At 38.4% G+C, this 72089-nt stretch overlaps 1 protein-coding gene across 1 annotated transcript; it reads right to left on the bottom strand.

Moving 5' to 3' along the window:
• Positions 1 to 41575: 41575 nt before the first annotated feature.
• On the bottom strand, positions 41576 to 62868 carry PI15 (peptidase inhibitor 15). The gene is made up of 5 exons (XM_009478481.2): positions 62596 to 62868; positions 45179 to 45297; positions 44764 to 44896; positions 44503 to 44618; positions 41576 to 41711 (listed from the first exon to the last, which is right to left on the bottom strand). The coding sequence occupies exons 1-5, from the start codon at positions 62866 to 62868 to the stop codon at positions 41576 to 41578; spliced, it is 777 nt and encodes a 258-aa protein (XP_009476756.1).
• Between the last annotated feature and the right edge of the window lie 9221 nt (positions 62869 to 72089).

Raw genomic sequence — 72089 nt, 5'->3', positions numbered from 1 at the left:
ATCTTTTCTGGTACAGAACTAAACACCTCCCTAGTACCATCAGTTAGATTTACAGATGAGTAAGTATTCAGAAGGCAGGAACCAGGACAGATAATTTAGAAAGCATGAAACAGAACAAGATAAATGAAGCAACCAAATATTCTTAGAGATATTATATCCATTGAGATTGTATCTTGGAAATTCATATTCAGATAAGAATTTGGATTTCACATCTATATGCAAGCCTCGGGGCTTAGGAAAGATCTCACCTGAATAAGGCAGGAACCTACTTTTGAAAGTATACAACCAAATCATGCTAAGAAAAGAAGTTGTATAGTTGTGATTCAGAAGTCTGATGAATATTTTACTCCCAAGAAAATAAAGCACCTTAATGGTGTAGATTCCATGACACTTATGAGATTTGGGAGAAACTGAGGAAATTTTTTCCAAATGCTCTTAAACGAGTCATCCTTGATTATAGATCAGACGCTTTGGCCAGTTTTGTTGTATGAGATCAGAAAGTGATTGGACTCAGGGATTCAAAGATAAGCAAAAACCTGTTGGAAGATGCAAATTTGGCTTTGGGGAAGGATCTGTCAAGCTGCATATATCTCTGTAGACAGAATGAAAGACATCAAGTTGGAAAGAAAGTAAGAAGGAAAGAAAGCAGGAGGCAGTCACACCAAACAGGCTAACAGGAAAGAAAACTGAAAGGAAAAGGATACAGTAAAGAACTCACAAGATACTCAAGGGAGAAAGATATTGCAAAGCACAGATTTGCATGAGATAACAGCACAAGGAAAACCTGACATCCAGCAGCTTACAAACACAGCAACATCTGAGAAGCACTTCTCAGAACATAGTTTCTCAATGCCTTACTGAAAACAGCTGTTTACTTACTCATGATTTCTGTAAGTAAATAAAAGTTCCAATATTCAATAATTTTCTGTTGAAAAAGAAAAAGAGGAAAGATAAGGAATTGCACATAGCTTTAAAAATCTGACAAGGAGAACCACTCTACTATCAAGATCTAATGTACCCTTTGTTGAAGGTCTCTTTCTTACAAAAACTAAACATCACAAGATGGAAGGGGCAAAGTTAAACAGAATCTTGTTGTGAGGAAAACTGCCTTTTTGTACTGCAACTACTATTTCCAGGGTATCATGGGGAAAGCTAGTATAGTTTTTTTGTTTCAAAAAGAGTCAAGTGGGCAATATTTCAGAGCTGGAACTTGCGTCCACACAGTAGTGGCACTTTTTGCCAGAAGCTGAGTGCTCCAGTCCCATGGGCTCCTATGGAAACTCTGAAAAATTCAGCATCTCGCATCTCAAATCCCTTTCTGCTCTGCAGGGGAAGGCTTTGCTCAAGGGAAATATTTCTATTTGATATATAATGTTTAAAGAGTGCATCAAAGTTAAGAACTTTTAAAACTAGATGAAATGTTAAAAGCAAAAGTACTTCAGATAAACATGCTTTTTTTTCATACCTAAATCTATTTTCTGTGAGACAGTTGGGCCCAGATTTATTTTGGTTTTGTGGTTTTAAGCATTTTTTCTTTCATTCTCAGGGGTCCTCTGAGTCAAAACCAAAACCAGATCTTGCTCTCTCTTATAATTAGATTTAAATAGATTAAGCTGGGTATTTGTTTTGTGCAGGTTGTTTAAAATAATTATCATCAAAATGATCAGAAGTAGTCTTTGAAGTTCATACCACTTAAGATGAAGCGATGAAATTTCACACCAGTATTGGTACTACTGGTTCTCTGAGCAGACTGGCAATAGCTTAATACTGTTAAGTTGATGAGCACTAGAAAGTAAGAGGATCAAGACACATTTAAATGAAAATTTAACACCTGGCAGACACAGTGAATTCTGTGCCACTAGTTTTTGATGTACTAATACATTGAGGGTGTCTTTCTTACAAGTTTTTAAAAAAGAAACTTGATTTTTTTCTTGTCTTTCTGTCTTTCCTTCTTTCCTTCTTTCCTTCTTTCCTTCCTTCTCCTTTCTTTCTTTCTTTCTCCTTTCTTTCTTATTTTTTCTTTTTTCCTTTCTTTTTGCTTTCCTCTTTCTTTCTTTTCTCTTTTTATTTTTTAATTTTTCTTCCTTCCTTCCTTCCTTCCTTCCTTCCTTCCTTCCTTCCTTCCTTCCTTCCTTCCTTCCTTCCTTCCTTCCTTCCTTCCTTCCTTCCTTCCTTCCTTCCTTCCTTCCTTCCTTCCTTTGTATTTCAGTGCCAGTTATCTTTAAGAAAGAATGCATTTAGAAGGAGAAACACGAGATCAGACACTAAAGACATTTGCAGAGGATGTAAAATTCCTTGTCAAAGACATTCTAATCTATGAATAAAATTAGAAGATGACAGGTTTTTTTAACAGGTATATTTAGAAGACTTCTTAGAAGACAGACTGATGCTGTTGTTTTATTCTGCCTTCTTTAGTTTTCTTAGGTAAATAGGCCGTCCCTTACTGTTGGAAGTAGGGAAGAATACCAGGAGTTCTTGCTCTCTCATTACCTGTGGAAAGGAACTATGCACAACTACAGAGGTATGGCCCTAATTTTGCAAGTTTCTTAACGTTTCTTGGCATGGGGTTCATGACCACAATTCCTGTTGGCTTTAGGTCTGGAATATCTTTGAAGTTGTTCAGACTGGCCACAGCATGTGACAGAGCACCATAGTTGCATCTTCATTGCTAATACAAGAAGGAGGATCCTATTTAAAATTTTTAAAATGCAGTCAGTTCAGTAAAGATGGAACAGAAAAAGAGGAGGACATAAAAGGCTGTTTCCCATAAAAAGGGCATGACTCACTATCAGCAATTTTGGATGTCCCCTCCCAGTAGAGCTCAGATTATCCTTTGGCCTAGTTTAAACAGACTCCAATCAATAGGCACTTCCTTTGAATAATGGAAAAGATTGTTAAAAATATTATCACAACTGCTAGTAATGCTGTATAAAAATAGACAGTTTCCTTTTTAAGGACCTGATTTGTTTTATGTGCATAGCCATTTAGCAAACCTTTTCAACATCTGCATGAAATACCGTAGAAAATTTATCAAAGTTGTCTCAAATGTTCCTTTATAGCAGACCTGGACTATTCAGGAAAAGTAACTGAAATCAGTGAATGTTCTGCATGAAAAATAACTAAATTATTTCTCAGCTTTATTTGTTTAACAAACAATTAGTTGCTGTCATGGATTACATAAACAGCAATTTGAGTTTTGTGTGGTTTATTTGTGTTCCTGTACCATGTTAAATTTCCCACTCTTTCTTGATTTCTGGATTGCTGTTCCAAGTTTTTCCTGATACAGTCTGTAGTAGTTCCTGCTTTTTTTAGTCTCAAATCACTTTTTTTATTTCTGAGTATGTATTGCATGTCACTGAAGTCAGATCCTCAGCAGAGCACCTGCCTCCTACTACTATGAGTGCACCAGATCTGTCCCATGCTTCTGTCGGTGATCCAGCTGTTGGTGTTGACCACTCTTGCTCCTAGCCCTCAGTACATAAGCACCATTCATTCATCAAGATGAAGAAGTAGTCACTGTGTTAGGAAATCTTTATGGTCACCGTCCTAATTCCACTCAGTGTTTTTCTATAATTCTTTTTTTTTTTTTTTTTTTTTTTCCCCCATAGCAAACTAGCTGTGCCATTTCTTCATTTGCTGAAAACCAAACAGCTTTCCTTCTCCTCATCTAACACCCAAAACAGGTGTGGTTGGAAATCACTCTTACACTCAAAGAAACTTCAAAATTTTGTTATATGAACATGTAAGAAACCTGCAATCACTAAAAATAAACAGCAGAATTTACTCTAAATAATCCTCATCCACAAATGAAAAAGCTCCAGCATATTTCTTACATAGGTAAATTATGCACTTATGAAGGTCTGATATATACATTAAAAACTAGCTCAGGTTGAAAAATCTCATGGGGGCAGAGATTCTAGACCTTTGAAAAACAAGAAAAATACATTTTGAAGAGAATTCTGTATTCTCTGCTGGTATATCTTCTTGCTTATTCTGTCCATTTATTCTTCTCTAGGCATGTGCTGTCATAGACAGGATCCTGGAGTAGATGTGCATTATGTTCATTCTCATGCTATTTTTCTATGTCTTTCCTTGAACAGATGATCATAATATAGCCAAGGCTGCCTAACTATTTCCTGTGTGGCCACCAGTGTTGCATTGTTTATTTTATTGCACAACTTTATGGCATGAAATTTTTCTTTGCTTTGTTTCCGTCTTGAGTTATTATGAGTTATTGTGAAGGGAACACTATTTTCAGCAAAATATGTAGCTATTTTGACAGCAGCAGTGTAGACTTTGCTACACAAATGATAAGGAACTTGTCTGCCCTATAAAAAAAACTCTGATTCCTTGAAAACTCAGTTTACCCTTTAGGCTCAGACTAAAAAGTGTTTAGATTTCACTCTGATAAGCCACAGAAACTGCTATTTGTAAAGGGTAGGAAAGTTATGGGCCTGCAGCATAATTATTTGCATGTTCCTCTTCATTTCACTGTTAATGCAATTGTTCATTCTTCCCTGCTTCCCAGCTCTATTGAAGTAGATGCCTGAAGTGTGAAAATAGCAGAATCCTGCAAAATCACAGAAGTCATAGAAAGGATACATATGGGCCAGCTGGTCACCCTCTTTTCCAGTACAAGACCTGAGGAATGGAGGAGCATCAAACAGAGCCAGGAGGAACCAAGACTGAAACAGCAAAAGAAACAGCAGCTTTCTGCCTCTTGATCAGAGTTGATAGTTGTCTTATAGCCTCCTCTGTAGAAGCAGTTCTGGATACTAGAGGTTGGATGGGCTCAAGAGTAAAATGGACAAGGTAATGAAAAAAAAACCTTTAGAATGTTGCTAAAAACACAGCAGTACTAAAAAACATCTCCTGAGGCTAAAAATAATTGGAAGGTGACATAGTATTAGGAAGAAATATTATATAGGCTTGTCCAGTTTTTATCCTTCTCTGGGCCTACATTTAGAGAAAGAGCAGCAGGTTAGATAGACCTGTTACCTGCCATTCTTTTGTTAACCACCTAGTAGTTAAATGGGACACAAGATACAAACCACATAGATATGAATGGTTCTCACACTGGAAAAACTGAAATATACTTCAATAGGTTTCAATATACATATGAACATATTTGAGCATATATTTCATCTGGAGTATATATTAACTGATTTTGGTACTTCCATGGTCTATTTCTCCTAACACCAATAATATCAATGATAAAATACTGAGTTCTGGAAAAGCACTGAATCACTTTTTTAGCAGATATCGTGTACAAAAGACTCATAGAATCATAGAATGGTTTGGGTTGGAAGGGACCTTTAAAGGTTATCTAGTCCAACCCCCCTGCAATGAATACGGACATCTTCAACCAGATCAGGTTACTCAGAGCCCCGTCCAACCTGACCTTGGATGTTTCCAGGGACAGGGCATCTACCACCTTTCTGGGCAACCTTGTCCAGTGTTTCACCATCCTCATTGTAAAAAATTTCTTCCTTATATCTAGTCTAAATCTACCATCTTTCAGTTAAAAACCATTACCCCTTGCCCTATTGCAACAGGCCCTACTAAGAAGTCTGTCCCCATCTTTCTTATAAGCCCCCTTTAAGTACTGAAAGGCCGCAATAAGGTCTTCCCCGTTCTCCTGGCAGAACAACCCCAGCTCTCTCAGCCTTTCCTCATAGGAGAGGTGTTCCAGCCCTCTGATCATTTTCATGGCCCTCCTCTGGACCTGCTCTGACAGGTCCATGTCTTTCCTGTGCTGAGGACTCTGGAGCTGGATGCAGTACTCCAGGTGGGGTCTCACCAGAGCAGAGGGGGAGAATCACCTCCCTTGACCTGCTGGTCTTGCTTATTTTGATGCAGCCCAGGATACAATTGTCTCTCTGGGCTGCAAGCACACATTGTCAGCTCATGTCCAGCTAATGCTTACACTGAAAAGCAATCAGTTTAAATCAAATGGCTCACTTGTTAGTAACCCAAAGCATTCAGAGGTTCACCTGTGTTCATATAAGATCATAGCTGAGGCATTTATCTGACCATACACAAATAATCTGAACCTTGTACCTGTAAACCCATGCTGAAATTTTTGCAAGGACAAACATCTTGAACATTGCATTTTTTTTATCAGGCTGATAATAATGTGGCAGCAGTCTTTATGAAGTATTTTGGCAATTTTGTCTTTCTTAGCAAGTGAAGAGCCATATGACACATAAGCTTGTCACAATTTTTTTTTTATCTGAACAACAGCTTGATTTACACTTGTTTCAATTTCAGACTATGATTCACCTCACTTGTTATGTTAATTAGACTTGTTCAACCCTTCTTCGAATTTTCTGAGTTCTTTGGAAAGACAGTGTCAAGATGTATACAGCTTGCTTTATAAAGACCAGTCTTGCATAAACTGCTGACTTGCAGAAGTAGTTAATCAAATAGCCCATCTATCTGGAGCAATTTGTATGGAGAATTGTACATTCATTAAATTTACTGAGCTCTTACATAGTTTTGTGACTTGTGTGCTTCAACTTCCTTGTTATCTGTACCTGAAGTAGCTATTTAAAGTGGGATCAGGTCTGATGACAGAGTCTGCATCTGTTGTAGTGTAGATATAGCTCAAGAATCTATTTTTGTTTCCCTGAATCAGTTAAAAAGGAGTTAGGCATATCACAAAACCAACACAATATACATATGTGTTAAGGTAGATGTTAGCTTCCTTTATTGAAGGGGTTTTATGCACATCAGTCCTCATTTCTTCATGTGGCCACTAGACTTTATTTCATAAGGGGCATATGCTACCAGCCTTATCTACTCCATCAATATGCTATTCATCGTGATCTAGGATGTCCAGATGCAGTCCTAAATTTGGACGTAAAGGCTTTTATTTACTGTGTGAGACTAATGAAGAAGATGACTAAGCACACGTCAGTCCTGTGCTTTCCTTCTGAAAAGGAGGAGTATAAAACATCATAAAACTCCTCTGAGCCATGGACTCAATCCAGCAGAAATTTTGCAGGAAGCAAAAGGAAGCTTACCTTTGCGAGAACTGTGTTGGTCATGTTCCAGTCTCCAGCACATGTAAATAGACATAACCTCAATGTCAGGAGAACACAGGCAATAAGGCTGCAATATTTTATCCTTTTGAATAAGCTATTTAAGGAGGGCCAAAGCATAGTAAAAACAATTAGAGGCTGTTTACTCCTTGGCTAGTGAAATCTTTGGATACGTGACATGTGCTGTGATGGGAGAGGAGGAAGCAGCCATCTCTACCATCAATGACTGCTAGCTTCTGTTCTGGATGTAAAGAATCATTTTTTAAAATCTCTTTTCCAGATCTGAACATTGTCTCAGCAAAATGTTTTTAAAAGTTTTCTTTGGATATTTTGAAAATGCATGATCCAAAAGAAATAGTTATTTTGAAATTATGTTCTCTGTTCAATGGCATAGACGCATCTATGAATATGATACTTCTGAAGGCTAATATTTCTGCTGGGAGTGAATCTGTTGGCTCCAGATTGTCGTGTGGGGGTGAGGTGTTGGGTTCCCACAAATAAACCATGAGAAAGCAGTTTTTTACTTCTTTTGCATGAAAGACAGGCTGAATGTATGAGCTTATTATTCAGTGCATGGGACTTGACACCTCTTATTTCTGTCTAGGCTTTAAGAACTTCTAGTTTGGTCACTATGAGTGCTCTACCCCAGTAAAGGACTGATACATTTTTTTTCTGCATGTACCATGCTCACTGTATAATCCAGCTTAGTAGATCTAAGGGCAGTAGGAAGTTCTCCATCTCTCCATCTCTTAACAGAAAGTGAGCTGTCCCAAGTCACACCATGGGGATTTACCCATGGTTCAGGATGAGCTCTGACTGGGTGGCCAGTATTAGTAAGACCTTGAGTACCAGTGCAGGAGCCAATGGCTAATGAGAAAGGACTGTGCCTCCTCTACACAGGCTATGTTTCGGTGCTACTGTAGAGCTGATTGTAAAGATGGTTTCTTCACCTCCCATTTTTATGCCTTTCTGCAGGGCTCTGTCCCAGTCATTCTGATACTCTCACTGACTTCTCGAGGCTGTGTGAAGAACACAGTAAACCTACAGACTGCCAAATGAATGGTGTGGGTGGACTTGGAAACCAACGGATAATTTCATGCCCTATACATACACTGCATTTTCTGCTTGTATGAGGCTGGCTTCTAGTTTACTAGTCTGCAGGGAGGAAAGAGAATTTCATGAGAAATTCCCACAATGTGAAGTTCTTTTCTCCTTCGAAATGGAACAAACCTAGAAATATTGCAATGACCCATCACACAAAATTTAAAAATTAAAAAATAAATTATGAAGGGTGATGAAAATGTCTTACTCAATAAAAAATTTAAACATCTCATATAAGGGTACTTTTAACGTATAGATTGTTTTGAAAAGAAAACAGAAATTTCTGAATGGATAGGAATGCCAACTTTTCAATATCAGAACTCATCCTCTTAGGTTTTTCTTCCCCCAGTTTAAATACCAGTCACTTTGACCATTGTTATTAAATATTTAATTGTGATTAGTTTTCATTTTCCAATTGAGAACTGTTGCTCTGGAGAATGTACAACTAGTTCTTCTAAATGGCAAATGAAGAAAGCACATTTCTTGTGTCTGCAAGAGAATGATGTACCTGTTGGACATCCTTATCTTCAGAGTTGCCTCAAAATCCAGGAAACTGTGCAGCAAGAGCACACTAATGGCTATCCCAATATCCATCCTCCAGTAATTTATCCATAGCATGAGCTACACAAAGATTAATCCTGCTTTGAATGTCAGAGAATATTGGATAAAACTGATAATTATATCCAGTGTGTTTCCCAATATTTCATTATTCTCTATACTACAATAGCTCTCCCTAAGTAGACGTTTCTTATATATACAAATACAGCGGAGAGAAAGTTATGTAGGATACACTGGAAGGATTTTTTTTTTTTTAGGAAGCAGAATAAATTTAATTTTCTACACCAGCCTGTTCTGGATTACAATTCCTAATCCAGTTTCTAATACAATAGTATTAGCACTATTGTCTTCTATTTTACTGTCTGATTTTACAGTATTGTCTGTGTGTCTCTGCTAAATCAAACCTCAGTAACATGAAGATTATTATGTACTGTGTATTAATTTCTGTTATCTTTTTGACAGCCATACTTAAGTAAATACAATATAAATGGATTATCTCACTTGTCATCCAGTCCTACTCAGCTTTACTTCCTATTCCTTTATAAGTCTGAAAATGAATAAAATTATTTGAAACTTTGAAAAATTACTTAAATTATTAGGCCAGGAATATGTTGAAAATATACATTTGAAATTCTGAAAAAGAATTTGGGGCTCCTCTTTCCTTTTGGTTTGCTTCCAAAACAGAAGAAAGTGCCTCAGAATTTTCTTCCTTGCCCTGTGAAGTATTTGGGTGGTTCAGTGACTGCTCTATTTCTTGCCAGGAAAGTTTAGACATCTATCAGATGAGTTCATTAAAAATAATGTTCAAAAATTTTCAAGATAATTTTCCCTTAGAATATGTGTAAAGGCATCTTTAGGACAAGTACGATAATCCTCTAACCTTAAAAAAAAAAAAAAAAAAGAACACAAACCTCTCAGTAATTGACTCTACCTTTTTCTACTCTGAAGTATCTTCTGCAGTTGGGCCACTAACTTGATGTGGAAAATCCAAAACTTGGAGCCCAGAGTAGAGCTCTCCCAGTAAATATGGGAATACTGAATCGGATATTCCTCTTTCCAGAAGTCTTTCTATTTGTCTCATTTCACCACATAATTTCTCTGTCCTCTGCTGATGCCAACTGGAGCCTTAAAAGGCAGTCTTAATTATTGTTTAACTGCAAAGAAATATTGTAACAGGAACATTTTAAGATTGCTTGTAATGTTTTAACATTTGGGGGTATTTTTCTGTAATATTTATAGCTCTGTCATTAGGAAATTATTTTTATAGCAGATAACTTCTTTAATGAATGCATCAGAGTAATGGTTACACACAGATTGTTATGATGTACTATGGATAAACTTAAGCTCTGTTGCTGAGCTTTTCTGTCAGCAATAAAGCAAGTTTCTTTACAGCTTTAGGCACAGTACTCAAAATATAGGGAGAGTCAGTGCGAACACTACAAAACATTACCAAATTAAACATTTGAAACTGAGATCAAAATGGAGCAGAACTGAAGGGAAAGAAAATTTGTGTACTTCCGTACTTTACATCTCCCACCCACATCTAGTAGCTTAGTGACAACTCAAGTCTAGGGAAACCTAGAGTTGGAGCAAATGCTAAAATAAAATGTAACTCTTTGCTGAGCAAAATTTAGGAGGTACTCAGTTTCCATTAGTTTGAAAGTTATGACTTCAAATAACAGGTGTCAGTATTGTTCCCAATTGATATTTATTGGTGAAGAATATCTAATTCTAGTTTGCCTAGATAAGAAGAGACATTTAGGTAGAATATTCACAAAACTAGAGTTCCAAGATAGTATAAAAGAAAAGTTCTGAAAAGGAACTTAGGAATTTCTTATGGTTAGCTTGAGAGAAGGATGACTGTGACTTCTGCAACACTCAAGGATCCCTAACCTAACTGAGGAGCAAGTCTAAACACGTCTATAAATATTTTCATAATTCTATACTTCAGAAAGAAAACAGAGATGAGGTGAACTGTGTACGCCCTGAAGGAAGTCTATGGAAAGCATGAAGTTTGGTTTTGTTTTTTAAAACCTTTTCTTTTCCTATATGCAATGCAATGAAAACAAACAAACATAAATTAACCCCACTGTTATTATTGGGGTTTCTTGCCTTGATCTCTCAGTAAGTGAGAAAGCCCTGTGTTGCCTGTCTTTATAGGAAGAGAGACTCTTCAAGGATGCTCCACTTTCCCATTCTCCTGGGGCTTCATGAGTTCCTTTGACCTATTTTCTTGACTTACTAACATACCAGTTTCAGATGTAAGGTTTTCACTTGCATTTCCTACAAAGTGATCAGAGTTTGGTTTTTTTTTCCCCCACTTTGTGGAGACTTCATCTTCTTTCATAGATTAAGTTAGTACAGAAACACTGATTTGAAGTTGCTTTGCTAATTTCTTTGATTAGCTTTTATTCTTTAAATTATAAAAACACTCAATACATTTTGTGCCCAATAGATGGCAGTGAAATACTGAAAATCCACTAGCTTTGTTTATGTTTTTATTTTTAAATGGCTTCTGCAGTGACAATAACCAGCTACTGCCCAATGCTCCTCCTTAACAGCAGGCAAATTTATACTTTCCTCCAGATTCTGAGCTGCTGTTTCATAGGAATCTGACATTTTCACGTGCATCATAATCTAGTCTTTGCTCTCTGATATTTTTGGGTTACTGTTTTTTCTGCTTCTGTTCCCCCTTTCTTAAATCTTGTCATTCACAAAAGTCTGTGTCTCTTTTTTGATTAGATGTCAATCACTGTTGACAAGGTGAAAAGAAATTCCTCCCAGTGCTTATCTCTTCATCGAAATATCATAATCTCTTCAGTGTCTTCAGGATGGTGACTGATTGACCTGCTGAGTATATACAGATCTTTCTGTGTTTGCTTTTCTGAGAAATATAGAAGCTTGTACTGCATTACTTGAAGGTTTTGTATCAATGGCATAGAAAGCGTAGGTTTTGCAGCAATCAAGGGAAGGAGTCGAGTTTGGAGTTTAGAGGAGGAAGTTTGTTTTCCACTGTAGGTAATATTCCAAGTTTCATTTGATAGCAGTAGGTGTTTTCAGAAAACCTCAGGGCAAACATTTTGCATGTTGTTAACTGATTGTCCCCAAGGACCTTGTTGTTGCCTTTTCATGATGAGGCTGCATGTTAAACTGATAATTTATTTGCACTTCAGAAAAATGTGAGCTACAAAAACTGGTGATGTCCTATTTTTATGATTGTACTTTCAGTCTAGCATGGTCTTCAAAGAAAACTACCATTAAAGCAATATTTGCTATTTGAGAACTACCTAAAGGGCAGAAGGTGTGAAATATTTCCAAAAGGATGCACATGACGTCTGATAGTCAGAAAAATTACACACACATTTTATAAACATATTTATGATTTGTGCTGCACAACACAAATCTTTTTCCCACCCTGTGAAACATATGCATCTTGAATAAAGAATTTTTATTGATAGTTCCATTTACTAAGAGAGTTGCTTTATGGCTGCTTGCAGGAGTATGCAAATTTTTCTCTAAAGATTTGAGGTTTTGTCCTCGTTTTCTTCAGATGGTTGTCTAACTTTATAAAATGGTATTCATACACAGAAGGGTCCTTGACAAGAAGACCAGTATGAGAAAGGAGGAGAAGCAAAGAGAAGATAGTCTGAAAAACTAAGTATAGAAGGTTCCTAAGCAATGATTTTACCTGTCACATGCTGAAATTCTCTGCAAGAGAAGATTTCTACTTACTGATTTCATTGGTTTGCCTCGGCTGTTTCCATAAGGACTAAATTTAACAACTGTCTTGTGATATGGAATACTTAAAGGCCAAACTGTAGGCAAAGGTGGTGGGGAATTGCCACTGGTGGTATGCTCCACTGCTGCCTTTCTAGCAGCAAAAGCCCAAAACACAGGCCTGCCATTTTGTGGTCCCTGCGGTGCCACAGCTATTCCACCCAGTCCCTAAAGACTGCAGTTCACAATAGAGATTCAGCTTTTTTGCTTTGGTAGTAAAAAAATCAATAAAATTGAACATGGTTTTTTTGAACATCAGTTACCATGCAGTAATTTTTTCCTAACTTCAATATTCATATCTTTTTGGCCCACACCTCTTTGCTGTAACAACACTATAATAGCTCAGTGGTTTGGATGGAGATGATACATCTTTGAATATCATGTCAAAGGTCAGCATAAATAGTTCAAAGAACTGTTTTGGCATTGGATCAAAATTCACTTGAAAAAATCTTAAGTTTGTGTTTGCACAATAAACTGTGCTAAACAATGTAATTATGGTTCATCATGTCAACTTGAATAAACTTGAAAAGTTTCACTATTTTTAATGCATTGTAAAAATGTACCAAAAGTGAAAAACTGAATACTGTGTATTTTCTGTTGAACCACAAAAGAAGTCTAAGTCCAGATAATACTAGGGGTCTCATTTAAAAACCACAAACTCCTGAGAATTTAGAGTTAAGGCTAAAAATACAGTCTTAACTTATTTTGTTGCATTTAGGTATTGAAGAGGTAGAACTGCAATACCTACACAGAACGGGGTTAGTTAAGGATCCTAAACAGAGTTTGAAAATATCCACAGACACAGCATTATATGTCGCCAGTCCCATTTATGGACACTGCTATATTAATGACACAATATTTGTTTTAGAAGCCACCAAATATCTTTGCCAGATTAAACATTTGTAATCTGGATCCAACTTTAATATAGTCTTTCAAATGGGAAAGCCACAAACAGCTATAGGCAACATCAACACAGTCTCCCTCAATCTGTTAATTTGTCAGAATTACAGACAAGGTAGAGCCAATAATAATAAGCACCTTCCATGAGGACATTAATTAGAATGTTAAAATAATGAGACTCTTTGCTATGAACAAATCTGAGTTTAGTGTGCTGCAAGAAAATCCTACACTGCTTCAAAAAAAGACTAGCAGTAAACTGAGATCAGTCCAGTGAAATGAGAGCAGAGTATAAACTTCCTTTCCTCTTTTTATCCAAAGATGCCCATGATCCATAACTTTTGAATACACCTGACCATCTTCTCTTTTTATCCTTCAGTCCTTGCTTACCATTTTAGGCATGTCTACACAGTGGATCTGTTCACCTAAGTATAGAATATAACTCTCTTAGAAATGGCCACTTCACTTCCGTAGGTGGAACTAAGGGGATTATATTGTATTTTCTCTATAGCCACTGGATTTGCCTTTGCAATTCCATGGGCTTTCAATGTCACGGCAATAAGGCAAATGGCAAAGGAAGAGGAGCAGCAATATGAAATACAGCATTAATCTGAAGCAACTTCACCAATGGAGACATTTTTCTGGACATGGACTGCTAGCAGTGACTAGTGGACTAGTGATACAAACATAGCCTTTGTAACAAAAGGTTAGTAGTTGTGAGTTTGTGATCGATTTTGAGGTTACAAAATGGATATGCATTTGGGCTTTATGCATGTGATGGCTTAAGTGGCTGTGTGGCAGTATAGTAATTCTATGTGTGGCTTATCAGACTGTACTTTACAGGCGACTGCATCACCTGATGTAAATATTCAAAAACCACAGGAAGGACTCTTTTAGAACAGGCAATGAGCAAAGTAACAGCAGATATTATGCTGCTGTTTCCCATAAAAATTTGCACTGAAATAGCATAGGAATAAAAGAGAAACTCAACCTGTATGGTCAATTTTGCTTGCAGTCTGCTTCCCAATATACTACAGCTCAAAACTGAGCCACTACACATTTTTGATTGTTATTCTGTCCTTTCTGTTTACCACTACATTGCCTCATAATGCAGTTATTATTATTTTTAGACAGATATATATTGGCACTTAGGGACATGGTTTAGTGGTGGACTTGGTAGTGTTACGTTAACAGTTGGACTCAATGATCTTAAGGGTTTTCTCCAACCTAAACAATTCTATGATTCTATGATTTTCATAATCCTATCAGTCAGAGATAGCTACAGAGAATAAAGGGGTAGGAAGATGTAATGGGTTAAGATGGTTGAGGGTTGGGGAATGGGCTGGTGGGACTGAATGCTAGGAGAATTTTTTGTGCAGGGAACTAAAGACTGAAGTTTGACAAGTGCAACATTTTTTAACATGCTGAGAAAGAGACATGAAAAGGAAAATGGGGAGAGAAGAAAGCCATTTGCAGGGTATCACGAGAGAAAAGGTAATTCTGCCTTATTTAGCCCATATCCAGAAATCTGTGAAAACACTTATGTTTGTGTAATAGCACACAAAATACCTGCAAGCATAGTGAAGCATTTTCAGGTTTGTTTGCATGTCTCCATGACTAAGCAAAGCAATGTCTACATCTGCAAAATCACTGAGTTTTGGGCTGCTCTGATTAAATGGTTTGCAGTTGGGGTCCATGTCTTACAGGAAGAGCTCTTCAGGGGTTGGGAAGAGGGGACTTGTGTTAAGCTAATGGTGCCCCATATTGCATGGGGTTTTTTTATCACATTTTACAGTAATGGAATTTTTTCATGACTTGATGGTAGAACAATCATGCAGTCCACTTCTTTATCATTTGGACAGCAATAAGATCCATAAATGCTCCCTTTTCTGCCTCACTCTGTAATATCTGTATAAGGATGCCTGCATCCTGTCAGTTCTCCAGATGGTACTGAACACACTCCAACAATGAACATGCTCCAACCAGGCCAATTGAGTCCAGCAACTCGGAGATGGCATACCCAGAGGCAGGGACACTCTGTAAGTGATATTTTAATTATCTGCCTCAGTTTTTAGACTGCAGCTTCCTGAGCTGCTCCAGGCTGCATGATGAAGGGGAGCATCTGGAAGAGCTCAGGATAGACAGGTGCCTGAACAATACCAATCAGAACACTAAGCAATGGGGGATAACAGTTAAGAGCATTCAGAAGTAAGAGTGGATTTAGAAAGAACCAGATGGAGAGACACAGGGCCTTCAAATACTGAAGAAGGATTTATTTCTTTCTAAGACTTGCCAGGGAATCGTGTACATATGGTCAGGTAGGAAATGATCAGCACAGCAGGCAGCAGCAAAACAACTGGGCTAATAACCTGTGTTCAAATATAAAAAGGTGCAAATCCTAACAAAGCTCTTTTCAGCATAGGACTCAGTGCTGCTAAACTGATGGCTCCTGCCTAAAAGTCCAGCTTGTAAACAAGGATCTACAAACACAACTTCCTAACACAACTTCTTAACCTTAAAATGAATAAATTTACTGCAAAATGGAAGTTTCTTCTACTCCAGACAAGTTTAGAGGCTTTATCTGTTTGCTTTGTTTATTAGAAAGCAGTTAAGTTTGAAAAAAACTTATGTGTGGAAGTAAGCCACTTAATGGTGAACCAATTAAAATTGTTCAGATTGGCTTTTTGGGGTTGAGACATGTTTTTACAGTGTATAATAGTCTGCAAGCACACAGTCCAAAATACGTTGTCACTAAAGTACCTGGGTTTTTTGGTTGGTTGCTTAGTTGCTTGGTTGTTTTACTGTGGTTACTTTATTAATAGATCCATACCATGTACAACATATGCCCCTTGAAAGTTCATAGCTGGAGGGAGTGGCATTGATTTATAAAATTAGTTTTGAGTGCTGTTGTTGATTTCTCTTCTAGAAAATATGTTTAAAGGATGGCACTCTTGAGAATCCTAATAGATCAGGAAATAAATCAACTAGTTTATAACTTTGCATCACTTTTTTTCCTAGTTTTTGAGGAGCTCAGATAAGCAAAACATTAGCAAAATTAAACTCTGATTAAGTGCTTTGAGCTCCAACACATATATTTGCATCCAGTGGTTAAAATTGCATATTAAAGTGTGATCTGTATTTTTAGAAGCACCTGTATGAAGAAAAAAAAAAAAAAGTTGTTGTCCCACTATTCTGTCTTATTTCCTCATCCATGAAAGAAGCTGGTTAGTGTTCTCACATATGCCAGGTCGTTTTAACCCATTTGAACATGTATAGCGAGCAATTACAGAAAGTTGCAGGACATCCAGAGACTCATAAGAAAGCCTCTGCCTCTTCTGGTAAAGCAGAAATGGACTCCAACAAACAAATATTTACTCAGATCTGTGAGTCACAGATTCTGTAACTTCAGGTTACAGCTTCGTCTTCAAGCCTGCAAAGCACATCCAGTTCATATTTACCAACTACAGCAGTCTGCTGCATGTGCTCTTTTGCTTTACTCCAAAAGTAGTTCTATGACTTGATTCTATGCCTCTTTTAGGTAGAGATATAGGAATCAGTTACATAAAGAATTTGATCATGTATATTTAAGAACATAGTTAACTTTTCTAAAATTTTGTATGAGGAAAAAGAGCAAGATGTGGCCTGTTTGTTATTTTTGTGCCCGATCTGAATTTGACATATTCTTGTACTCAAGGACTGATCCAATGCCTACTGAAGTTAGTGGAAGCGTTGTTCTTTTTCCATAATAGATGTTCTGAAATTACTTTATTTGTGATGCATTAATATAAAATACTTTCTCTTCTGTTCATCAACAAACTTGAGAAAATTACTATATGTAGAAACAAAATTCTTAAAATGTGTCAAAAAGGTAAAATTCATAAAAAGTGTCTTTTCCAAGCAAATTTGCATGCACAACCTTCAAAAGTTTAGTAGTTTAAAATATTCAGATGGTTCAGAAGACATGACTGTGTTCACAGGGTATAATTTTTGGTGATGTGGTATGAGAGGTGCTGTCTACAGGGTGTAATGATCTGTGACCACAGACAAACTGACCCCAGGATCATCAGCCAACCACAAACACAGCACTGGGATTTAAATGTGGCTTCCAAAACCACAAACCTTCACCCACTGAGCTAAAACAGCGACTCTACTAGATCAGCTAATAAAGAGGACTGATGAACAAACACATGAGGAGGTGCATCATGTTTTCATTGCAGCACACGTGTACTTCAGTGATCACATCATTAGCAGGTACCAGAAGGTTAAGCAAAATAAAAGCTTCTCACACACAGACAGAGGCCGTACAGAGGGAGATCTATATTTGACAGCAGCCTTGGGACATGCTTGGTCCCTTTTTAAATAGACAAGCATTCTCCCTGGCTAGTGTCCCCTTTGGAGCCTCTTCTCAGCCCTGCCTAATTCATAACGATTCAGTGTTTTCTGTCTTCATAACTAGAGGTGGAGTGCTGTGATAGAGCCAAATAAACAGGAAAGTAATGGATGTGCTGGAGAAAATTAAAGGTTCAAAAGGCAAAGCAGCAAAGTTGCTAAACCCATGTCTCTTAGCTGAGGGGAAAAAAAGAAAGAACAAAACCTAAAGATGGAGAAAGGGTATAATTTTTCTAAACCAAGAGATGTCATTCAGCATTATCAGCTCCAACAATGAACTCCTTCCTTGCCAGATTTCCATAAGAGCATATTAAAACTGGAGAAAACAAAGTGCTTCATCTGGCTAGCCTTCATCAGGAGCCTTTGTCACACTTCTCAATTCACTTGTGTGGCTATTATAATAAACTTACCCAGGGAAAATATTTACAAGTCTTCAACATCAAGGTTAAAAATGAAGTGAGAAGAAAGGTGAAAAACAAATTAGCTTTGGTGGAAACTCTGAAAGACTGAAAGACTGACAACAGCTAAACAGAGCTTTGCAAACTGGCTTTCAAGTACTTAAATGCTTCATCTCATGAAACCCATATAGGATTTAGGATTCTCTCTGCTGTAATTCCTTGTATTTACAGACAACATATTTTTTTAAAAAAGCAGGTGATGCCATTATATTGCAGAAATATAACTACCTGGAAATAACTGGGTTAAAAAAACACTGGAAAGAAAAAACATTAAAAAATGTACTCACAGTCTCCCTGGATGTTTACATTAAAATCTGTAATCCCAAAGGATTTGAAATGAGTCTGTTCATCTTGTTCAATTAGCTCTGTGCTGAGTTTTGCTAAGAGAAGTCTGTGTTCCTCAGAGACATTTTTCAGAAATCTTTCAAGTAATTTCAGTGAAAACCTTATAAAATTAACAAGTAAAAGCCAGATCTTCAATGGGTATTTTCTGATATTTTTATCAGAACTCTATTAATCCTGTGATTCTGGACCAGGAGGAAATAGGGTTAGGTCTGGTGGAACTACTGGGGGAAAAAAAACCCCAGCTCTAATGCTTGTTTTCTGGTCCTGTTCCAGTCTTTTGACTGCCTGTTAAATTGTTATCTGACCGTTAGACATTCAATGGCTACTTAAGCATCTAAATTCCAGAAAAAACTTTGTTTCAAGTCAACACTGGCAGTCACACAACCGCTGTCTAGGACTATCAAAACTTAGTTCTTTCAGAGCCTATATTTCCATTACTAATGTTGCTATGGTACCAAAACCTTTTTACTAGCTATGTACATATCTGCCTGTAATCTGACAGCGGTAAACTGCAGAGTTCCTTTCTCATAGCTCAACTCCTTCAGGGCTCATAAAATGTGCGTTCCTCCACTTCTCCCAAAATACAGTTTGATTTGGTAGATGATCGTGCTTATCAACACCTCTCCACATCCCCCCTTCCCACACATTCCCAAGCTAGCTGAAGGAGTAATTCCTGTTTTACTCTCTAGGCCAGTCATTAAATCTCTCTGGGTGCTTTTAACATCTTTGATCCCTCCTTCACCAGAAGTTTTTTCCCATTCCCAGAAGACAAAATAAACTACCAGGCTGTAGTATGTTCCAGGATGGTCTCTGTGTCACTTTCTCTTGTAGTTCACATCAAATATTTAATTTTACATTGAAGGAGAAAAAGCATGAAAAAGCGAGAAAGATAGTCCCATGAGTTAAGGGACTGCCTGGAAAGGGCAGACTGGGACCCTTTACTTACTCAAAGAAATTATTTCTGTAAAGTGGAGCAGCATCACCAAAGCTATGGTAGAGCCTTGCACTAGGTCGTTGCATTACCGCAGCACCCTGGAGCTGAGTTTTTAAGCTCCCTTCAGGCAAGGATGGGCACTAGACTTCGAAGCCAATCATCATACACAAAACAAGGACACTGAGAAGTGACATAGGTATCTATTACTAAAACTAGATTCTGATCTGGTGTTTTGGAAAGGACTGGTCTGTTCATATTAGCCACTCAGATTGAATATCAACCAGAAAAGTCTTGAGAGTTTATAATTTTGCCTCCAGTTTATATTTAGCAGTCAAGTTATTTATTCCAGTAATAATAATTTTTTTTCCTGGCTTATGGAGTTAAAAAAAGGCTATTTTTGCTGATTTGTACCTTTATAAAAATAGTCAATATATTCATTTATTTTGGATTTTGTTTTTGAGTAAAAGTCTCTAAATAATTAACTGAAAAATATGTACTAATATTTTGTATACATTGGGTAATATAGTTAATGTGTTTATACTGTAACAAAATAGTCCCCCAAAACATTGGACACAGGAGCAAAAGCAGAATTATTTTTATGAAGAAACATAAGTTTTCCTAGTGAAATAGTTTGGGTCATACTTTGCTTCTGGGTTAGCAGAGGAAATAACAACAAAAACATTCTTTTGGAAGTTTTGAATGATACCTGAGAAGTTCCAGGAATTTGCTATCAAATGCATTCAGTATCTTCTGGAAGAAATTAGTAACATAAATCTGACATCAAAAGTGTTTGTCACTCAAGAGTGGTCACTGTCTATTCCCAAGAGGCAATTAATTGTACTAAATTCTGATTTTCTACCTGTTAAGCCATAAAAATGTGATTATACAGCTCTTCACTAATGTCTCTGTAATGAGATGCAGTTAGCCCAGCACCATGGGAGGTTTGATTCCACTGAAGGTTTCCTGTCCCTGCATGAAGGCTAGAGTTTTTTTCAGTTGATGGAGAGTTGTTTTTCCCTTTAATGAGCAGTGTGTTTATGATGTCCTTCTGCCAACTCCAGGGAATGTAACAGCTACAGATTAATGGCACGACCTCAAACAGAGGTGCTGGAGTATTATTAAAAGTGTCTGTCTTCTATTCAGCACTACAAGTAGAGTCACACAGTGGAATGGCTGGGCCATTTCCATCTCTTGACTGCCTGGAGTTCCCTCCAGTCTTGTGTTGAGGGGACGAGGCAATTGCCAAGGAGTCAGTGATCTTGCAGACAGGGGGAGGGACCAGCAAAAAACCCGGAAATGTTCAATTAACACCTATTTAGCTTTTATAATAATGCCCAGACATAATTATACTGTCTGGTGTCAGAGGTATATGTCTCATTAACAGCACTATATATATTTATGTATGTTTTGGCAAGGGAGACTGTATCCTAGAATTTTTCATAATGACAACCTTGCTGTTGTTAACTTCACCCTACATTCTTTTGATTGCACTTCTTTCCAATATTTTCATACTTTTTTCCCTACAAATAACTCTGTTGGAAATACAAGATTGTTTTGAAACCAACTGTTATTTTCCTTTGAAAATAAACATTTCTTTGCATTTCTCAGTAGGGGACTTGTTTTGAGCTTACTCATGGTTTTCAAACTATTCCTTCAGAGCACTTCAGGTCCAAGCTTTCCCTGTGCCTGCAGCTGATCCACAAAAAATGGAGCCTTTTAAGAGCTACACCAAAAACATGAAACTTCAGACTCCTACTGTAACCGCTATGGTACAGCATATTTTCCCTATAAATCCAGATGTGCTCAGATGCAGTCACCTCTTGATAGACCTGATGCTTGTGTCCCTATGATGCTTTTACTGTGATTTCCTACTTCTGTCTCTTGTGAAGGGCTTAATCAAGCCACTCACCTAATGAGCAACTAACTATGAGAGCAAACCTCTGGGATAAGGTTTAGCACAAAGCACTGATGTCACAGAAATATCCTTGCCTTCATTTTGTCCCAAAGGTCTCATAAATAAAGTGTCAGCTGGAATGTGATCAGTGAGGGTTTCATTTGCCCTGCTTTCTAAAGGGAATTTGCGCACTGAATAAGCACTTCTGTTCCTGAATGTGCTAGGATGGCACTCTTCCCTCTTACATCAGCATTTCCCAATGGACAGTTTCTCACCCAGTACTAGCTGTTTCATACCCCCGATGCACTCCGTTACACTCCTCACACTTGCTCACTGCTGAAATTCAGTTTGCATCCATGCTACAGAAGGGAGTTGGAGCCAAGGTGCTGCATCTTCAAGAGGGCCACAATGTCCTATTTGAGAAGACCACAGTTTTGTGTCTTCCATAGCACATGGCCCTTGGCAGGTGATAGTCAACATGCCAACTAGCAGTGCTACAATTGTAGGGTAGGCAGGGGAAGCAACAGTTCCCTTGTGGTAACAGGTTGCAGCAGTTCTCTCTTCTGCAGAGTAGACATGGATCAGTTAACCAGCGCGGATAAAATTATACTGTCTACAGCATGTCACAGATATTGATAAGCTAACAGTTGTTCCAGTCGCCTTCCATCACAGTAAGAATAGTGCTATAGAAATAGAAACTGAAAAAAGTCCACTTTTTAATAAAATTCTCTTCTACCAAGGATCTTGAAAAAGTCAATTTACATTAAAAGAAATTCAGTGTCATCTGTAATTTCAAACAGAATGGCAATTCATGCATGCTGCACGTAAAGATTACAAATGTGATTTTTAGATTATTTCAAGGACACTTTTATACTAACAGAGATTAAACTGAAATGAAAATCTGATATTTTACAACTTTCAATGGAATAAAAACATTTTTTAAAAGAAAAGATGTTTTTTAAAAAGTAATTATATTTTAATTAGTCAAAATACTTTGTTCTGATTTTTACTTCATATATTATGTCAATATATTTCTTTTACAAAATAACACCACAAGAAAAACCTTATGTTGAAATTCCCAAAATGCCTTAATTTCCAAAAGGAAGAAAAAATTAGACCAGGATGCTCTAACAGAAACTCTTTTTCTTAGCAGCATCAAACTTATGGATGAAAATTTTGCAAAATTAAGCCCTAACTATTTTTCCTCTATACCTTATGAAACCTGTTATGCTCACTGCATCTGTCAGAAGGGTTGCCTGGGTTTTCACAGAGGGCCATCAGACAAATTGTTGTTATAAGGCATTTGCAGGGAAGCTCAAGCTGGACTGCTAAAGTTACTATCGTAGCTTTTTACTCTTCTGCCTTATTAACACAAATTCTGGGTTTATTTTGTGAAGAATTACATTCTACTTACAGAAAAAGTATAAGGTTTTGTACAGTCTGCTGTTTTATAAGATTTTGTAATATTTGATTATAAGATATGTTAATAAATGAGAGGAAACATAAATTGGTGAAATTTGAAGATTGCACAACTAGAATGACATAATTGGAAGAAACTCAATCATTAACACCCCAGGAGTAAAGTAAGACGCATTGCATAATCTCAACACTTTGTACTGTTAGTCCAACACAAATATCGCACAATTAAGCAGCAATAAAAAACATATAACATATATCTTGGCTAATACAGCTTCTGAAAAGATGATTGTTATATTGTCTGACTTGATGTGATGACAGCTGTAGTACTGTATCCCATGGATTTACACATAGTTGCCTAGAACACTTTAAGGAAAAAGAGTGGGTGGCGAAATTACCTTTGTTTAGTCATGTTGATGTTCACATGATCTTCAAGATACTCACACCTCATTAAGTAGATAGAGAACAAGAAGGCTTATTATGTGGTGAAACCTTAGTTTAGACACTTTGGGATTTTTTTCTTCACATTTTCAACTCATATGAATGTGATATGCTCTCTCCATTAAAGGTGCAGCATTAAAGCTCCCACAGATGGACTCATGTTAGTAATAGAGTATGAGACCACAGCCAGAACACACAAAATCATCCTGAATAACTTCAAATCTAAGCCATTTAATAAATAGAACTTTTGTTTAAAAGCAGCAGATGTATAAAAAAATAAGATATTATCATGAGCCACAGAAATAGGTGCTGGCTCTGAATTTTGCAGCAGGGCAGCAAGAAGATAAGTAAGCAGAGAGGCAGACAAAATATCTTGATCCTCTAGTTTTCTTCTCCTACAGTTGTAGAAACCAGGGGCTTCTTGTCACTAATGCAAATTTATGAATCCTGCTGATTATGTTAATTTATCATGAATGAGTGACTTTATACAGTTTGATTTAGTAGCAGTTTAGAATTTTCTCGTGGCAAATTGCAGGATTGTGTTGCGATATTTTAATAGCACTCAATCATCAGCGATTAACAAAGTGATTAGACAAAATTGATCAAAAGAGCGACTTAGTTAAGATTTGAAGATGGCAAGGTTCACTCTATTACTACATGGAAGTGCATAAAGGAAAACTCAGTTACACTGAGTTGGAATGATTCACAGAGAGATCGTGTATGCAGGGAATAAGGAGGACCTTCCGTTGAGTGACAAGGTTCAGAATAGACCCCCTTGTTTTCTAAACTCCTTTTCATAGAGGAGTCTAGGTGTGGCTAGGTCCAATTTTAGTCTCAGACTTGGTCAACGGTTTATGTGAATAAGGATGATGCAGCAGTATAAGACTCACTTTGTAATTAAATCATACATCTACAGACTACTTAAACTAATTCACACATGCATACACACAGACATGAATATATATATATGTATTTATATACATATATATGTAAAGGTCTACCTGTTAAAAATTCCCCTTGAGTTCAGTGAAATACTCATGTCAAATGTCTTGGCATTTCTCAATGGGCGAGGGTTGAGCCTCGAGGAGTGAAGGGTTTGAGCCCAGGCTCCACCGTCGGTCTTCGGCAATGGACCTCCGATTTTAGCAAACTTTCAGAGTTTGCCAGCTCTGAGAGGTGTCCCACTCAGAGGGAGATGCTGGTGCAGCCCACGGCAGTCCAGGAGAGCTCTAAGAGCCTCATTTAGGAGTACTGTTTTATAGGATCATGAGATAATTTGCTTTAGTAATCAGTAAATTTCCATCCGAGCCACACTCTGGGTCGGTAATTACTGGAATTCCAGTAACAATGATACCACTCCACTCGGTTATGTTTCAAGGCTGTCAGGGGTAACTGTTCTCGCTCCCCATGTCAACCATGTAGGAGTTTCTGATAAGGATAGGGCCGCTCTCCGCTTCAGCCATGTAGGAGTTTCTGGTACAATTAAGGGGCGCTTAACTGACCAACTCACTACACAAGGCCACTGTCTGGCAGGAGTTCCTGAGGTCATAAAGCAGCTGAAGAGAGAAAAGGCAGCAGGGGAGTGGGGGTGGAATGCAGCACCACACCTCTGTGCTGAAAGGAATGGAGTAAACTCAGGGGTATAAAACTGGTGTAAGATGGTGAAAACCTGAAATGAGAATGCTAAAATTCTCCTACATTCCTTTTAACAGGAGCTGGTTTTAGGGAAAGGAAGCAAGCCAACTTCCCAGGAAAGAGGTGGGATGTCTTGAAGATGAAACTAAGCAGCAATGCAAGTTGTCCAACATGCATATTGGAGGAAGGAGGAGACATGCCTTACCCTTTGCCCCTCTGAGGGACAGATTTCAGTTGGCTTCATTTTTACCCTCAGCTTTTTTTCTTTACTTGATTACAGTCAGAAGAGCTATCATACAGTAGAAGTTAGAACTGGAAAAGACCCATGAGATCATTAAACTGTCTCCCAGCCAAGGCAGGACTGGTGTCAACAATATACCACTTTTTTCTTTTGTTCAGTATTGTCTGTCTTGTGCTTCATGTGACTGACTTATCTTGTACCTTCACTGCATTTGGAAAAAGTGGTGTGTATTGGAACTACTCTGCTGCACTTTTCTTCTGTAAATTTTGGCTTCTAAGACCATTTTCTTTTAAAAAATGGATAAAATAAATCTTCTGTCCCTGACTAGCTATTAGAGGGCTGAATGTTTTTCAAAACGAAAAGTTGAAATAACAGTCCTAATGATAGAGTGATACAGAATGTGGGAGAAAGTTTATTTTGGTATGTAAAAGTGGGCCATAGAATTACAAGTTACAGGGATTAAAAATGATTTTACCAAAAATGGCTTATCTTCGCCAGCAGATAATCTAAGCTAGAGGTTTCTTTTAACTGTCGCTTCAGTTAAATCTAATGGGCATGTTTCTGTCATCTTTACATTTATTCTGCCTCCTACCTTTTATGCAATTCCTCTTGCTCTCACTTTCTCTGATTTCTGCCTTCCCTTGGCTTCCAGGCTATAAGTCTGCTTCATCCTCATCCCGCTTTGTTGATCAAATCCTGCAATTGTATCCTTATCTCTTACTCCCATTGATCTACCAGAATCACTTTTTATGCAAAATCTATCAGCAAGTTTATCTATGTGCAAAGGGTTCCCAAACTGTATTTTTTATTTCTTCCTCAAGTTCTAATCCCTATATCCAGTCAGATTTATATATTTTCCTTTGCCCTTAAAATCACCTTCTGGTTGAGGGAACGATTGAGAGAAATCACAGAAAAAATCAGTAGGATCTTACTTTCCCCTTTTTAGAATATGTAGAGTCCAAGGTGCACAGTTCAGATGTATGCCAATCTTAAACTTCTGAAATATAAGGGGAAGGTACTTGCTGAAGGAAGTGACAGGTGGGTTTTTTTAAACATATCTGAGCCTGCACATGTGGAGTCTCAGAACTGATTCAAAAAATATGAACAATATGATTCCTTCTAATAGCTGAACTAGTTTCTCTTCTCAAAAAATGTGTGTCTCAAAAAGACATTTCTATCTTGCTGAAGGAACAGGAAACTATTCAGGTAAAAGAAAGGGATCTGAAAGTTATTTGGTATAGATTTGTCTATTTAATTTTCAGTGGACCATGTCAAGCATGAGACTGGCCAGATGCTAGGATCTGTAATCACTTTCCTCTTTATCTACGTAAGCTATTTATCCAGCTGTATTTAAGTAAGTTTTTTTTTCTGACGCTTTCTTTATGAACGTGCATCTTTGCTAAGTATTTCAGCTGCTAATACTGCCATTATGTCATTGACTATACTCACAGTCATCTTACCTCCTAATTTAAAGTGAAATTACTGTTACAGACTTGATTTTTAAGCAGAACAAATTTACCATCCCCTGGCTATGTCTAGAAGGAACAGAGAGAGCACAAGACAGAGAACTTAGTTTGGATCCCATCTCTTCTAGCATGTCTCTGCCTCCCACAGTTCAGACAGAGAGCAACTGTTTCTTTCTTCATTACCCCATTAATAAAATTGTTTCCTCAGGATTTAGACTCTCTGACTTTTTGTACAATATAGTTTTAAAAAACTTTGATTTCGCTTAGTGATTAATTTTGGTGGCCAGCAGTTGGTTTTGTTGTTGGAGATAAACTGGCAAATTTTTCATCTTCTTCACAATGTCAGGAAAAGACAGATTGGTGGAGGACCTAGACCTGAATTATGGTCATTTCTGTAGGAACATTTTAGGTCATTCCAAATGGCAGAATATATGACAGAAAAATAAAAGATCCAAGTACCAGGAGCAAAAGAGAACTGGGATCTTGCTAGTGGACCTTAAACCTAAAGAAGTACAAATCCTGAGGAATTGCCTTGTCAGATCCCTATTCCACTACCTTTTCTACAGAAGATGAGGGGAGGAAAGTCAGGGTGTTAGAGACTGTGGAAAAGCTGTTTTGTGATTACACAGTAGAAGCACTGTAGTCTTGCTGTGGACCTCCTCAGATGTCACAAGTGTTTTGTTAACAAAATTATGGCATTCTCCATCCATGTTCCTCCTTCTGATCAGCTCTCACAGACCGTAGCCATGGCATGACAGGAAAGAGAGAAACCTGTAGTGCGGCTCCATGACACACACAGCTGGGCAGAGCTGAACCAGCTTCCACTGGAGTCACTGGCAAACTTTGCTGTCTGGGCTAGTGCCAGATCAGATCAATGGAGTTGCGCCTAATTGAAAGCCTTTTAATTTAAAAGCCTTTTAATTTAAGGGATGGGATAGAACAAGAAAGAACACCTCTGGTTATTAAAACATCTGCACAAACAAGAGAAAGCTTAGCTGGTGTTATAAATCAAGTGGCAAATAATGTTTTAACTGCAGGAAAACTAAAATCATCCTGTTGCAATAGTTGCTTTAACAACAACACTGATAGCACTTGCACTTAGATTTTCTGATGGCAGGTTCTTTTCACTCTAGACTCTCTTCATGGACCTGCAGCTTTCATAAACCTAGGTGCCAAGAGTAGCAGTGAAACGAGCATCAGTGCTTTCATTCCACAGGTTATGGATAGGTAGAGACAGACAGAACCATTTTATTTGGTTTTATCAGACCATTTGGCATCATTTACAGAAATGTTTGTCAAAGTGTAGCTTGCAGAGCACTCACTGGTGGTCCATGGAGAATTAGCTCATCACATAGTGCATATTTCACTGCCTTTCTCCTCTTCTCTGAAAGGATAGCTAAAATGGCATGCAGTGCTTTCCTAGTGCTCTTTCTCAAGGCAAGCAAATGCTCTACTACTTGCAGGAATGTTATAGGTTTCTGAAAGCATTGGTTAAAAAAAGTCTATCAGTTCTTCCACTGGCATCTCCTGAAATCTAACAGCTGGCCCTCCTTAACTATCTGGTAAGCATCTGGTGCACAGCAATAAGAAATTATAATACTTGTGTTCTTTTTTTAAAACATGACAAGGAGGCAATACAAAAACAAATCACAGTAATGCATGATTATTCCAGCCTTGGTTTGTGCACAGTCAGCATGCTGAGATATTCCAAGCCAACAGGATTTTTTCCTTGCTTTTAAAGAAAGATTTATTCATAAGGGTGAAGAGGGCAAATTCCCAACATTTCAGCCCTCAGCTGGCTTTTGTCAAGGGTTTCTAAAGCACACACATAGTGAGGCTTGGCTAAGGCACAGGGGAAAAAAGTTATGAAGTAAATTCTATGGATTGATATATACTCTTTGTAGTAATGTTAGGATTTGCCAAACTTCTCATGGATGAGGAATGTGAAAGCTTAGGAATATATGCAGATCTGCATATACTTTTACATGCACAGATAAATAGCATAGTCTTTGTTTTGCCACCATGACTTTACCATTGTATTACCTTTCTTTGCTGTTAATCCCATTAAATACAGTCAGTAACCCTTTCAACTACACAGCTGGAATAAAAGTAACAAAATCTGGCCTTCAGTGACCCTAGCACTAGAAACCTCACTTTCCTCCAGCCTCCACCTTATTTACAGGGTCAGACCCATGCTTATCTGATGAGGCATTCCTTCATTTTAAATTTACAAAACATGCAAGAAAGCATACTCATTATAATGTTTAACAAGCATTTGGGTCTATTTCTACTTCTTTTTTTGAAATTTTCTGTATGAAAAAATAAGGTGAACACACACTTCAGAGCTACCTTCTACCTAGCTCTTTTGGGGGCTCACCTAGCCTACGTAAGGGTTAGAGAGAAAGCGATATCCCTCCTCTCAGGTGAGACACATACTGTTCCATAGCAGGTGGTGGGTTCTAGTCTGTGTTCCTGGTAATGTTGAATTTTACATTGTATGTTTAAAAAAAATGCATAATGTTATACATTTTGCATGCCAAAAGCACTCTCTACAGCAGCCACAGTCCTGAGAGCAGGGACTGAGATTTGTAACTCTTCTAGTTAGCTGTCCAAACCACCACTTTTATTTTCCCTTGGGCATCTTGCATGACCCTTGCATATTGGCTGTGCAGCAGTGGCTTCTATTGCTTGCCTACCTGCTTGTTAACAAAGTTCTTCTGCACATGTAAACTGTTTTATTTGGGAGTCTACTGAAAGTGTGAGAGAGGGGTTGAATCCCCTCAGGATGAGGAAGAAACTAACTCTAATGCTCCTGTTTCATGCAAATACACAGTGTGGAAAAAAACTAAACATTTATAGAAGCAGCACTTGCTGCCATCATTTTAGCCTCTTTTCTTCTTCCTGGCCAGCAGAAGGAACAAACTCTGTGCTCTGTAGCTCTTCTGAGCCCTCTGCTGCTTCCTGGGAAGAAGGCTCCAGCCCCTTCATGCTTGGGATGTCAAAATTCAGTTTTGCTTTCACCATTGAAAAGAAGTGAACAGGCTCTGCTTCTACACTAGCATATGCAGACATTGTTGGTAGGAGGAAAAGATTATTTATCACTTTCTTGGATTTAGGAACTTTTTTGCTGTTTAAGCAGCTCTTTAAATAAACAAGTGAATTTTGGGGATCTTGCCTTTTTTACCCAGGCACTCTATCACATGGTGCATGGACTGTGATTTTAACACCTCTCACTCTTTGTGAGGAGGAATAAGATTTTCATTATTATAATGGTGAGCAATTTTGAAAATACTTATCATATAAATGATATTGTGAACTACCAGTTAAGACTAATTTAATGCATATTGTTTGGAAAACACATATTTTATATGACAATAAATAGTAAAATGTTGCAGTTTTAAGAACCAGTATTTTCTGATTGGCAAAGACTCCAAAAGACTGTTTTAACATTGACAAGGATGCCATTAACAAGGATATACCATAACACTAGTTGAAGTTGAAGAAAATATTTTAAAAGTTATAAAAGTTAGAATGTGCTTGGAGAAAATATGTTGAACAAATAAAATATGATTGTAGGAATTCAGAGTAGAAACTAATTTCTGATACCACCAGTCAGGAGCAAAAGGGTTTCAGTACACAAACAGCATTCTTTATCTTTAGAAAATAAGGACCCTTAATGCAGCTAATTTTTTACCAAAATCAGATATTTTACTTATTTTGTCCTTTTCAGGTTAAAGACTTGTATTGGCTCTGTATCTTTGGTTAATGCAGTTGTCAGAAATAAAAGTCTTTACATTTAAGGTGAGCTCCACATTGTGAAGACTTCATTGCACAAAAACGTGAATAAACAGCATGTGCTAAAGTAGAAATTTCCAAAGACTCAAAGTTAAAATTATATTTTCCGTTTGCTTAGGTTCATTCAGCTGACATTTTGCTCCTTCTGATATATTTTCTCCTTTTTGTAACCCCTCTCTCTCCATTATATGCTTACACACCTTTTGGAGAAGTGGATAGAGCTTGCAGGTATCTTTAAAGTTCCTTCTCTCTTTAGCTGAGGTAAAGTGATACTATTTAAAAAGGTCTGGAAAAGCAGAAGTACTCAGCTTAGTGGGGGAGAAACTCCAGCTCCAATGGAATGAACAAACCTTTCACTGACTTCAAAGGGTTGCTATTTGACTCCGTGCTCTACGTCTATATAACAGTACATGCACCTAAATGGCAGTATTTAAGCAGAGAGTTTCCCAGAAAGTACCAGTACATGGGGCTCTGTGAAACCGTTGTTAGCATCCACAGACACTAAGATACCAACTCAAGAGAAGAAAAAAAAGAAAAAGTGACCTCTTGCAAGCAGCAGAGGCAAAGGTATCATATATGAAGATAATCCAATGACATCAGCATCCATAGCACATCAGTGACAGGCTGTAAAGATGACACAAAAGAGGGATGATGTCTGAGGGCAAGTAGGTAACCTGGTTGGGAGAGAGGGGAATTATCTCTATCAAAAGCTGTATTGATCACCATAAACCTTTGGGAAACACCTGAAGAAAATAGTGGCATAAAGGTAAAAAGAAATTAAAATACCTTATATGGAGGAATAAAAATGTGAAAAGAGCCAGCAAAGGTGAAAATCTATGTGTATATCACAGATTGCAGACTGTAGTTAAGACTTTTTTTGACATGGAAAGATAATCAATGGATACAAATAAAAGGAAAGATAGTAAAAAAAAAGTTAGCTTTGATTTTTCCTGAAACATTCCTCACAACTTTGTCAGAGAAACTATGAGTAATAGAAAATAAGTGGATACAATTCAGGTTGAGCTTATTCCCACAAAAGAGTAGATGAATTACATGCCTGGGTGAATAAATAATGGAAATTATAGAAACTTTAATAGAACCTGGGTAAAGAGCATCTATTTTTTTAATAAAAGCATGTCACTCCATTGGTCTTATGAAGAAAGTTCATGCTTTGGAAAGAAGAGAAGCAAAACAGGTGAGGATTTTGACACTGTTTTGAAGGAGTGGAGGATCTTCCACTGCTGTGCATCATCCAGCCAGGCTGCGCCACAATCTGGGTACCCATGACAAGTGCCTTCACCATAAAGTGAGTTTCCAAAGGTACTAGACAGGGTCCCAGCAATGAAACAGATGGCTCTTGAGTTGTGATATGGTTTGAAAGGTATTACATTCAGACCTTTTACTGGAGCTTTGTCTCATAACCATCAAGGTTACTTTGATATGAAGATTTCATGATATGGCTGTGGAAGGAAGTGAAACAGACTCTGGAGATGTAAACATCACAACATCATCATAAGGTCCAGCTGCAGGTCCCATGTGGCCTTATTCAGCAAGGAAATAAAAGTATTCTGGGGCTGCCAAAGACATCTGTTTTTGAGCCTCTCTTGGAGCATCCATTGCCCCCAGCTCACTGATCTATACTGTTCCCAGCCACTACATTTTGGTATACAACTCTGGGTGACTACGCTGGGGTTAGAAGAATGGATAAAACAGATACACTTACTAAAAACCAGTGTGTTTATTTTTGCTTATTGACATACCCAAAGTAATCAAACAGATATGTAAAAGAGGAATATTTTCCACTACCTGCAGGTGGAAAAATCCTTCAGGAGATGGCTAATGCCAAATATTTTTCCATGTCTGATATATCAGCAGGATTCTGGCATTGCCCATAGGAAAAAAGACCACATGTCTGTGGACATTCAACACACCCATAGGGAGACACTGTTTTTTTGCAGACTGCCATCTCAGTTATGTTTGGCACATATGTTTTTCACTGGGAAATAGAAAAAGTTGGTGGTATACAGCATACTAAACAGAAATTACACTTTCTACTGGGGAGGAGTGAAGAGGAGAATGACTAGAATGCAGCCATGGGAAGACCTGGAGATTTTGAGAAAAGCTCAAAAAGTAAAAACACCATTTCTGTGTAATGAATATAGTAAACATGGGGAGAAATTTATATGACAAGATCTGCAGGTAGATCACAGTAAGTATGAAGAATTTATCAACACACCTGATCCAGCAAACAAGGAGGAGATACAAAGACTCTTTGAACAATGATGCAGAAAAAACGGTGCCAAAATTAAATCCAACTTAAAGCAGCAAGCTAAGGGGCCTACAGTGCCTAAATGGACACAGGGATATTAAAAATTTAGAGAAGAAAGAATGGTACTTAAATAATGCAAATACACTTCACCTCTTACATGGATATTAGCACATCCCTCTCTGTGCTCTGTTCTACATTCTAATACAACAGCATGGTCAAATGTAGACTCATCTGTCACGGCTGCTAATAAAAGTGAATTTCAATGCATTCAGTTACAGAGGAGACTTTGGATGTGATCTGGGTGGAAAAATCTTCCATCATTATGCAAGGCCCTTGTTGGTTGAAACTACTGTCACCTCACTGTTGCCAATGTCTACAAAAGACTGCAAAACAGCACTCTGAGGCCATAGCTGCAAATGTACGGACTGCAAATTGAGGAAGACCTCAGAAAGTTTTGGGCTTACAGGCATACTTTCAAACTTTTTTGACAAAATATGCAGTGGAGCAAGTCAAGTGCTAGATTTCACAGACAAAATCAAATAAACCTGTCTTGCCTCAGATGAAAAGGAGATTCAAAATGATGGAGATAGAGCTCAGGGTGAAATCGCACAGAAAGTAAAAAAAGTTATAAACACTGCGAAATTGAGAAAATATATTCTCAATCTCTATCATCTATTAAGGAGAAATCTTTATGTTATTTTCCATTGCATATTTTCATGATGTTGCTATAAAGGCCTGCCATATGTGTAAGGAATGCAATTACTACAATGGTCCCCCAGTAAAAAATAAGGGACTATGTTAAAGACACAGGAAAAATTTGCCTGGTTGACTGAGTAATTTTCAGGTTATTGTGTTACTAACATGAAGAAAACAAAGAGGAAAAAAAGAAAAAAAGTCAAAGAATATCAAATTAATGTCTCTGATGTCAAAGTCACTGGGGACTTGGAGAATTAGAGGCTAAAGCAAATCCAAAAACTTGGTATAACTGGGCTCTCAGACACTGATTTCATGAGAAGGAAGCTGACTTCCTCTCTCCTAGGTTGTAAATGGCTAGGATGCCACATTGACTACCTGTGGATATATGGGATTATCACCCTGTGGACATATACCCTGTTGGCATGGTAGACATTTTCTCAGAAAAATAAAGAAAACTGAATCTCCTAGTTTACATGAGAGGCTCTCAGACCAAAAATAACCACTGTGCAATAACATAAAGGCACTCCAAGCCATGGTACTACTATAACATTTGGACTTGCTGCCTCCTGACAACAGTTCCTCCTGTTGAAGTCTCAGTTTAGAGCACCTCAGGCTATGTCTGAACTGTGGACTCTGGGACTGATTTCAAGTTTCCACACCTGAGATCACACACCCCAATTACATCCACTCTCCATATAGGGGTGAGAGTTATGTACACATCAGCTCCTCCATGCCCTGGCTTCTGTAGGTGAAAAATCAAGGTGTGAAGGCCTGATGGAAACCATGATTAGAAAACTAGGAGACTGAGATAGGGCATCAGTGGAACTCTTCAGCAGTCAATTTTGCTTCAGTCTCAGATCCAGATAACAGAGCAACAGAGAGAAAATGAAAAAGAATATAGTGGATTGATGTGCCTTAGCATTGTCTTTCCAAAAACTGCAGACCAATTCATAGGTCAAAAGAAAGATGAGAGAGAAACAAGATAGGAAGGGAGAAGAAGAAACCAAATGAAGTCCATCCAGAAGTAAGAAATCAGGCAAAACCAGTGTTCTTTTTGTTGTAGTCCAAACGGTACTGGGCTCAGGTCAGGGAGAGACAAGCAACAACACTGAATATTGTTGGTCAGCTACTGACATTTGACATAATCCTATTACACTTGCCCAGAGTGCCAACAGATTGGGCTGTATTTATTCATAATTACACATAATATTAATTCCAAATTTCAGTGAACTTCTACATCACAAACTGGTGTGATGAAAAGCATACAATGTCATTAAACAAAAAAGAACATACTAGAGAAAATGCATGTGGCATTCTGAAAGAATCTGCTCTTCCTTCTATTTGCTCCCATTTTCTGTGAGATTGTATCTTCACAGCTGAATCTCTAAATTAATGATACATAAAATAACTTTGATGTCATGCTGAATTATAAGAAAATATTTTTGTTGTTGTGTCCAGCTTGTGAAGGATGAACCAAAGAGAACCAAGGATTTTCAGAGTTTGAATAGCTTTTGTGATGCCAGTTCTTAATATTCTAAAATTGCCTTATCTTCCTCCCTCTGTTCTCCCTTGTCCTCATGATATAGCTTCCTTTTTTCTTTTAAATATATATTTCTGACTTTTTGTTTTCAAATGTAGCTTTTACAGCTTTTGTACCACCTTAGGAGGAAGAATTACTCAGGTTCTGAAGAATTACTCTTTTTCTGACTGCAGCATGGTTCCTTCCATGGAAGAGAACTTGGCCAAATTGACAATGGTACCTCTCTGATTTTTTGTGGATATCTCCTTTGGTCACAGTTCAGAGGGGTTTTTTTTGTTGTTGTTGTGGGTTTTTTTTGGCCAGAGGCACATAAGAGAACATCCCCTGACCACTAATTCTGATGAAGAGTTCAGGCTTTCAATACCAAAATATAGGCTTCTATCCATATAGGTGGATACATAGACAGATTTCAAGTATATAATGGAACTCAGGTGTAAAGCATATGCACTAATATAATATAAATATATTCAAACTTAATTTAAATTCAGTTTAGATATGTCCCTTACTATCTTCCTGAAAAGTTGTCTTCTTCAGGGAACAAATCAACAAAAGAAACAACAAAAGGTGCCTCAAAAGAACATCAAGTGTAAATACTGATAATTTTACTTTTTTATTTAAATGCATAGATGTTACAAAATAGATCAAAATGACATACATTTCTTTATAGTTTCATAGCATTAGAAGCTGAAACAGGGATACAAATTTATATCTCAAGTATAACATGTATATAGCATCATATGACAATATGAAAGAAATGTTATATTGGTAAGTTCACTGCAACATGTGTTACACAAGCTTTCTTCTCTGAAAAACCAGATACAACCCCACCCACACAACTATCAAAAAAATCTAAACAAGAAATGACGAAAATATATAATGAAAAGGGGGAAAGGACATTTCACTGTATAAACACGGAACATTTTTTTTGGCTTGGGTTCGGATAGAAAGCGTAGAAATGTCATCGTTTTCCAATCCTCAACATCTTCAGTCTTCAGAAAAAATTCTCCTTATCACATATGTAAAAAAACAACTGTAGATAGTTTGCTTCTTAAATGAACCCTGCCTTTAAGCACCATTTCAATTATGTAAGAGCACCCTACATGAAGCAAAGATGTTTAACTCCTCAGAGCTATTAGATTCCAATATTACCATTCACTCTTAATGAACAAGTTTATTACCTTAAATATAGTATCTAAGATACTTCCTGACTTACATGATGATGTATTGAAACCGTAGCGAGTTTGCAGCATGGTGAACAGCCCAGTGATTTGAATAATGATTGCTGTTGCGAGCTAAACATATAACCTGAGGGATATTCCCTCTCTTCTCCTGCTGGCCAAAAAAACCCCAAGCATAATTTATATGGATTGTCAGTATAAGGGATTTTTAAAGAATTTACAACCTGATTGCCAAATGATAAGGTGCCAAAAGCTGGAGAAATCATAAAATCTTTTTCCACTCTGAATTTTGTTTTTTGGCAGGAGACAAGGAGATAAGACTGAATTGCAACCATTTCAGTCTGGTTTTCTCACACTTCACACTCAGGGGAGCTCAGCAGAGTGGGGTTAACTATCAAAAGTTTATGTTGGTTCCATTAACTAGTGTGAATTTAAAAATGCATTGCCTTGCAATATGAGCAAAAGCTTCTTCTCTAATAGAAAATAACTATATCCTGATGGAAACTCAGTAAATGAAGGTTAAGCAGCAAGAAAGTCTTGAAATTATAATTAGTAATGATTTTTTTTCTTTTCTTGAATTAACCAGATGGTTTGTTGCTATCTTTTTCTTGATTTTCAATTTATTTTCTATTGAAAGAAAGCAGTTTGAGAAGGCTGTGGTTATTTCAGGTTACTACTGAAAGAAGTTTACTGTTCTCCTTATGAATCCAAATGGGAAGGCTTGTGCACTTTGAGACCATCAGACCAATTATGATCTGACAACGAGAGCATACAAATTTTCTATTTTGCACAATTTTAAAAAGCACCATAAAAATGCTGTGCTTGGATTCTATGAGATCATTTCATCCTATATAAGGAAAGCAACAGTTTTGTCTTGAAAACTTAGCAGTAACGGGCAAATTTCAACAGCAATTTTGGCCTTTAAAACTCTTATTTTATTAGGTATTGTTAGAATTTAGTACCTGAGTAATGAGGCTTCCCACCCCTGCTTTTTAATAACTATATCTGATTTAACGCCTCTAAAAATTCTTCTGACATCTGAATAGCTCTGTTTTACCTCATCCTCATAACACTTTGTATGATAGGTAACCAACAGCCAATACAATTGTGATTGAGTTCTGTACTTACAAATCACACAAAACTAAGAAATCATGGAGTTATGCAATGGACCTCATTTCTCAAAGAAAATGGACAAAGTCATATGTCTTTAAAATGAAGGCCAAAAATTGCAAACGAAACAAACTAAATTTGCATGTTCTTGTTCTTAAAAAAGCCTAAAACCTTTCGGATTCCTATGAAATCAAACAAATATATAGGCATTCTCAACCACAAGAGGGCATCCATGCTTGCAACCTGATCCTTGAAGATTATCTGTAAACAGATGTATCTATCTGCCTATCTAGCCATCTCTCTATAGACATAGACATGGATACAGATACAGATATATTTCTTTCTGTTAGGTCCCAGCTGTGGTATAGAACACATCTGCTCTAGGAGGCTTCCTCTTTCAGAGTCCCATGATCCTTCCCAGTGTTGGTAAAGGATAGTACATGAAGTCTAATTTTGCTGTCCGTAACACTCTCATGGAATCCAACTTTCTCACTCCTGCACAAGTTATGTTAAACCTCCCATGGTTTTCACCGAGGTCGATCCAACTCATCTCAAATTCAGGGGGGAACAAACTGATCTCAGAGAAGAGGAACACACAGCTTCCCAAGGATAAGTGTGAAAGGTCAAGTCTAGATTTTCTGAAGTCATTTATTACCCCAGAGAGACGATTTGGGATCACTAAAACCTGCTCAGCATCAATCTGAAGTCATGACTGTCAGAGGTCTTACTCTCCCCATAATTTGTTCCACAGGCACTTCACTGTTGTGATGAGGGGAGGGTGCTGTTTGTTTTGGTTTTGAACAGGAATACATTTTCCTCTCTGATGCACATAAAACTCTCATTAGAGCCTGAAACAACCATAAAAATGAACTCTGAAAGCAAATCTGGCATAGTGGTAGTAAATTACATGCTTAGCTGAAAAAGATCTCACAAACACTGGAGTGTATATGGTAATATTGGAAGTAAACCTCATCTTCACAAAAACCAATGTATAACTTCAGCACCAGAACACATAGGTTAGCACCAAAAGGTATCAAATTCTACCCATCACCATAGATGTTTAAATGAGGCAAAAAATCACAAGCAGATATTATAAAAGGCTGCACTCAATAATTATATCAATTACTTCATTTTTACTCTTGTGCCTCTCACGATATTTTGACCAAAAATATTTTTAGCCTTATTTTAGTGTGTGTATACTTTCATAATTTTATATTTAGAACAGAAGAAAAGTCTGAGCTAATTTCTCTGTCTTTAAAGGCACACCACTCTGCTTGGAAGGAATTAGTACAAATCTTCAAGGCTAGCAGAACAGCAGCTGGGGGTAGTTGGCCTCAGCATAACCTTGAACTCATCAAGAATTTTTGTCAGCATGTATCAGAGCAGATATACTGCCAAAGACATCTGAAGTCTTCCGCCCCTTTCAGTACTTTTGCTCTAGCAGCACTCGGTGTCAGGTAATCAATCAGGCAGCACTGACACTGGCAATCAAAGTAGAGCTTTACTGCCATTGTCATTACCCAACCCAAGAGAAAAAAAGATGATACAAATTGGGGCGATTCAAATAGGTAATACAGAAATGCCTTCAGTAAACTACTTATTAAATAAAGTGGAAGGGCAAATTTTGTGTGGTAACAAAATATCTGATGAACTGTAATCCTCTCTGTTCAATGAAAAATATTCAGCTAATGCTTGAGTGCTTGTGACTGGTTTTATCAGGAGCTGCTCGTATGAAATAGCTTATACCCAGATCATTTTTTGCTGCTGTCAATTACAGTGTGATTACAATAGTTAATCCCTAGCACCATTATAGGATGTTGTGAAAAAAACCTGCATACCTGCTTGTTAAAAGCAAAGTTTTCTATATCCACAGAAAACAAAATATTCCACAAAATCAAGGTATTTGTAGCAACTTAAAAAGTAACAGATACGATAACATATATACCCGTTATAATAATTTCAGCTGAATTACAGAATTATAAATTAATATACAATGTCTAGTCCTGTTTGGAAAGTGTACCATACAACTTACAAGTTGCAAGTTTCAAAGTGCATAGTCATTTATTGTTAAACCTACTGTTGTAGGCTCCACGGCTTAACCTGAACTTTTGCTTATGCTCTGCTTCCTATTTTGTATTCAGAAAAAAAGAATACTGAAAATGGCTAGATGCGCTGTTTTAACTGTGCTGTCTTTACCTCTACAGAAGGTTTCTTATGCAGAACAAAATGTATTTGTCCCATGCATCTTTGTCAAAAACTGGGCTGGCTGAGGGCTACTGACCCACCTAGGAGTTTTGTCTCACTGAATTCTTTAAATGTGTACATAGATGATGCAAAGAGGTTGTGTTTCACTCCCAAAACAGGACTGGATTTTACTCAGCCAAAGTGTTTGACTGATTGAGCACTGTCCAAGTCCAAGCCCCTTTGAAACCAAAAGGAAAACTATTTATATTGTAACTGTTAGAATAAAAGTTAGTAGAATATTACAAGTGTTATTCTTTTAAAACATGGACACATTTTAAGACAATGTACTTATCTAGTTATTGTCCTGTCAGATACAGAAGCGTCACTAACCAGAAGTGACTGAAGAGCCACAGATCAGTTGCTGATGTTCTCTGAGGGATCAGATTATGGATAGATGGAGAAGGGCTGTTAATGTTTCATACGCTGTAGAGCCCATTCCTCACACACAGCTATCTTGCTGGAGAAAAAGAATAACTAACGTGAAGAATTCAAACTCTGATCTTTCTTTTTACATCACCAATGTGATACTTCATGTTCTGGTGACAGACTGTCTCAAACACCCTCAAAAAGGTGGACTTGGTAGTGTGAGGTTAATGGTTGAACTTGATCTTAAAGGTCTTTTCCAACCTAAATGACTCTATGATTCTATGAAAGGACTGAATTAGTGACTTAAAGACACATACATATGTAGCATTAGTGAAATTATCCTCTGTTATTCTGCTTGCTCTACTCAGTATTGCTTTTCAAAGTTCATAAATTTCAGAGGTCTAAATGTAGCAGTGCAAGCAGACTAAACATGTGTATTTAAAGTGGAGTACATTCTGCCCTGTAATATAAAGCCAAAACTCGAGGCTATTTCAATGACATAGTAGTTGTGGCAGACATTCGATTTCCTCCTTTTTATAATCTGTTTTTCAAGAAAACTATTTGTATCATATTCTAGCTTAAAGTGTAGGTCCTTTTTATAAATGTACTAGTAAGTACCCATAAGGCACTCGGTTTTTGGCAGGAAAGGCATGAATAAACAGATTTGGGTTTTATTAATTCATACAGATATTTTCAGCAAATAGTGCAATATATTTTAAAGGACACTGCCAATTGGCTTTAGAAATTTGAAATTTTTGTCACAAATCTGTATGAAGTTTTAAAGTTGCCTGATGTCTTTTATTTGGAAATCCTCCTATCTACTTTTACATCTGATCTCCCCTTGATAGTTTCACCTGGCTGAGTTTCAGTCAGGGGGATAGCACATACACTGGCAAACTTATAGTATAAAAGACAGTATGGATGTCATGTATTGACATATGTTGCTTTGTAGCAATATATTTCTTTACATTCCCATACAAGAATAAATATACTGCTGCAAAAGCACCACTGTACCATTATGACTGTGTTCAGAAACACGGGAAGGTAGAGTTAGGCTGTGTTATTATACCAACATATTTAAAGTGATGTAGTGTTCTATCTAGTTAAGACTTTTGGCATGTGAGTTAACAGCCACTGCATATTGGCCAGTGTGGTTCCTCATTCTCTTTAATCTTCCTGTCTGCACACAGGCATCATTGATGATAGCAGCAGCCGTGTGCTGAACTCTTGGAATGACATAAATGAATTAATGTTGTGCATGAGGTAGGTAATATCCTGCAGTTTCTCTTGCACATTTGTTTTCCTCTGCTCAGAGTCCCATTGACATTGCAGGTGAAAGCACAGGTGTAAATGGGAGGAACCATTGGGAGTGTGAGAACAATTTGTTGCTTTCCATGTCACACTCCATTTTTAAAGCACAGTATTAAACAATGACCCTTCTCTTTCTGGAGCTATTATTTTTAAAAGAAAGTCATATTCTATCTTTTAATGTTCTTTTAATATAACCTAATCTTCAGGAAGCTACACTTGCTAAGGTGAAAATTAGTTTGCTCTCCTTTAACAAAATGTTAATCTAAAAGGGTTAATGTGAGTCTTAAAACCCAAAGTGTTAAAACCAAATTATACTATACTTTGAAAGCTAATTATACAAAAGCATACAAAAAGAAAACATCAGAGTATTATTACAATATCTCTCTATATATAATATGTGCAAAATTCAATATACAAGCTTCTTGTTACTCATCCATGTTTTTTTTTTTTTAAAATAATGTAAACCTTAACTTATTTAAACCAGTATAAGTAGTTTGATGTTACTCCTGGGAAACAAAGATTGTCGGTACATGAACCTCCATAGCTTGGAGGACAAGCTGAACATGGGACCCCTACTTTATATGGTGCTTCTCCAATCCAATTCCCCCTGAAAATAAAAAAGGAAAAAGAATGCTTAGTAATTTCAGAGAAGAAGAAAAAAAATTTATTAACCATACTTGTTTTGAGTGATTGAGGTTAATGTCTTCAGTCATATCCTATAAATGCCCTGTTACTGAAAACATACATTAATATATTTCTGTAGGTTACTGACAAACATTGATCTACCAATTCCCAAAAACCAGCAGGAGAATGACCATGTCACTCCATGCCAGTGGTCCATTACATATCTTTTAGTCTCTGTGGTGAAGTCCCAGTCTTCTTGCATTTGCTACAGCCAAGTGATTTTTGACTCCCCAAGCCTGGGACAGAGTATTTTTTACTGGAGAGCTATATTTATGAGAAATTAGCAACATAAGCATTGGTGCAAGGTTTTGTTTGAGCACTTTGTTGTCTGGCTGTTTTCTTAAAAGCTTGTTTTTGGAAGGTGGAAAAACAAACTGAGAGAAATCTTATTCTTAGGTTGCACTACCCTAGGTCCACACTGTGAAGCTCTGAGGCTGAATTCGTGGTTAGAGAAAAGGGAAGATGAAAACTATTCGCAGCAGTAATGTACTAAAAAGAACTGTATTTGGGCATTTGTAGGGGGTCTCATAGGTGTTAATGGGAGGAGGAGGAGGGCTCCCATCTGGTGAACAGAGCTGTCTAATAGAGCCTGGAGGAAAAGGGATACAAGTCTGGAGAGTGATCATGTGAAAAGAGCTAACTGAAAGATCTAGGAACATCTGAAAAACGCATCCAGACTTCTAGGTGCTTATGTAAACCCCAGGCTTTTAGAGATTCATGTAACACTTGTGATGTAGGGAGAAAGTAAGTTAAAATTAGATTTTTATTTAAATGTTATGTCTCACTGAGCAGAGAACTTTCCTCTAGTTTGCATGTGACGTGGTATAGCAGTGAGTAATGCAATTATTTATGAAACATTTTCTCATCTGCCACCTCCCAGCCAATAATATTGGATCAAAAGCCCTGGTCTGGGTTGTGCCTTGGAAGAAAGTAGGAATCTCTCAAATAATTTGCTCATTCCTACTTCTCTTCCAAATGGGTACAGCAGACTGAGTGCTCAGGAAATATATTTAGTTTGATAACAGATATGGAAATCCAGAAAAAGTTTGCTGAAAGCTGACTTGTGCTTCATTTTCTGTGCAATGTGTGGCTGATTTGTGTGAGTCTGTTAGATAACCAGGTGCAGGGCCTTTCTAAACTTTGTAATTTTCCTCCTTAACTTTTTTTGCTCTGATTTCAGAAGCATAGAGATTTTTCAGCATTACAGCATGGCATCAGTGAAAATTAGTGGAGCTCTAAATCCTAAATCTTTGCCAAATTCCAATCTGAATAACTTGAGTCGGGGCTGTAATATTCACCCCCTTCTTCTTCAGAGGAGTTTCTGATGTGATGGTTACTCAGAAGGACACAGCCTTTATTGACTGGCAGAGAGACTTCTGCATGTGTGCCCAAGGACTCTAAGCCCAATGTCCTTAATTCAACTTAATTCTTAGGAATATAAACTTAAGCCAGGCAAGACCACTGAACATCCTTTTTGTGACTGTGCAAGAAGTAGATGTGACAATCCCAATTCCACCACCTATGAATCAAAGGTCTACTCAAAATCTCATCCAGAGAAGAAAGCTTGTAACACCAGGCTTTGGTTTGCTGTTTGATTTCACCTTGTCCATGCTGCGGAGCTATAAGTCAGATACAATTTTTGCCGCCTGATTTTTGCTCCCTCACATTCATTTCTTACCACCCTCTTCTAGTAGATATTAAAGACATAAGGACAGAGAAATCTCCTTCATTTCCAAAGGCCTTTTTTTTCCAAGTCAGTTTTTTAAGTTGCAAAATCTTTAAAAATGCTTTTACTCATATAACAACTAGAATAATGACATATTCTTGCATATTCTTTACCACAAATGGACCTGTGCCACTGACAGTTTATGGAAAACATGCTCAATTAATTATACTTAGATTCCTATACAGAAGTATGTCTTTGCCAATATTACACAGTCAGCGAAACCAGCCATTTACACTGTCCATCCTGCTTCTGAAGCACTGGTCCAAAACAGACCTCAAATCAAAGCTCTTCCAGAGCCACACTTTATTGATTCATTCTGGACCCAGATGTAAGCTTGGGATGATGTCTAGGAAATGCTGGGAGAAAATTAATTTCTTCATTTGAACCTAAAACAGATCTCTGCACAGCTATGTGATATAGGGCCACCTATGGGTGTCTATGACCTATACTTTGAATGACCCTAATATGGAAGGCAAGATGAGATTTGTAGACACTGAGCTTAGGTAGATGGACTTTGTAGGAAACCTATGCTATGGATGCACTTATGCAGCATGGTCATAAGCAAAGGTGGGCAACAACACATGTTCACAGTAAATCAAGGGCCTGATCTACAGTGGGATTGCTTACCTGAGGAAGTCTAGATCACCATAAGTATACATAACAGAGTGAAGAAATAAGGAACTGAAAGTAAAGTGGAGTCAGCACAAAGGAGGAAGACAAAAAGAATTATAATAATAATAATAACAACAATAACAGAAAACAAGGTTTTGGTTTTGTTCCATACACATCAAGTTATTTCCTTTTCTTCTTTGTATACCAAAGTCATGCATTTTCTGTATGCTTAGATGTAAATTTAAAAGGAAGGAGCAGCCCGTAGAAGAAGCACAAATAGAGGTCAAGCTAAAGATAAAGGAGTAAGCAGTCCTATGAGAGGACGAAAACATGCATGAAGTATAAAAATAAACAATATTAAAAGAAAGCAACTCACTTTGGGGCATAGTTGCATACCAAGTAAACAGCTTGTCGCCAAACAGATCCCCAGACGTTCATATTGTGGCATGTGTGGATTGCGCAGCCTATACGATTGGAAGTGGCCCAAACCATCTGAATAAATATTTATTATTGGTGAAGTCCAAATTGAAAAGAAATATACATATACACATTTATTTGAGAGAGAGCTATAAATACATCACAGAAAAGTCCAGCTTTGGACGGTAGATTTTGAATAGAAGAATGTAATTTATATAACCTGTGTGTAATGGGTGCACATGGGTCCATAACATCGCATGGGGCACCTGGGGTTGCAGTCCTGAGGGTAAGGGAAAGCATAATCCTTCACCTCATCATACCATGGCTTTACCAGCTGGAGAATAGATCGATACCTGGGTTTGTTTAAAAGACAGAAAGAAAAGCGTGTCATTTTAGATTTAGGTATTTTGGAACTTTCCACTGCTCATCCCTCTGATGCAAGTCACCTAAATACACATTTCTCCATGCATCACTAGGGGCACAGTATTAAGCAATAATACTCTTCAGCTAAATGAACATAGATGGAGATCAATTATTGCTAGAATACTGGATGACACTTGCATCAGTCTAAGATCAGGGTCTCAAAGGCTGTTCAAAGGCTGACAAAATAACTGTTTTGTAGGGTATCTGCCTACCTTCCAGTTCTTACAGACAGGTTCTGGCCCAAGAATCTCAGTAAATAGGAAGGTCCATGGTCCCAAATGCATGTAGCAGCCCACGCCTCTGCAGATTTGGCAAGAGTTTCATCCCAAACCTGACAAAATAAAATATCCTTAGCAGTAGAACAGAAAAAACAAATAGCGATCACAGTTCAAGAACACAAGAAGCAGGTCTCTTAAGTCACAAATATACTATCATAACACATCAGATCTGTAACAAGGCAGAGAGCTCTTGAATTCAGAAACCTGTGGGGCAGCATGTACAGGATCTAGCAGGATTTGCCGTCGCTGGACAGAATTCCCACCCACATCATTAGAGGAAGCCAAGTATTCAGAACTCTCCTTTTATTTCTGGAAAAGCCCTTCCATGAACAGGCATTCTCCTACCATTTTCCCTTCTGTGTTGATGAGATCCATGTGTGGAGAGGAGTGAAACATTGGATAGGACTCAGATAGAAGTTAAAGCAAAGTAGAGGCACACAGGGAAGAATAATTCAGCACAGGTATTACACACCCCACAAAACCCCAACACATTTGAAATAAGATCTCAGGAGTATCTATAGCCAGAGAGAGTGTGTGTGGCAGCTCTTCATATTTGAGGCCACAAGGTCAAGAAAAGGGATTCCACAAAGGCAAAGACTATGGACAGTTTCCAGGTGTGGTATGAGTTTCATCATTTTATTCTGCATGGGAGCTGACATTGCTCCCTGCCTGGAATAAAAAGATAACAGCTCTGTAAGAAGAGACAATTTGACTTCTTAAGTTCTCCTCTAAAGGCAGGAACATGACAAGTGAACTTAAACAGTCTTCTGCTTTTCCTGCTCACTTACATGCTTGATTTGTAACTCCACTGTTTTCTCCACAGCAAATAGGCTTTCCTCAGCAGTAATGGAGATATCAGCAATAGAATGTAGTGCACCACTGGAGCTCCAGATAAAGAATATCTCACTGTTATATTACAAGTACACACAAATCCTAGTATATCTTAGTGTTTGAGTGATACACAAGTAGGCTCTAGATCCTGGAATTAGATATGCATTTTGAATACCCTGAGTGGAATGTTTTGGTGCAGGACAGTTCTAGTGAATTGCAGGTACAAAGGCAGGAACAGAATGTGGTAAAATTGCCTACCCAGCCCATCACAGCTTTTTAAACACTTACCCAAACTCATAAATCTTGAGTGGCTACGAAATAAAGAGTATGCTCTCTGAGGTACAAAACAAGAGGCAAAGTCAGAAATAAACTTTTCAAAGGATCAGGTGGCCCACATCACAAATATTTTCTGTTCTATGAGCTAATAATGATTTCTAACACTGAATTCATAGTTTTAATTTCACAAACCTGCAGAATGAAAAGATCATGGACTAGGACTGTAATTCATGCCCTGACTCTGTCTGGTAGTTTGTGAAATTTCTCTAAGTGAAAAGGACAAAATGTAGTAAATTGTATGAAATTGCTATATCATTGAACCAAGCTTCTGCTAATATGGAGTGGGTGAGGTACCTCCTAGATTAAAGCTGAAGTGCAACAGAGATCAACATGAACCCTTAATGCAAATGATCTTCCATTCAAGTGGAACCACTTTAGGGAAAGTAAGATAGATGGTGCTTAAAGCAGAGCAGGTTTACTTTACACCTATTCATAAAAGGTCCCCAGACAAAGTCAAAGCAAATCGCCAGTAAAAGGACAAAACAGAGGAGTGTTAGGAGGAAGCATGCTAAGAAGGAACGGTCTTCAAGCCATTCAACTTTGACTTCAGCTCTGAAAAATGGAGTTTCTTGGAGGAGTTAGACATAACTCTATAACTTGGGAAGAGAAGGCTAAGCTGGAGCACCAGGGTACATGAGAGGGAACCCAGGGCTGCTACAGCACCATCCAAAAGCCAGGAAATGCTCCAGGGCCCAAGAGGAAAAAAACTGTCTACAGATATTTGTTCTGCTTTGGATCTCTGACTTTAAGTCAATTAGCTGCATGGGGCCAGTGTACAAATAACCCTTTATAATCTCTGTGGTATATCAGTGGTCCCAAGAAGAGGGCCTAAAGAGGGGGCAACAGGAGGTACAAGCATAAAAGTGTGCCTGGGAAGTGTGCCTGAGAGGCCGGGGCCACAGTCGGCGTTTGGAGCTTGCCCAGGCCCAGGGGAACGGAGGAGCACATGGATCCAGTGCGTGGGTCCAAACACAGCTGCCTGGTGTGCATCCATAAGGGGCAGCTCCGCCAGGACTGTGACACCCCATAAACACCCTCCTTTGCTGGGATTAATCATGCTTCTGGCACGAGCGCTCCCTGCCAGGAGGCTGAACATGAGGTTTGCGTGCTTGCTCCCAAGTGACCTGGCTGCAGTCCCACAATAATCTAAATGTGTACTGTATTTGCACAAATAGCACCGAGCTCCTGATTTCTACCTAGCATATTTTTGCGCACTAAATTGCCTCGCAAAATAGTATGTTAGGTGTTTGAAAGGAATGTGAAGACTGGATTAGGTTTTCACTATTAACGCCCTCTCTAAACCAGATGTGGCCCCCTCCTTGGACAGTGAGAGCATTGCCAGTCCACTTTCATTTCTCCTCAGCTTCATTTTCTGGTTCTCAGGAATCATCTGCAGCATTTGATTGGTAAAGTTTCAGAAGGTTGTTTCAAACTCAGTGAAAAAGTTGTGGGTTTGGCAGGTAAGCATTACTGTGATATATAGTGTGCTCTGCTTTCCATTATCTATTCACTCTTGACCACTCTCTGGACATATGAAATTTTTGGCAAACGTAAAAAATGAGAGAGAAAGAGAAAGAAAATAACCACTGAATAAGAAATAAGGAGGAGGGGAGCACATGCAGCATCTTTTAATTTCCTCCATTCCTTCATTAGCAGGCTGGTGAAAAGCCTTTGCACAGAGTCCCCTCCTGCTACGTAAATCATTTGTATTTCATGGGAGAAGATTTAGTGCTTCACCTTCTTTATTTTATTTTCCTCGAAGAAAAGGTGGTCCCAGTCCCTCTACGACTAGCTCTAGGTCATCTCCATGAGAAAAGGCAAATAATTAATATAGACTGAAGCGCAAAAATTTTTATCTCATAATGACCTCAAATCTTCTAACCTAAAAGAGACTGTACTGTTAGTTCACCCCTTTCAAAGGAAGTATGATCCTGAGTCCACACTTGTACTAATTTGTGTCTCAGTTCAGTCTCCTGTTTTGGGCATGTAAGAGAGCAGGGCAAACACATTTAAATTTTGGAACCCATGAGGCTTCATTGTTGTACACAGATAAACAGCATATAAAGAAATAGAAAAATATCCTAAAAAGAGAAACTGAAGTGACTCGAACACCAGAAGGACAGTTTCTGTAGGAGGAGAAATTAAAAAGCTCAAGATAATTAGCAAAGAGTTTAAAAAAACAGTGTGATAAACAAAATTATAAACTCTGAAATTATGGCCAATCCAGTGTTTCTATTAAACATGTCAGAGAAATCTGCCTGACATGAACACAAAATTGCAAAAGGGAAAAAGGAGAATGATCTGCATACTCAGTGGGTCAAGATGTGAGGAGGTGACTCATCCTCAAATGCTAATCATGCAAACTCCCAGTGCCAAACTATGCTCATTCTCTCCCTGGGGATAGCAAATCTTCATTTGCTAGGTCATTAGCAGTTGGGGAAGAAGTCACCTTCCTTCCACTCCCCCCCAAACTCTCCAGATCACTAATTTGACCCAGCATGGAAACCCTCCCCACTCCTCAACTGGGTCTAATTGAGCTGCGATAGAGTTAAAGTGTCTCACCACACTTCCACTGGCAACTTGAAGTGAACATCCTTTGGACAATTTATTTTTCTTTCCTCAGCCAAAGATTATTTTCCTAGAAAGCTGTCTGACTGTGCTCTCTGCACTGCTCCCTGCAAAACTACACTTCAAAACTACACTTCAGTTGAAAATTGTCAAGCAGACTGAATACAGGGAACAGGCCAGTGTTTCTACCCAAGGAGTTTCAACACCAGAGACCACTTTATGAGGCTTTATGAGGCAGCTCTGGGGTGTTCTCTGCACTCACACAGCACATGCTGGTTGAGACTTAGGACTAAAATCTTAGCATTAATAAAGTCAGTGGGAATTTTGCCAGGGAGGCCAGAATTTCACCCAAGATGTTTTTTTTTGTTTGCTTCAGTCTGTAAACAAATAGTAAAATAAATTCTTTTATTCCCATAATGTATAATAAGCAATGGAGTGTAAAACGAAATCTCTTCAATGTTGAATGAAATTTCCTGAAGCCCAAAAAGTGAGCTTCCTTCCTCAAGGGAAGCCTTTTAAAGTCATGGGTCACAGTTCCCTCATGCCCTCCATTTCTATAGCTGCTTCTATAGCTGTCTCTCAGATGTTCTTAGATAATTTATATGTAGAAGGGATGGAGTTGTCCTTTTGTTCTCTGTTGGAACAACTTTGTTGGAACAGGAGGTCCTGGTCACAGCTATCCTCTTAGGTATTAAAATGATGGTGAAGCTGAATAAACATTATGATGAAGAAAAAGAACAGAAGCTACTACAATGTTACAAAGATCTGTCCACAACATTTATTGAAAAATAATTGCCTGTTCCCTTCCTACATTGCTAGCTATGCTTTAATTTGAGGTATGGTGGACATAACCATTTTTAACTATAATTTGAACGTAGAAACACAGTTCTGCTCATTCTTATTACAGTCAAAATTGTAGTCCTAATATCAGTCATTTAAATGGAGTAGCTGTCTCTTGACACCTGGCTCAACACTTGTCTTAGGGGCCAAACCCTGCTGCAGAATAGGAGGTAAACAGAAAGCAGCAATGTACTTCAGACAGCAATCTCACTACTTTATTTGTAAGTAGAAAACATTGAACAAGTTTACCAAAACCAATTAAATGGAGCACTCTTAATCCAAATCACTTGTTCTTACTGCAAACTTTCTAAAGGACTGCTGTATTACTGCAAACATACTGCTACACTGGATATATTTACCCTGTGGTTATTGTACTTGAAAAGTAAAAAGTTCCATATTCCTAGTTTTAAATGCACAACTGCAACATCTATTAGCACAGACTGAGTATGCAAACTTTGCTGAGAACATCTGTGAAGGATGGATATATGAAATCATGGTTAAATTGCACTGACTAAAATGGAGCAGGGATTCAAAGCAGCATTCTCAGGGTCTGGAGCCCATCGTCGGTGCTAATGAAACATCAAGCCTTGGGACCTTGATGGTATCAAGGAACCATGTCATTTGGGATCTGTACCTTTATTAAAGCAGGGGGCATATATTCACTGTAGGCCTTCAGTATGACTAGGTGAAATAGTTAATATCAGACTCTCCTTAAGGACCTTCTGTTTTCACAGACCACCTCTCAGTTTTACTGCACAACAGGTTGGAGTCTTTTAGTCTGGCTTCATAATATTTGTACTGTGTAATTACATAAAGGTTAGGAAACGAAATATTTTCCCTGTATAAGGTCTGATTCAGGACCTCTGGTTATCAGTGAAGCTCGACATGACTGTTTTTTCCTTAAATTAACCTGTCTCAGTAAGATAGTCTATGTATGGAACTTCACATAGACCCTTAATGGACACTTTTCTTAAAAACAGACAATTCCCTACCCTTGCAGGTGTAAAAATGTTATATTCCTAAATTGTTTTTATGTACACCAGAATATGTTAATGACTTGTTTCACATTTCTGCAAGAGGATATCTCCTCACTATTTGAAAAATAAGCAGAATTTCAACATTTCATAATTTTAAAATGGAAAAAAAATCTGACTGCTCTATAAAAATCAAAATGGGCATCCATTTCTATTACATTTCTTCAACACTCTGTCAAATTAAAAAAGAAATACCATTCATAATTTTCACTTTCCATGTTGCTGGTACCTATCCTCAGACTTATGATCTGATTGGTAAATTCCGCAAAACATGCTGTGGCTTTTTTTTCCCCCCACTGAAAGTAATTACTGGCTTCTTCCAAAGTCATGAGTAAGATCTGTCAACACTTTACTGCATTTACTTTCCTTACAAGTGATGTTACATTGTCTTTTTCTGATGACTCACTACTTCAAAAGTAAAAATAAAGTAAATGCAGACCAAATGTTTATTGCAGCTTTCTTACAGGTAGACAAAAAGGACTGATTCAAGTAGTAGAATACCTCCCAAGTAAAACAGATACTTAAACCAGTAATATCTTTAGAGCTGAAAAGGTAAATTGAAAACTAGCATTTTAGTTGCCCCTACTAGAGGTGCCACACCTGAGAAAGAATGACTGATACTGTCACCTGGAATTGCACCTCTTTGTACGGGGTTCTTAAAGTTCAGAATCTGGAAGAAGGCGAAGTTAACATCCATTAATCCTGGCAAATATGGAGAGTGAGAAAAAAAAATATCAACCTCCCCTTTGGTAGTCTGGTTCATCATTATGCAATGTGTGGAGAAAGGAGAAGTATTATTCAGATGGGGATGACCATTTTTAATTTAATTTTTTTCCTGGTTTCCTGATTTTCAGAGACAAAAATTAATCTGTTTTCAGATTAATCAGATACCTTCCCTGATGTTCAGAATCCAGATTTCCAGTGACAAATCAAAATATCTGACTTAGTATTGTTATATCTTTATGCATGCCTTCTTGTATGAGAGAGAGACATCATTACCAAAGCAAATGGCAATGAACTCTCCTCTGCAAGCACTCTGAAATGGTTATTAATAGCAACAGGTAGCAAGAATTTGTGATCTAAATACAAAGGGAGCAGAACACACAGTGATGCACTGTATTAATGCTTTTCTCATTCTGCATGGGTATCTGTAAACTGGATGTTTTTAGAAGCGTTTAACTTTACAGCCCTCATTGTCGCAAAGAAAATACAAAAAAAATGTGAGAAGTAGGAGAGCTTCTTCCCTGAGATTGCCAACAGACAGATTGCTAGATAGAAGATATGGGCTAGCTGGGGAATCCATAAAGATATGTTTTTAACCTGGTAGCCTACGGGGTCTGCTAATGATCATTCATAAGCATTCAAGCAATACAGAACTGTGCTTCCCTTCTTCTTTTGCCGTCATAATCCTTAATCTTTCCTGGTTCAGTTTTATTGCCAGTAGCAAGCAAGCTCCCCTCACTTGCACAAGAGTACAAAAGAACCTCAGCAGAGGATTGCTCTGAATATTAAATACCAGCAGCAGCCTGGTACTTTACTGTTTGTTTTTTTTTTTTTTAATATGACATATCAGCTAGGATAATCTGCATTTTTCTCAGTGGTAAAACAAATACTTTAAGCAAAACATAACACACCCTGGTCACTCACTACCCTGTGTACCCCTGAATTCCCTGTGTGTCCATCAGGTGAGGGCTGCTGCCCGTAATGCCATGGCAGCGGCAGTGTGACTAGCCCCTCAGCTGCCTGCCACCGACTGTACAACAGGAATGCAAGCACCGGGTACAGGTTTGAGCACAAATCCAGAGTGAAAAGGTGAATTATGCTGTTTTAATCACTCTCTTTTTCAACAGCTTCTTTACACGACTGCAGTTATGTGATATGACTGCAAATGGAATGTTGGTATATGCAATTTGAATACAGTTGCATGGCAACGCAGTCACATTTTGCAGTAACAGAAAGTGGCAATTTGTTTGCCAGTTTTGGCATCTTATTTGTCATTAATATATGTTTACTGTGGACTCATATTAGTGTCTTCAGATTGTTATTTGCTACAAACAAATCCACAGTGGCTCCTATGCCCCTCAGAAAAGTGGCCAGTAGGACCTTCTTTTAGCAGTGACCAGTCAAAAAATTAACCTTTCTACCTCAGACTTCTGATTTTATTCTCCATTAGCCCTGTGCTTCTGCTTGTTTGCCCAGCTGAAGATCAGAAGCTCTTCCAGAATGGCAGCAAGTGGGAAAGAAGAAAACCTCAATTCAAGCGATTTCTTCCTGTGAGAAAAACACCAGGAAGCTGAGGGATGAAATCTGACATCTCCGGCCCATCTGTGCAGCTGCACTCCACAGCTGCTAGTGCAAGTCCCAGAGCAGACTAGCAGATGTAGGCTGCTACCCTCCAACATGCAGGTCTTGTCCTCATGGGTCATTCAGTCGTGCAGCCTTGCACCGGCTTTACTGCTTGCACGTGTGGCGACCGTTTCTCAGAAATCCCCCAGCGGTGTGCAGGGCACACAGGAGTCCCTTGCACAACTTCTCCCCTTCTCTTTTGTATAGTCGAACCTGTAGCATCTTCAGGTTTGGAGATTTTCTGTGGGACCCCCCACCATGTCCACTACCTCCAATCTGGCACAAAGCTTAATAAAGCAACCCACCAGCCCTTCTGCCTGCATGCTTTTTCAGCAGAGTGACTGAAAGAGCCTCGTCTCTTTGCCTTCACTTTTTTCAATACATACTGTGTGATGAAAACATATGAGCTCATTGGAATTTATAGACGGATTTGGCAAACTTTATATATTTATTTGGGCTCTGAGATCATTTGGACTCTAGGCTGTCTCTCTCTCTCTCTAAGAATATGAATACTTTTTGCTCTCTTTTGCCACCTGTTAGAAATTTTACTGTGCATACTGTAATTGGTGCCTACCACAGGTGCAAGTCCTTTCCCAAATGCATTAGGTACTAATTAGAAAGTTTACACAGAAAATTGCCAAAGTCTACTCTCTAGAGAAAAAATCTTGATGGGAATCGCAGTTCTGTACTTCATTCTTTTGCAAATAAATAGAGGGTTAATATATCAAGCTGCTTGTCCAACACTCCGCTGCAACTCAAAGTAAAATTGTGCAATGTTTTATAGTCAATTTACTCTCATATAACCAAACCTCCAAACATCTGATTCACACTTCTGAAGGGCTCAGTATTAGAAGGTCTGCCTTGTAGCAACCAGGGCATCGCCAGACAGATGTCCAAGAAACCCAGAAATTCTTTTCTTATGAAAATTCAAGTCTGTATTTTATACAGAAGTTTATATTCTTGGGAGTCTATTTGGTCCAAATTCAAAGTGCTATCATTTGAAGCTTGACCACTGCTAATAGTCAATTTGTTTCTTCTAAAGGTTGTCCATATTTCTTTTCATGTTTGGCACCAGGCTTTTAAACAATAAGAAACAAAGAAAATTGGTAGGCTGTCAGATTTAATAACAATAAGCTTCCCTGATATGTTATTATTTGTTTAGCTTTTGGAAAAGTTAAATATCAGAGCTACATATCTTAAAATATTCAGTGCTTTCCTAACCTACTGCAAGGCATATTTTAGTTGGCAAGAGCTTATCTCAGAAGTGGTAACAAAAAGGACCAAACTTTGTCTAGCTCCATGTCACCCTGACAATTGGTGATAAATATGAAGAGGAAGGTGTCTGACCTCTATCATTTTAAATATGATGAGAGCAAATTGCCTTTTCTTAAAACCACAAAATGTGAATGAAAAATTATTTCTTTTGTGGTGTTTTGTTTCTCTTCTATATGAAAAAGATCCACATTTTTTATTTTTTTTGTTACTAACCACTGAAATTTTTCATTAAAACAAAAAATGTTCTTAATTTCTTTAAAAGTTTTCAAAGAAAATACTTATTATTTTCTAAGTAGCTCTAACTGAAAGATATGGCAGCATGACACAAAAGAAAGCACATAGCAGCTTCTTCTTTCTGCAGAGTAAAGAATAAGAACAATAGTCCTTTATTCTCAGAAGAAGAAAGCTCAATTTAAGATTCTTTCTCTTGATACAGATTAACAGATATCACTGTACAGATAGAGATGCAAAATCAGTTCATTCTCAGTTGAGTTAAAATAGACCTCAAACCCCATCCCAGGGCACCTGCAGATGTATTCATACATGGAGGTGCCTGTACTGAACACAGCATTCTGTGTACAAAAAGCAAACAAGTGGTTATCCTGGGGTTTCCATCTTTTGCTGTCTTTAGGATACACATTTCCACAGACCTGGATAGACTGTTCTTCTTTTCAGATTTTCTTTTCAGGTATGGAAAGAGGATAAAAATGTTGAGAGGTTTAAGGTTACTATCATCTCCATTCATGTGTGAAACAAAGTACTGTGTACTTTGGATCAAGATTCCTGTGAAAAATGCCCTGTCTCTCTTTTTAGCCAAGAAGTTCAAGAGGTGCTACATTTAATAATAAAGGAATGTCTAATTCTGAGGGCTCTGGGCAGGCTGCTTTTCTATCTGAGACTTTACTAGGTTGTTTTTTGTTTGCTTAAACTCCTAGAAGGCTTTCTGCTAATACTAAATTTAAATAATGTAAATATTCTCTTCTAAAACACCATCAAGATGGATGTTTTAAAATTCTTATGCATAAAACATTGGAAAGGAGCTCTAATACCAAAGCAAGTTTAACACAGTCATTCTTTATCACAATATTTATCAACAACAGCGTTTTTGGGGAAGTTCTTTAGATTTTTCAAGGATCGCTTACCAGCAAAGGTCCTTTCTGTTCAACTCTTAAACAGGTCTTCTGTCATTCATTCTGAACATAACTGATGGCTTTTGTGCTTCTTATAGCTAGCATCCACTTTGATTTGACCCTAGATGAATAGCAGTTTAGTTACTGAGACTGAATCCCCATTCCAAAGGCTAGATTCCCAGCCTTTTGTAGATGAAACTCTGCTAGAAAAATGAGCAGCATCCAATGAGTAGTACAGTGCTGCGTTATTGACAATGTTGCAGTAGGAATTAGATATGTGGATAAACTCATCTGTGAGGCAAAAGAGAGCTAGGTAACTCTATTGTGCCAAAATTAGCAGAAAGTAAGCTCCATCTACTTTTGCTCTTTTTCAGCTTACTGTCAGTTGCCATGTTTTGCCTCCGCTGCAGAAAAAGGCTGAGTATGCTGTACAATGACTGCTTCCTTTCAAAATTGTCATGCAGACAGACACTCCCAACTGTAACCATGTAAAGCACATCAGTTGCTTCTGTTTTCTTCTAATTTTCCCAGAGGAATAATATTCCAGAATTCATTAGCCCATGATCTTCAGACACTCCTGATGCTGGGTTATGGCACCAGGCAGAAAAGAAATACTCAGATGGTTAAACAGAAACACAAGTAGGAGGGAGAAAATGGAACCAGTGAACACAATTCACCATTACACCCCTTCTCATTTGATCTCACCTCACTTGTGAATTCCCAGCGTAGAGCAAGCTAAAAGCCACAGCAAACTGCAATAGGTGGACTACACTGGTGAAGCTCCAAGCTCCTTGATATCTCTCCTCCTGGAAGACTGGAGTAGACTATACTTAGAGTTACTTTGTGCTCTGGCATGATGAAAAGCAGATTAAGATCTTTGTACCCTGACTCATTGTCTGATTACTTATTTCAACCTTCACCGTGTATACAGGATTTAAGAGAACAGGGCTATTCAATGGAAAAAGTAGGCTGCCAGTAACTTCTAGAGTAAATTCTCCATTGCATTATGCTACTTGTGTCTTTAAATATGCATAATCAAAACGACAGGCCTAATCTGCTTTGACATTTAAGGGTGCTGTTCACTGATTTAACAAACGAGCTGTAAATGGAGTGCAACTGTAATTTGCTCCAATATGCAGAAGTATTGCAAGACATGCACATGGAAATTAAGGAAACATTACATGCATGCATGGATGCATCTTAATTAATGCCAAGAAAATTGTCAGTAAATACATAAAAGATAATGTTTGAAATTAAAAAATAATTAAAATTAAAAAAAAAATTAAAAAGGAGAGAAATTCTATTGGGCAGTTAGAAAGTGCATATAAAGATCAATTATCTGAGCTTTAGAGGGAAATATTTAGGTTAGACATTTGGAAATCATTTCTATTCCTAAGGTAAAATATTTGCCAAGAGATGTGACTGAGACAGCATCACTATATGTGTTCAGCAGTAGACAAGATGAAAACCATATGTATTTAATGCAGAAGGAAGTCCTGCAACAGGGCAGGGATAAACTATATGAATTAAGAGATCCTATCCTACTCATTAGACATAAATCTTGAAGGAACTAGCCCTGCAATCCTTACAGACATGGATGATTTCAGTGGGACCATGTAGATGAGCCAGGGCAAACAACTCCAGAACAAAATGTCCTTTAAGGTTTAGAATGGTTTGTAAGAAACCACGCTGACAACAGCAAAAAAATAGGTAAACAAGTTGAGAAGCTTATTTATCAGAAATACTTTTCAATTGGAGAGAAAACCAAATTAACTCACTTTTTCCATGTCCATATGAAAGGCTTTAGGTATTAAATAGGACTCTGGAAAACCTGAAGTAGGTTGGTTTTTTTTTTCATTTTGTCTTACCCATTACCTATTGCATATTCACAGAGCATTTTTAAGATCACCTTGATAGCAACAAAATTTTATCAAGGCTTTCAAATTTAGGAGTGAATTAACAATGCAGTTACACATTTGTGATGACTAAGTGGGCTATTTTCTTGCTTCTCTGACCTGCCATTGTAAGTTGTCTGCACATCTTCATGGACAGGAATCAAAGTCTCCACATTCATCACCTCAGCAAAGAGGGTCACTCCGGGCCATACAGAGTGCACAGATTTGCCCCATGACTCACATGGACTCCCTCACATGACTAAAGGAATTTAATTTGGAACACAATTACTTCTATTTTAGAACAATAGTTCATTTCCTTTGTCCATTTTATCATGGTCTTTCATGTGGATTTACTAGAAGATTAACAGGCTCAGATTCTCCATTCCTTTCCAGCTCCTCTGCCACCAGCTCATGAGAAACTATTGTTATGCTATGTTGCCATGAAATAACTCCTGGGTATCCAAACTGACTCATTTCAGGCTAGTCTGGAAATCTTTTACTATTTCGAGTCCTACAAAGTGGCATGTTCACTGAGGGGCAGATTTTCCCAAATATAGAAGTGCATTTATGAAATCACTGAACAAAAAGGAATTGAAACTATATCAGAAGATCTTCTATGCATAAGCAGGCTCAAGTTTATCTAGATCATTTTTCTGCTCTTAAAAAAAGTCTTCAGACAGCATTCCACAAACATTCAGTTTCATGTTGTTGAGTGTGCAATCCTGCTCCATTTGTCATACTTCACACATGCTACTGCCAGTGTACTAATGACTATATTGATCAGTACTGGGCTCAGGAGTCATCCTTGCAGAACACCCTTCTGCAAGCCAGCAGTGAACTACTCCCATACCTTGTCTTTTGGTATGGCTCTTTGACAAGTTACTGAGGTCACCTTAGAGTACTCTTAACTAGGACAGATTTTCCCACTTTGCCTATGGGAATGCCATGGAGGACAGTGTTCAATGCCCATTAAGGCCCAGCTATAGCAGATTTACTGCTTCTGCTTGCTGTGTGTGGAACTATAAAGAGCGTGCCTGTATGTAAGCACCAAGTTTTGCACGCACATGCTGACGTGGGTTACTACAAAGACCACAGGGACTTTTAAAAAACTGGCCTCAAGTAGGGATGACTGTAGAGAAGGTAAAAATAACATTTGATTTTCATACAAACAGATATTTCATTAATGAATGTTTTGGGAGCCTAAAGATAGTACCAATGCATACTAAATGACATTTTATGAGACTCAGATTTCAGCTGACAACATACTGCAAACCTGGCCTACCAAGTAGCTGAGATGTTCCAGAAAAGCAACACAGGCTTCTGTAGTACAGAATTAGCATTCAGAGAAAGGGATTTGCTTGTTCACTGAATTCGCCTGTACTTGCAGCTTTACATATCTTTCACACTAGAGAGCTGCAGGCAATTCTACACCTCACTTCTTCTGAATCATGAATTTTATGGAACCTTTCTGCTTTCTCCAGAAAAAGTATGCAAAGCCAGGTAGATGATTTTCACTGTTTGCCAGGTCAAAAGGATGATGTCATCTTTATTTCTGCAGGTATGGCATCAGCTTTTAGAGCACAAGCAAAAACTGGAGAATGACAGTCTTAGGATGAAGAAAAATGAAGGATATAAGATGATGACCCACATTAAAAGAAGAGGTCATTACTTCTACCTTATAGGCCTGCAACTTCTTGTATCTTTTCTCTTTCACTTTCCTTCACATATGCACTGACTCTGGATTTGTATTTGCAGAAAAACTTCCAACCGAAGGCATCAGCAATACCAGAACCAGAACCAAAAGGAGGACTACTTTAAAGTCTGACTCATAGGATGCTAATATCCCAAGAAAAAGATTTCCCAAAGTCTCATTGGCATAAGACACACCTGTTTCTTTTGCTAAGTATTGATAATAGAACAACACCTTCCATCTTGCTTTTGACTCCCCATCTGCCCACTTACATTGGGGACTCCATACAACAGGCTGGAGCAGCACGCAGAGCCACCTCTCCCAAAGAGGATTAAAACACTCTCCCAGCTCTGTTACTGCATTGTTCATCTGAACCTCCCCCACCTAATGTGTGTACATTCAAAGCCATTCTTCAAGACCTCTCATCCAAAGTCCTACAGCACACAAACTTTAAGACAGTAGGGGCAGACAGAATAATGCCCAAGGAGTTCAAAGTATTTATAAATGCACTGAATGCGTGAGAAGAGGATTGCATCAAGGGAAAGAGCAGAATGTATCAAGGGGAAAAGCACAAAAAAAAATTGGGTGTGGAGAACTGGAATCACAAGAACCAACCTGTACTGCTAAACCCTAAGCTCTTATCAGTGGAAGAGAAAAAGCAAATGGAACTGTACAGAAGTGAGAATGTTATACAGCCATTCATGAGAAGAACAGAATTCCTAACAGAATTAGGAAAATAGAACAAAACACAATTTAATATGATTGTGGACAGAGAAAAGATGAGAAAACATCTTTTTCTTGTGCTTCCAAACTGCTTAGTCCTTTTCTACTTCAACACACTTAGAAGAGGTTTCCTCAGTCTACTGCATCTCTAAGTAATTCCAGCTCTCTGACATTTGACATCCTTTTTAGTCATTGTTAGGGGAAATGGGAAAGGCCACTTTCATCACTACCACTACACTTTTCCATAGTGTTCAGGACAAGAATGCACACTTGTAACATTCTTTCAGCACAGTGTACATTGTCTGCTGGTAATAACAATGTGTTTACTATCTTATTTACAAAAATGAGTACCAAGTGACACATCTTTTGTATATAACAGCGGCAATCATGTCCCCATAGACCTAACAGATCCTGTGCCATACACCGAAATTATACAGACACCAGAGAATGGACTAAGCAAGTTCAAATGGGCATTACTGATACAGGGGTCCCCAGTCTTGGTATGGCTTATACCACCATGTCATCTTCAAGACCTTAGTACCAAAGCTTTTCTGTAGCCACAGAGATAAAAAGTTGATGATGATAAATCTGCTGAAGTTGATAAATAGACGATGCCATGGCTACAAACCAGACAGCAGAGCAAGCTATGTGTGATGTTGCTCACTGGGCTTTTTTTGCTCTGTAAGGTTACATGGACACACAGAGACTGACTAAATTCTGAAAGAGAACTGGGGGCAAATGGGTTGGCTGCCACTTGGGGATCCAAGTTCAAGTTGCACCCTGGATCATTACCCACATAGCTTGAGGTGCTCCTCTGAATTCTGCAGCATGAAGTCACAAAGTACTTTCAGACTGGAAAACCAACTGTAAAAGAAAGCCTTAGACCTTGCCCTTGAGACTATTGATGGGGCTGATGCTGACTGGAACACAGGTACATCCTATGCCTGGTTGACACTGGTAAAAGCAATAGTAAGAAGGGCAAGGAAAAGAATAGCATGTAAGCTGTAAAGAGCATGGCTTCAGTCTTGATTTTGTATCAAACCTTGCACAGTACCATTGCAGAGCAAAGCTGCAGCAGAATCCCCAAGCAATATTGGTGAAATCTCGGCAGTTTATGCATATGAGTGCATTAAAACAGATTTAATCAAGGAAGATTGCTTTCTCTTTTGAAGGTTTTTTTGTTTGGGTTTTTTTTGGTTTTTTTTTTACTGAACAGGCTAAGAACACTACACTTATAAAACTCTTGGGAATAGGACAGGGTGCTGGCTTCACTTAAGCAAACTGCAGGAGCACATTTCTAAAACACACAAGCCAAGGACGGGCATGGTAGGCTGCCATTCCCTCAGACATTACAACAAAGTTTATTTATGCAGAATCAAAGGAAACGTCAGTGGAGAGCACAGCAATGAAGATGATGACTGAGCTTGACTTCTGACCTCTCTGTTTTTTCTGTCTCTGACCTTTCCACTTAACCAAACTTCAAACCCAGCCTGTGGTATGGCAACAGGCCTTCAACCTGCAACATTTTGAGTGCACTCAGCATTTTGAGGTGCTGCTGGGATGTGCTAAGCCGATTACATGATCAAATCCAGATTTAGATAACATCTGTGACAGAAAGATGTCCAAATCGTTAGTCATTAGCTGCTAAAAAGGAGGAGTTGTTATTACTACTATCCCCTTTTTATGTCAAGCTGATGGTGTCCTGTTTCTCAAACCTGTTAACCATCTGTTGTCATACGGGAAACTCTGTGACTTTACGCAGATATTATGGTGCTGACACAACTTGTCTCTGTTTTCAAAACAGTGTGAATACCTTACTTAGAAGCTAAAAAGATTTTTGCTTGGCCAACTTATGTTTAACATTAGAGGTCCACAGTATGCACGCATTCAGAGTTGGAATACAAAATAGCAAACACGCTGCTCTAGCTAGTAGTGCCAAGTATGAAATCACAGTGAATGAATAACTTCTATCATACCTGCAGGAACAGATAATCCACATAATGAGTATTTGCCAATAAGGGCAAAAGGTGCTTACCACAAACATAACATTTTGAGCACATTGAAATCCTACATACTGGAGAAACAATTAAATGCAGCATTGTATTTGATGGAAAAATAAAAGTATTAGGCGCACACAAACAATATGCAGTAAATAAAAAACACAAGCATGAGACAAACAGTGCATCAGATGAATTACTTAGCAAACACAGTTTTACCATATTGTCTCCAAAAGTGCTATGTGTGAAAGAAATTAGAAATGTTCATCGGCTACCTTTTTGCATACCTCAGGGCAATGACTTTCAGTGTACTCCACAAAAGCAATGGGGCTACTAATGATTAGCACTTCAAACACATGCAATCACATGTTGTGATCACATACTATTATTCTTCAGGCCAACAAGCAGTTAACTCACAACTTCATTTGCTTGTGTCCCAGAAGCTCCACTGGGACTACTCATGGAAATGAAAATTCAACAGGGCAAGTAAGAGGTTCAGAGTTCAGTATTTAGCTTTTGCTTGCTTAAGTTAATGCAACTTAAAAAAAGTAAGGAAAGAACATTTTAGTAAGCAATAATAGTTAAAAATAATTTGTCTACTTAATTAAACCCTCACAATTTGTTTAAGAAAATGAAATCACTGACTTACAGTTTGTTTTACTCTGAAATAAACAAAGTTCACTTACCATATATTCCATGTTGGAAGCAGGTGGGAAGACTTTGCCTCTGACTTGATTATGATAATCAAGAATGGCAATCATGTCATTCTGTGAAATGTAGCGCTTCCGCCTGGCTTTGGGAATTTTTGCAGAGTCCAGATGAGCTGCCAAGGCCGTCTCAATGTCAGTGAAATTATTGTTTGACAGGAGTAGGTCAGTGGAATTGGGTAACACTAATGCACTTGTTTCACAGAGAATGGAAAACAAGAAAGCACAACTGATTGCAGCGATTACTGTCATTTTGGGGCCAGAGGAGAAAGATAGGCCACAGAGGTACTCTGCTTTAAGTCAGGGCAGTAGAAAACAGATCTGTAGAAGAGAAGATGTCAAAGATGTGATTCTGTACCTCCGGGTAGCAAGACAAAATGAATTGGCAGGCTGTGATCTGGAAAATTATTCTGTCAGCTCAATCATAAAAGCAATCCAGTCAGAACATAGGTTACTGAGCAATTTTCAATAACCATATTATCATTAAAAGATAGTATGTTCTTACTACAAACACACCAAATGAAGTATCATTATACCATGAATTACATGACCAGAGCTAGTAGTATTCCTGAAATAGTGACAGTGCTATCACACCAGATCAGCCCATAAACCACACTATAAATCTTAAGTGGGGAGACTGCAAGAAACCACACAGAATGTCTTCCACTGAAAATGAAAAATGCATCCTAGGCTATGCCTATCCCGTCTGCATGGATTGTTTTGACACAATGTGGCACAGATAAACTAGTAGACAAAAGACAACAAATAAAGCGTGAAAGCAGGACATCTTAGACATAGCATTCAAATCTTAACTTCAGCAAAATGTGATGAGCATTGATAAAACTGCATGCAAAGCAAACTTATTGAGCTGAATGGCTTACCTCTGGATAATACCAAAAAAATAATACAGCCTATTGTTCTCCCAGTATATAGAGCACTCTCCTATGTGATGATAAGAACCTTTGTGAAGGAGTGTCTCTTATTACAAACCCCCAAAGAACAAAACTCTGCTGGTTTTGAAGCTTCTGGCCACAGGAGCTGCTAACAGCTTTTATATGTTACAGTCTGTAGGAGCCAGAACAGGCAGTTTCTCTAAAGGTCTCTGCTTAGCCAAAACGAGAGGGGAGGAGTTCTGCAAAGCACACAGGCAGCGATTGGGTGGCATCCCTGGAGTGTAGGTGGTTTGGACATTCAGTCACACCCCCAATTTCTATAGTACAAAAAGGCAACATGCAAGACTCTCTTTTTTTTCGGTACTTCCTACCTTTTTTTTTTTTTTTTTTTTTTTCCGTGTTTGGTTTTTCCCTCATTTCACGAGCATCATGCTGGCTTGGCAAACGCTATTTTACGCCGCTCTTCGAGCACCCAAGGAGCAGCACGAAGCGAGTTTGCAAACCGCTGTTGCCCCAGTCACAGGAAACGGAACCTATGCACCGCCGGCCCCCCCCCGGCCCGGGCCGTGCCGCCCCGCGGGGCAGGCGGCCCCGGCGAGGCGGGGGGGATCCCCCCCTGGGCAGCGGGAGGGCAGGCGAGAGGCCGCGGGGGGCGAGCAGCCCCCGCTCCCTCCGTGGCCGAGCGCAGCGGGCGCCCGGGGCGCTGCTCCTCCCTCCCCGCCGCTCCGCAGCCCGCGTCGCGCCCGCCCCGGCCTCCTCCCGCGCCTGCCCACCCTCCGAGGCGCGGACGCGCGGGGCGAAACGCAAGGCAGGTTGCGGCTGGCCAGGATCAGTTACCTGAACGTCTGCCCGTGAGAAACTACGGGAGCAGCAGGACCGACAGCTCTCGCCCGTGCCTGGGAGACATCTGTTTCACATTAACCAGCATATAGCTGGAATTATTTAAGCACAGAATGGTCCAGCCACTCACGCAGCAGAGCTAAGGGCATAACACTGAGGCCATGACGAAAGCTAGCAGAGAGAAGGAGCAGCAGCCAGCAATTGTGTGCTGGTGACCGGGGATGGGAGCAACACAATGTCAGGCCGATCCCCCGGCGGGGCTAGGCGATCTGGGGCAACCTGTAAAATGAGACCCTTAAAAATGTCATTGCAATGTTTTGCAACATCATGAAGAGAGAAACACAACCGGTTTGATATTACACCCAAACCGATCGAGTGCTCAAAAGTTTCAGTAGCTTTATTAGAGAAGCAATATGGGAATTAAGTATTAAGGAAGCAAAGTCCAGTAGTTAGAGCACGGGGCTGGAAGCCAACACTCACGCTCTCCTTTTGGCTCTGCTACTCGCTCGCTGTGTGGCCTAACCCAAGCCATTTAATCTCTCTGCAATCTCTACAGTGGTATAATAGTCTTCTACAGACATGTTGTAAGGCTCAAATAACTAGTGTTTGGTAATGTACTTTGTGATGAAAGGTGTTCAGTAAGTATAAAGTATCATCATCACTAGTTATATTACTATATGTATACCCGGCTTGTCCAAAACTGCTGCTTACAATGCAGCTGCGGGTATTCCTTTACATTATATTATACAAGAAACCTGAATACATCATTTGTCTTTGCAGGACTAGATGTTGGGTGATTGGTTTCACCCAATTTTCTTTCTTCTGAAATGCAGTGGATATTTGTTTATGTTAATGTCAAGAAATCTCCTCCCGTTGTTTGAATACAACGGGAAGAATTCTCAGCTCCTTTGAATTGCCGCAGGTCCTTTGATTTCATCTGAGCTGCAGTAAGTTATCAAAGGGAAGACACCAGCTTAACGTCTCAGGAAGTTCCGAGGGTAGATTTTACTAGTTAGTCACATTTTAGATTGCTATAATTATTTCCTCATACTCACCCTGTGGCAGTACTTGGAGGCTGTTATGACATAGGGCTCTACACAGAACAGCAAATGTTGTAAAATAGCCATAATGTTCACAGCTGTAAAGTTGAGCTGTACTTCCCTAAGAACAGGCCAGCTTATGAGATTTCTTTTATTTCCATTGTTTGTGGTTATTGCTTAATTATTTGTTTCCATGTCTAACAAGCAGTCAGTGGAATTACTCATCTAAATGTAGAAAAAAGGGTTATGAGCAATACTAACAAGCACAAACCAAAAAGTATATTGTGAGTATGAAAGGCCTTAGGGCATGAGAGTGCCTTGACCCAAGCCTGTTGTACTGATAAGTTCTCAAATGAGAAGCAGTGGCAAATAGTGAAAGAGCAATAACTCTCAAGCTTGACAACTAAGATACCTTAGACAATCACATGCATGTGTGCATTCAGTTTTCTTCTGAAAGAAATGAATCAAGGACCTGACATGCAGTGAAAATTAGCAAGCAAGACCAATGAAGCCACATTAAAGTCCACATGAAGGTCCACGCCAAGGAGAGGAATGGACAAAATGAGGAAGAACGAAGAAAAGAAGCATCAAAGATGTCTGCAAGCTCATAAGGAGAAAAATGAGAAATGGAAGGAACCATCTGCAACATACACAAAAAGATCTATTTCCTGACTCTTCAGCCCACTCAGAGAAGACAAAGAGAGAACAATCAGACCAGTGACAAAAGATTATTACAGGCCAGAGAGAGACATTAGTGAGACCATGGAATGAGTCAAAATATCTGTAAACCTAATTAAGAACAGAATGTGCCAGCTGAGGCGGCCACAACACGGTTACTGAGCAGCCTGGAAAAAAAAAAAGGGCAATAATTCTTGTACTTAATGTCGGCAAGTGTTACCAATGAAGAAAGTTATACAATCAAGAATGAGAAAGAATGTAGAAGAAACTAAGAAAGAAAAATAACTCAATTTATCTTCTGAAAGACTCTCTCAATTCTAGGAAATGGACTAGATTTTAATGTTTGACTAGAAAATATCTATTTTTTCACAGAAACAGTGTTCACACATAGAAAAAAGGAGAAATGGCAATACAATATATTAGCATAAGATCTAGATTTTTTCTGGGAAATAGGCTGTACAGAGGCATCGGTCAAAGAGAACAGGATATAAGTTTATGAAATACACCATCTTTATCTTCATTGCACAATAAAAGTGATGACTCACAACACTCGTCGTTCTTCTGCAGTGTATTCCTTGGATTAAGAATATAAATTCTGATCTTCTAATCATCCATTACTCAACAAAGTAATGTGAACTTTATCATTTTGACTGATATTTATTTTAGGAAATGAATTATGACTGTATAGAAACTGAATTGTCATCATTTAAGAATAGTGTATTTACACCAAATTAATTTTATGCTGGTTGATAACATTAGACAGTTAAGCTTGAAAAATTTAGTATAATTTATTTTACTTCTAACTACCTTAGAAATACCTGGCTGGGATTCCAGATGCTTTTTGTATTATAACTTTAATGCCAGACAATTCATTCATAAAACTAAAACCCAAAGTGAATATTTTTTCCTGTTCTGTATCTCTAGGCATAGTAAAGATCAAAAAGTCTCACACATTCAAATTTCTCCCTTGTATTTTTGATATTTCATCATACTGATAGCCATCATACAGAGACAATGAAGCATTGAGAAGCTAAGTAGCATACCTATAGTTACTCAAGAATCATGTAGAGAGCAGTACCTTGACCTGAGCTCTTCCAGGTCCTAGACTACAGATCTACTTCCACCTCTGGATCATCCTGGGAAAGAGAATTTTCTTACTGTATCTCAAGGACAAAAAAAAAAAAAAACCACCACCAAACCAAAAAACCACTAATGGATATCCTTTGTAGCACAGAGTGAAGTGAGAATAGGAAACAAATCCTTCACTCAAGAATGCTTTGGCAATATCTACCTTCTTCTGGCAGTATGGTGACAGAAGTGTCATCAACTACAGCAGTCTCATAGATGAAGTCTGAAATCACAAGCCAATCGGGCCTATAGTGGTAGTTTTCAGTTTAAGATTATAGCAACTAACTGTAAGTGTCCAAAGAGCTATCTAAGCTCCTGAAAAAATAATGGCAGCTGAAGAACAGTGGAGCCTAGAAACTATTTCAGCTTACCAAGGTAGGTTTTCTGTTGCCCAGACATAGACCTCTAGTTTCAATTAAGATGCCCAGACATTTGAAATGTCTGCTTCACAGATATGACATGAGACTTAAGGAAATCTGTACCTTTTTGAAGTACAGCAGGTGACCAGATGAGGACATCTCAGGTTGCATCAGACACCCGCCCTGGCAGGTTGCTTGAATAACAACGTCATTGACTGTGTTGACCATATCTTTGCTGACTACACAAGGGGCTTAAGCACTCAGCTTATAGCTTATATATAGACACTACTTGTGGTGTCTTCACGTTGAACTGAATCCTATCCAATATATCAACATGTACTAGATCCAAATTCCACCCTGAAATCAAAGCTTTAAACAAGGAAGATAAAACAAGTACAATGTGTCCAACCATATTCTCAGTATTAAACATTTTTCCTGAATTTCCAAACAAGTTTAAAATATAACTTCCATCAAGCACAAGCATTAATGTTCTTGACATACTGTGGAGCCAATGGCAAAGGATTGGGTGGCAACAGTAACAAAATTGGCGTATGGAAGGCTCATGAAACAATTTGCTCAGGTTTGTCTATTGTTACTGGAAATATATCAACAGGCTAGAAAAGAATTAGTAGAAAATGAAGAACAATTATTTATAATGGGAGGAAATGCTAATTACATGTAGCAAGAACTCTGCTTTGCCAAGAAATTACTGCTGAGTAGAGTGGATGCTAAAGAGCTGTGCCAGGCATAATATAACATTTCTTAGAAATGAGGTAATTAGCACACTTTGAGGCTTTGATAAAATCAGTATTCTTCTCACTAATACATCAGCAGAAACCACTGGCCACAGAGAAGAGAAGCAGAATGGTGAAGAATTTACTAGGCTAAGTGTATTTGTCATATTAAGCATACATTTTCCAGACTTTCTTTTGGTTATTGTGTCACATTTCGCTACTCTGGGCATCGCTACGGTGTTCTTTTAGGAATCTTATCATAACCAGCATAATGAAAACAGATGAATGCATCAGTGCTTAACTTCTTTGGATAGATAAATTATAAAACAAAATCCCCCTAACCATCAATGTAGTGTCTGCAGTGCTTGTCTTCTGGCCTCATCATGACCAAACTTAAGCATTTTTCTGTGTTCCCTCATAGCTCCTTGATAATGTAGTCCCTTTATATGGTGCTTTAAGCACCTTTATAATTGCAAATGCAGTTGAAAAATCCAGTGTATACCAACACTAAAAAAGGCAACATTTCTCATTCCAAGTGCAGAAGTTCACGTTTCATTTTTGCTGGATTGAAGCATCCTTTTTAGAACTTTGGAGAGTACTGAAGTGAAAAAGAATAATATTTGGGTGGGTGTTCAACATCTGTCAACTGCAAATCAGGTTCTGATTCTAGCATTGTGTCATTTTCAACACTTTTAGTATTTCTTTTTTTTAATGGAAAGATACGTAGCAACTTGGCACTGGTTTTGAAGAATGGGTGTGTATATTCTGCAGTATTTTTCCTGACCTTTAGAGGACTCGTCTTCCATCATATGCAACTTCTGTGAGCAAAAGAACCTCCTAAATTATGTTTGACCTGAATATGCCCAAATGAACTTTGCTTAAGGAAATTAAATGTAAACCTGAAAACGTTTCTAAATATTTACTTTGAAGGCAGTATGGTTTAGTGACCAGTTCACTGTAATGGAAGCAGAAAATGTAACATCACTTTCTGGATCAGTTGCTGACCTTCTTTGTGACTCTGGGCAATGTAGTTTACTGCTTACAACTTCAGGCAAGAGTCTAAATCTGTGTCTCTAAATGCCCTTTTGTCTTTTTTCTCTCTCATCTATTTGCACTAAACAGATAACCATTTGAGACCTGGGGTAGAATATAGTATTGTGCGATGATTGTGATTTTTAACCATTTTTTTCTTGCGATAGAGGTCTGCTTAGATGTTTCTCTTTCTCACCTTCACAACATTTTTACTTTCATGTTGCTAACTTGCTCAGCATTATGTTGTCAGACATTCTGACACAAGTTTCCCACAGACCACCATCTAAGGAAATAGAGGAAGAAAGTTTCTCAAAACATGAAAGATGAAGTGGTGAGTTATTAAATACCTAACAGTTAATAAGCTAAACATTTCAATTCAGTAAAAATTCCTTAGAAATGCAGCAAAAAAAGCTGAGCATGAATTTAATCTCTTCATAAGGATGAATAAATCAACTTAAAGATAAAAAATGGTAAGCAGAAGGTATTTTCATATATATATATACACACACACACACACTGTTGGGCCAGAGGTATGATGAGCATTTATTATTCCAGAAAAGTGAAATGGCATAAGGCAGTTATCAGACTGTACTACAGATATTTTAGGAAAACAGAACTCATAGAGAGAAAGAGCCTTTTGAAAGATATCAGTTTCCTATGAAAACTCAAAGAGAGGATGAAATTTTTCAAACATTTACAACAAATTTGAGACTGTTGAGTTAAACATGCAATTTTGAGGTTTTATGGAATCCCCAATTCAAGACTAAATTGTAATAAGAATCAGAGACCCAAAATGGAGAATGAGATTGCTAGGAGAATGTGACTTTAACATAAATGATAACTACTAAAATATGCCAAACTGAAGCTAACAGAGACAATAGTTTGCAGAGTAGTTTCCAGGCTCCTCTTCTAGAACTTCTGAGACCTTCTTCTATCTTTGGGGACTTCTAGGAAGTCTTCTAGGAACATTGGAGTGACTGATATTGCTGGGAGAGGGTAGCTACTCCACACTTTTTCTTCTACCAAATCTAGCAGTTTCTAAATACTTCTGCCAGCTATTTACAGCTAAAAGGTGCATACATCTTTTATCTTCAGCTGCCTCCTGATTTGGGAGTGTCAAGCAGCCGTTCAACTAGTGCTAGGAAGAGTCCCATATAACTGTCATGCCCTGACTGCAGCTCCTAGAACAGCAATTTGTGCAGCTGGGTGAGTGGAGGGAGGTGTAGTTAGCATAACTGAAGACCATGTGGCACTGGTAACCGTAGGGCACCATCCCCAGCCCTATCTGGAGCAGCTACCTCTGGCACAGCAGAGGCCTTGACCCAGGCAGGGCTCTGGCGGGAGGATGTGGCCATCCACATCCTAACCTACAGGCTGACATGGTGGGAGACTGTGTCCTCACTTGCAGGAGCCATGCGCTGGTTGAGGAGTCAGGTCACCACGTCAAGGAGATGTGGGACAAAGAACAGACTACACAGCATCTGGGAAGATGACAGACACCCAGCAGAGATGAGAGGCTGAACCCCAGCTGCACAGAAGGAAGGGAAGCCCTACTACGTTTGACTAGTTGGAAGTGGAGAAGGAGAAAAAGGTTGGAAGAATGATAGGTTGGCAGAGTGGACGAACAGGAACTCAGCAAGGACAAATGCCAAATCCTTCAGCTGGGCCTACTGGGATACTGGCAGGGAACAGCACTATGGAAAAGAACCTGGGGTTTTGGTAGGCAGAATGAATATAAGCCAGCAGTGTGTCCTTGCATCAAAGGCTGACAGCTTCCTGGGATGTATTAACAGAAGCATTTATTCACTTTTACTTGGCAGTTTTTAGACAGCATCTAGCATATTGTAGTGCATCCAGTTTCCCCAGACACACCCCACCCAAAACAAGACAGACACCAATAAGAGCGAAGTGACTTCAGCAGAGGGCCACCAGGATGGTCAGGGGCTGGAGCATTTGCCGTGAAAAGAGGCTAAGAGTAGGCCTTGTTCAGCCTGGAGGAGAGATGGCTTTGGGGAAGACCGGAAAACTGGCAGAAGCTGTGAGGTGGAACTGAGCAGATGGAGCCAGTATCATCACAGTAGTGCACAGCAGAAGAACAAGAGAAAATGGATATAATGGAAACAAAAGGTTCAGTAGGAATATGTTAAGAAGCTTTTCCCTCATGTGGACGGTCCAGCAATGGAACAGGTTGCTCAGGGAGTATGGACAATCTCTGTTCTTGGGGGGCTTTTAAGACCCAACGGGGCAAATCCCTAAGCAACCTGGTCTAAGCTCAGAGCTGACCCTGCTTTGAGACGCCTTCCAACATGAGTTATTCTATGATTGCAGAACAAAACCAGATCAATATCTTGGAAGAAAAGCAAAACGATACTACTGTAGACTGGGCTTGGAAAGTGTAACCTTACAGGAATATCCAGCATCAAGTCAAAAGTGACAGCTTCAAAGAGACAAAGCAAAAAGCAAGTGAAGCAGGAAACATATAGTATGGAAGCAAGTATAGCCCTAAACTGTGTCCTGATTTTGGACAGAGGTTTTATTTTGGAAAAGTCTAGACTACAGCTGTAAAGAAATAAGATTAGAAACGCTCTAAACATGAAGACAGCATTTGCAATACTGGACAGAACTGAATGCAGCAGTAACAAATGTCATTTCTTCTACAACTGTCAAGAATTATTGCAGAGATGGTTACCTCCTGAGATTGGAATAACCCTTTGATGAAGCCTTTATATATTTTATATATATTTATATTAAAAAAGAGAGAGAGAGAGA

The sequence above is a fragment of the Pelecanus crispus genome, chromosome 2, assembly GCF_030463565.1.
Source record: "Pelecanus crispus isolate bPelCri1 chromosome 2, bPelCri1.pri, whole genome shotgun sequence".
Classification (NCBI taxonomy): Eukaryota; Metazoa; Chordata; class Aves; order Pelecaniformes; family Pelecanidae; genus Pelecanus; species Pelecanus crispus.
This window is presented reverse-complemented; position numbering and strand designations above follow the sequence as displayed.

Coding starts and splice junctions, on each gene's coding strand:
- PI15 (XM_009478481.2), bottom strand. CDS start 62,868: ATGACAGTAATCGCTGCAATCAGTTGTGCTTTCTTGTTTTCCATTCTC. Junction 45,298..62,595: donor CTTCCAACATGGAATATATG/GTAAGTGAACTT, acceptor TTATTTTGTCAG/GTTTGGGATGAAACTCTTGC. Junction 41,712..44,502: donor GTATGCAACTATGCCCCAAA/GTGAGTTGCTTT, acceptor TTTTATTTTCAG/GGGGAATTGGATTGGAGAAG.